General features: G+C 42.2%; 5 protein-coding genes and 1 long non-coding RNA gene across 8 annotated transcripts in view; all 6 read right to left on the bottom strand.

Annotated features, from left to right (window-relative positions):
- Positions 1-19137: 19137 nt before the first annotated feature.
- Positions 19138-20932, bottom strand: LOC112221768 (zinc finger protein 391-like). The gene is made up of 2 exons (XM_024384079.2): positions 20666-20932; positions 19138-20417 (listed from the first exon to the last, which is right to left on the bottom strand). Exons 1-2 carry the CDS (start codon positions 20838-20840, stop codon positions 19471-19473), a joined length of 1122 nt encoding a protein of 373 aa, XP_024239847.2. The 5' UTR covers positions 20841-20932; the 3' UTR covers positions 19138-19470.
- A 7975-nt stretch (positions 20933-28907) lies between these two features.
- Positions 28908-31196, bottom strand: LOC112221773 (zinc finger protein 391). The gene is made up of 2 exons (XM_024384092.2): positions 30900-31196; positions 28908-30636 (listed from the first exon to the last, which is right to left on the bottom strand). Exons 1-2 carry the CDS (start codon positions 31072-31074, stop codon positions 29693-29695), a joined length of 1119 nt encoding a protein of 372 aa, XP_024239860.1. The 5' UTR covers positions 31075-31196; the 3' UTR covers positions 28908-29692.
- Positions 31197-31449: 253 nt separating this feature from the next.
- LOC112221753 lies at positions 31450-43437 on the bottom strand. 2 transcript variants are annotated; one of them, XM_024384055.2, is made up of 13 exons: positions 43058-43437; positions 42123-42517; positions 40630-40834; positions 40148-40261; positions 39974-40027; positions 39739-39862; positions 39570-39631; positions 34615-34663; positions 34413-34474; positions 34012-34211; positions 33837-33901; positions 33675-33772; positions 31450-33497 (listed from the first exon to the last, which is right to left on the bottom strand). In XM_024384055.2, the coding sequence occupies exons 1-13, from the start codon at positions 43224-43226 to the stop codon at positions 33304-33306; spliced, it is 1791 nt and encodes a 596-aa protein (XP_024239823.1). In that variant the 5' UTR covers positions 43227-43437; the 3' UTR covers positions 31450-33303. The 2 variants fall into 2 exon arrangements, with proteins under 2 accessions (XP_024239823.1, XP_024239817.1); XM_024384049.2 differs by having other exon boundaries at positions 40130-40261.
- A 19417-nt stretch (positions 43438-62854) lies between these two features.
- LOC112221780 (zinc finger protein OZF) lies at positions 62855-67055 on the bottom strand. Its single transcript, XM_024384101.2, has 2 exons — positions 66798-67055; positions 62855-66371 (listed from the first exon to the last, which is right to left on the bottom strand). The coding sequence occupies exons 1-2, from the start codon at positions 66976-66978 to the stop codon at positions 65455-65457; spliced, it is 1098 nt and encodes a 365-aa protein (XP_024239869.1). The 5' UTR covers positions 66979-67055; the 3' UTR covers positions 62855-65454.
- Positions 67056-67213: 158 nt separating this feature from the next.
- On the bottom strand, positions 67214-69601 carry LOC112221787. 2 transcript variants are annotated; one of them, XR_006084658.1, is made up of 3 exons: positions 69166-69544; positions 68121-68957; positions 67214-68056 (listed from the first exon to the last, which is right to left on the bottom strand). It is a non-coding gene; the product is annotated as an uncharacterized LOC112221787 (long non-coding RNA). The 2 variants fall into 2 exon arrangements; XR_002949067.2 differs by lacking the exon at positions 67214-68056 and having other exon boundaries at positions 68128-68957; positions 69166-69601.
- A 1468-nt stretch (positions 69602-71069) lies between these two features.
- Positions 71070-71793, bottom strand: part of LOC112263140 (zinc finger protein 239) — a 1586-nt gene continuing 862 nt past the window's right edge. The window contains exon 1 of the mRNA XM_024439152.2: positions 71070-71793. This exon is cut by the window's right edge and continues 862 nt beyond it. Coding sequence (XP_024294920.2) covers positions 71517-71793 — 277 coding nt within the window. The 3' untranslated portion in view covers positions 71070-71516.

The following is a 71793-nucleotide window of genomic DNA, read 5'->3' on the forward strand; positions in this document are numbered from 1 at the left end:
GGAAGAGGAGACTATAGATTGGATAGAGACTCAGGGAAGAGGAGACTATAGCTTGGATAGAGACTCAGGGAAGAGGAGACTATAGCTTGGATAGAGACTCAGGGAAGAGGAGACTATACATTGGATAGAGACTCAGGGAAGAGGAGACTATAGATTAGATAGAGACTCAGGGAAGAGGAGACTATAGCTTGGATAGAGACTCAGGGAAGAGGAGACAATACATTGGATAGAGACTCAGGGAAGAAGAGACTATAGATCGGATAGAGACTCAGGGGGAAGAGGAGACTATAGATTAGATAGAGACTCAGGGGAAGAGGAGACTATAGCTTGGATAGAGACTCAGGGAAGAGGAGACAATACATTGGATAGAGACTCAGGGAAGAAGAGACTATAGATCGGATAGAGACTCAGGGAAGAGGAGACTATAGATTGGATAGAGACTCAGGGAAGAGGAGACTATAGATTGGATAGAGACTCAGGGAAGAGGAGACTATAGATTGGATAGAGACTCAGGGAAGAGGGACTATAGCTTGGATAGAGACTCAGGGAAGAGGAGACTATAGATTGGATAGAGACTCAGGGAAGAGGAGACTATAGATTGGATAGAGACTCAGGGAAGAGGAGACTATAGATTGGATAGATACTCAGGGAAGAGGAGACTATAGATGGATAGAGACTCAGGGAAGAGGAGACTATAGCTTGGATAGAGACTCAGGGAAGAGGAGACTATACATTGGATAGAGACTCAGGGAAGAGGAGACTATAGATCAGATAGATACTCAGGGAAGAGGAGACTATAGATTGGATAGAGACTCAGGGAAGAGGAGACTATAGATTGGATAGATACTCAGGGAAGAGGAGACTATAGATTGGATAGATACTCAGGGAAGAGGAGACTATAGATTGGATAGAGACTCAGGGAAGAGGAGACTATACATTGGATAGATACTCAGGGAAGAGGAGATTATAGATTGGATAGAGACTCAGGGAAGAGGAGATTATAGATTGGATAGAGACTCAGGGAAGAGGAGACTATAGATTGGATAGATACTCAGGGAAGAGGAGACTATAGATTGGATAGAGACTCAGGGGAAGAGGAGACTATAGCTTGGATAGAGACTCAGGGGAAGAGGAGACTATAGCTTGGATAGAGACTCAGGGGAAGAGGAGACTATAGCTTGGATAGAGACTCAGGGGAAGAGGAGACTATACATTGGATAGAGACTCAGGGGAAGAGGAGACTATAGATTAGATAGAGACTCAGGGGAAGAGGAGACTATAGCTTGGATAGAGACTCAGTGGAAGAGGAGACAATACATTGGATAGAGACTCAGGGGAAGAAGAGACTATAGATCGGATAGAGACTCAGGGGAAGAGGAGACTATAGCTTGTATAGAGACTCAGGGGAAGAGGAGACTATAGATTGGATAGAGACTCAGGGAAGAGGAGACTATAGATTGGATAGAGACTCAGGGAAGAGGAGACTATAGATTGGATAGATACTCAGGGAAGAGGAGACTATAGATTGGATAGAGACTCAGGGGAAGAGGAGACTATAGCTTGGATAGAGACTCAGGGAAGAGGAGACTATACATTGGATAGAGACTCAGGGAAGAGGAGACTATAGCTTGGATAGAGACTCAGGGAAGAGGAGACTATACATTGGATAGAGACTCAGGGGAAGAGGAGACTATAGATTGGATAGAGACTCAGGGGAAGAGGAGACTATACATTGGATAGAGACTCAGGGGAAGAGGAGACTATAGATCAGATAGATACTCAGGGGAAGAGGAGACTATAGATTGGATAGAGACTCAGGGGAAGAGGAGACTATAGATTGGATAGAGACTCAGGGGAAGAGGAGACTATAGATTGGATAGATACTCAGGGGAAGAGGAGACTATAGATTGGATAGATACTCAGGGGGAGAGGAGACTATAGATTGGATAGATACTCAGGGGGAGAGGAGACTATAGATTGGATAGATACTCAGGGGAGAGGAGACTATAGATTGGATAGATACTCAGGGGGAGAGGAGACTATATATTGGATAGATACTCAGGGGAAGAGGAGACTATAGATTGGATAGATACTCAGGGGAAGAGGAGACTATAGATTGGATAGAGGCTCAGGGGAAGAGGAGACTATAGATTGGATAGAGACTCAGGGGAAGAGGAGACTATAGATTGGATAGAGACTCAGGGGAAGAGGAGACTATAGCTTGGATAGAGACTCAGGGGAAGAGGAGACTATAGATTGGATAGAGACTCAGGGGAAGAGGAGACTATAGATTGGATAGAGACTCAGGGGAAGAGGAGACTATAGATTGGATAGAGACTCAGGGGAAGAGGAGACTATAGATTGGATAGAGACTCAGGGGAAGAGGAGACTATAGATTGGATAGAGACTCAGGGGAAGAGGAGACTATAGATTGGATAGAGACTCAGGGGAAGAGGAGACTATAGATTGGATAGAGACTCAGGGGAAGAGGGGACTATAGCTTGGATAGAGACTCAGGGGAAGAGGAGACTATAGATTGGATAGAGACTCAGGGGAAGAGGAGACTATAGATTGGATAGATACTCAGGGGAAGAGGAGACTATAGCTTGGATAGAGACTCAGGGGAAGAGGAGACTATAGATTGGATAGAGACTCAGGGGAAGAGGAGACTATAGATTGGATAGAGACTCAGGGGAAGAGGAGACTATAGATTGGATAGAGACTCAGGGGAAGAGGAGACTATATATTGGATAGATACTCAGGGGAAGAGGAGACTATAGATTGGATAGAGACTCAGGGGAAGAGGAGACTATAGCTTGGATAGAGACTCAGGGGAAGAGGAGACTATAGCTTGGATAGAGACTCAGGGGAAGAGGAGACTATAGATTGGATAGAGACTCAGGGGAAGAGGAGACTATAGATTGGATAGAGACTCAGGGTAAGAGGAGACTATAGATTGGATAGAGACTCAGGGGAAGAGGAGACTATAGCTTGGATAGATACTCAGGGGAAGAGGAGATTATAGATTGGATAGAGACTCAGGGGAAGAGGAGACTATAGATTGGATAGATACTCAGGGGAAGAGGAGACTATAGATTGGATAGATACTCAGGGGAAGAGGAGACTATAGATTGGATAGAGACTCAGGGGAAGAGGAGACTATACATTGGATAGATACTCAGGGGAAGAGGAGATTATAGATTGGATAGAGACTCAGGGGAAGAGGAGACTATAGATTGGATAGATACTCAGGGGAAGAGGAGACTATAGATTGGATAGAGACTCAGGGGAAGAGGAGACTATAGCTTGGATAGAGACTCAGGGGAAGAGGAGACTATAGCTTGGATAGAGACTCAGGGGAAGAGGAGACTATAGCTTGGATAGAGACTCAGGGGAAGAGGAGACTATACATTGGATAGAGACTCAGGGGAAGAGGAGACTATAGATTAGATAGAGACTCAGGGGAAGAGGAGACTATAGCTTGGATAGAGACTCAGGGGAAGAGGAGACAATACATTGGATAGAGACTCAGGGGAAGAAGAGACTATAGATCGGATAGAGACTCAGGGGAAGAGGAGACTATAGCTTGGATAGAGACTCAGGGGAAGAGGAGACTATAGATTGGATAGAGACTCAGGGGAAGAGGAGACTATAGATTGGATAGAGACTCAGGGGAAGAGGAGACTATAGATTGGATAGATACTCAGGGGAAGAGGAGACTATAGATTGGATAGAGACTCAGGGGAAGAGGAGACTATAGCTTGGATAGAGACTCAGGGGAAGAGGAGACTATACATTGGATAGAGACTCAGGGGAAGAGGAGACTATACATTGGATAGAGACTCAGGGGAAGAGGAGACTATAGATTGGATAGAGACTCAGGGGAAGAGGAGACTATACATTGGATAGAGACTCAGGGGAAGAGGAGACTATAGATCAGATAGATACTCAGGGGAAGAGGAGACTATAGATTGGATAGAGACTCAGGGGAAGAGGAGACTATAGATTGGATAGAGACTCAGGGGAAGAGGAGACTATAGATTGGATAGAGACTCAGGGGAATAGGAGACTATATATTGGATAGAGACTGTGTGAATCTAAGTGTGCGTTCTCTAATTCTCTCCTTCTCTCTTTCTTTCTCTCTCTCTGAGGACCTGAGCCCTAGGACCATGCCCCAGGACTACCTGACATGATGACTCCTTGCTGTCCCCAGTCCACCTGACCATGCTGCTGCTCCAGTTTCAACTGTTCTGCCTTATTATTATTCGACCATGCTGGTCATTTATGAACATTTGAACATCTTGGCCATGTTCTGTTATAATCTCCACCCGGCACAGCCAGAAGAGTACTGCCCACCCCACATAGCCTGGTTCCTCTCTAGGTTTCTTCCTAGGTTTTGGCCTTTCTAGGGAGTTTTTCCTAGCCACCGTGCTTCTACACCTGCATTGCTTGCTGTTTGGGGTTTTAGGCTGGGTTTCTGTACAGCACTTTGAGATATCAGCTGATGTACGAAGGGCTATATAAATAAATTTGATTTGATTTTTGATTAGACTGAGGGGAAGAGGAGACTATATATTGGATAGAGACTCAGGGGAAGAGGAGACTATAGATTGGATAGAGACTCAGGGGAAGAGGAGACTATAGATTGGATAGAGACTCAGGGGAAGAGGAGACTATAGATTGGATAGAGACTCAGGGGAAGAGGAGACTATAGATTGGATAGAGACTCAGGGGAAGAGGAGATTATAGATTGGATAGAGACTCAGGCGAAGAGGAGACTATATATTGGATAGAGACTCAGGGGAAGAGGAGATTATAGATTGGATAGAGACTCAGGGGAAGAGGAGATTATAGATTGGATAGAGACTCAGGCGAAGAGGAGACTATAGATTGGATAGAGACTCAGGTGAAGAGGAGACTATATATTGGATAGAGACTCAGGGGAAGAGGAGACTATAGATTGGATAGAGACTCAGGGGAAGAGGAGACTATAGATTGGATAGAGACTCAGGGAAGAGGAGACTATAGATTGGATAGAGACTCAGGGAAGAGGAGACTATAGATTGGATAGATACTCAGGGAAGAGGAGACTATAGATTGGATAGAGACTCAGGGGAAGAGGAGATTATAGATTGGATAGAGACTCAGGGGAAGAGGAGACTATAGATTGGATAGATACTCAGGGGAAGAGGAGATTATAGATTGGATAGAGACTCAGGGGAAGAGGAGATTATAGATTGGATAGAGACTCAGGGGAAGAGGAGACTATAGATTGGATAGATACTCAGGGGAAGAGGAGACTATAGATTGGATAGAGACTCAGGGGAAGAGGAGATTATAGATTGGATAGAGACTCAGGGGAAGAGGAGACTATAGATTGGATAGATACTCAGGGGAAGAGGAGATTATAGATTGGATAGAGACTCAGGGGAAGAGGAGACTATAGATTGGATAGATACTCAGGGAAGAGGAGACTATAGATTGGATAGAGACTCAGGGGAAGAGGAGACTATATATTGGATAGAGACTCAGGGAAGAGGAGACTATAGCTTGATAGAGACTCAGGGGAAGAGGAGACTATAGATTGGATAGATACTCAGGGAAGAGGAGACTATAGATTGGATAGAGACTCAGGGGAAGACTATAGATTGGATAGAGGAGACTATAGATTGATAGAGACTCAGGGAAGAGGAGACTATAGATTGATAGAGACTCAGGGAAGAAGAGGAGACGGGGAAGAGGAGATTATAGATTGGATAGAGACTCAGGGAAGAGGAGACTATAGATTGGATAGAGACTCAGGGGAAGAGGAGACTATAGATTGGATAGAGACTCAGGGAAGGGAAGAGGAGATTATAGATTGGATAGAGACTCAGGGAAGAGGAGACTATAGATTGGATAGAGACTCAGGGAAGAGGAGACTATAGATTGGATAGAGACTCAGGGGAAGAGGAGACTATAGATTGGATAGAGACTCAGGGAAGAGGAGACTATAGATTGGATAGAGACTCAGGGAAGAGGAGACAGGGAAGAGGGGAGACTATAGATTGGATAGAGACTCAGGGAAGAGGAGACTATAGATTGGATAGAGACTCAGGGGAAGAGGAGACTATAGATTGGATAGAGACTCAGGGGAAGAGGAGACTATAGATTGGATAGAGACTCAGGGGAAGAGGAGACTATAAAATGAGTTTTGATCGAAGGTGCACTGCTGTGTTTGGAGCTTCTTTAGGTACACACTCAGGGAAAAAAGGGTTCCAAAAGGGTGGTTCCAGGTAGAACCCTTTTTGGTTGCCGCTAGAACTCTTTTGGGTTCCATTTAGAACCCTCTGTGACAGTTTTCTCCCTTAAAAACAGACTCTTTTGGGTTCCATGTAGAACCCTCTGTGACAGTTTTCTCCCTCAAAAACAGACTACATTCTTAGTCAACCCATTAGTAGTTTCTACTCAAAGCATGGTTGTCTCCAGGGGTTATGTCTTGTGCTTTCACCAAGTGTCACAACAAATGTAATGGCACTGTCAAGCCCTTTCTCTTCTGACCAAAAACAAAAGTAATTCCTTTGACAGAATCGCAACTTGCTGAATTTTCTTGAAGTCTCAGTTTCAAAGTTTCCTCAAAAAAAAGAAAAAAAGAAACTGCCTGTACTATTTTTTTGGCATAATGTTCTCTAATGTTATAATTAATTTCCCCTAATCCCAGTAGGGGATTATACAAGAGATTAAAGATCTTAATTCAACTGTATGGCAAACAGTATTACAGTATTAGAGTAAACCCACAGGGAAAAACCCAGCACTGTTTGGCATCAAATCAAATCAAATGTATTTATAAAGCCCTTCGTACATCAGCTGATATCTCAAAGTGCTGTACAGAAACCCAGCCTAAAACCCCAAACAGCAAGCAATGCAGGTGTAGAAGCACGGTGGCTAGGAAAAACTCCCTAGAAAGGCCAAAACCTAGGACGAAACCTAGAGAGGAACCAGGCTATGTGGGGTGGCCAGTCCTCTTCTGGCTGTGCCGGGTGGAGATTATAACAGAACATGGCCAAGATGTTCAAATGTTCATAAATGACCAGCATGGTCGTATAATAATAAGGCAGAACAGTTGAAACTGGAGCAGCAGCACGGCCAGGTGGACTGGGGACAGCAAGGAGTCATCATGTCAGGTAGTCCTGGGGCATGGTCCTAGGGCTCAGGTCCTCCGAGAGAGAGAAAGAAAGAAAGAAGGAGAGAATTAGAGAACGCACACTTCGATTCACACAGGACACCGAATAGGACAGGAGAAGTACTCCAGATATAACAAACTGACCCTAGCCCCCCGACACATAAACTACTGCAGCATAAATACTGGAGGCTGAGACAGGAGGGGTCAGGAGACACTGTGGCCCCATCCGAGGACACCCCCGTACAGGGCCAAACAGGAAGGATATAACCCCACCCACTTTGCCAAAGCACAGCCCCCACACCACTAGAGGGATATCTTCAACTACCAACTTACCGTCATGAGACAAGGCTGAGTATAGCCCACAAAGATCTCCACCATACACAAGTACTGGTTGGTGATACACACTGGTTGGTAATACACACTGGTTGGTAATACACACTGGTTGGTAATACACACTGGTTGGTAATACACACTGGTTGGTAATACACACTGGTTGGTAATACACACTGGTTGGTAATACACAAGCACTGGTTGCATATACTGTACTGCACAGAGAGGGAGAGGGGAAAACACGGAAGGCTGGGGTTAAAGATTGTTCGAGCCTATGAATGCTTTTAGAAAGTCATTACCTACAGCAGAGACTTACAATGAGTAAAAGAAACATTAACAACACCTGCTCTTTCCATGACATAGACTGACCAGGTGAATCCAGGTGAAAGCTATGATCCCTTATTGATGTCACTTGTTAAATTCACTTCAATCTGTGTAGATGAAGGGGAGGAGACATGTTAAAGAATCATTTTTATGCCTTGAGACAATTGAGACATGGATTGTGAATGTGTGTCATTCAGAGGGTGAATGGGCAAGACAAAATATGTAAGTGTCTTGGGGGTTTGGTAGTAGGTGCCAGGCGCACCGGTTTGTGTCAAGAACTGCAACGCAGTTGGGTTTTTCACACTGAACAGTTTCCTGTGTATCAAGAATAGTCCACTACCCAAAGGACATCCAGGTAACTTCACACAACTATGGGAGGCATTGGAGTCAACATGGGCCAGCATCCCTGTGGAAGGCTTTCAACACCTTGTAGAGTCCATGCCCTGACAAATCTGTATTTATTTTACCTTTATTTAACTAGGCAAGTCAGTTAAGAACACATTCTTATTTACAATGACAGCCTATGAACAGTGGGTTAACTGCCTGTTCAGGGGCAGAAGGACAGATTTGTACTTTGTCAGCTCGGGGATTTGAACTTGCAGCCTTTCGGTTATTAGACCAACACTCTAACCACTAGGGTACCCTGGGTTGTTAGAAGATTGAGTTTCTTAAGATTGTCATTCTCCACACGATGAGGCTCAGGAGGCAAACAAAAAGCAGTCATCTTTGGTCAAATTCACAATTAATTCATTGTTATTTATTGCACAAGGTTAGAGACAAATTATGAAGCAATTGTTAAAATGTATTTTCAGCTCAACAAACCTGAGATTCTTCAGTGACACCACAGAACTTCAGATGCTTGTTTAGATGCTTGTCCCTCTATTTTCAGATATATAGCCCTCCTAATATCACCATATATAGCCCTCCTAATGTCACCACAACTGGGATTTATAAACCATTCCCAGTGGGAACATTATGCATTCCATCTCAGCCAGACACAAATATTATTCAAGGGCTTTTTTTTAGGACACCGTATTACATTACAGCCTTAGTATCTGAGCTTTACCGATCTACTGAAGAGCAACACACACCTTGTGACAATTCATCATGAAAAAAAACGTTCTGGGCTTTGAAAAGTTACTGTTTGAAAAGTTAGGCTTTGAATTGTGAAAGTACTGTATAACTCAAATCCAAAGACCCACAGCAAGAAACCACACATGATTGATGATGATGATGACGATGATGGGTGACAAAGCGCGCTGTAGAAAAGGGCTCTCAAATAACACCATTATGTAAAGTCACTGCCAATCATAACAAAATGAGTTTTTACACTTATAGCCGTCTACAGCAAAGTACTTTCAATAAATAACTGGTAATGATGAACATACATGACAGGCCTTGTAGTATTTAGATTGGATGGACAAGCCAGTACTTTCCCACTGTCAGAATACTATGATGATCAGCAGTAACTCATGCTATCTATCTACAGCCAGGATTTCTCCCAAATGACACCCTATGGGCCCTGGTCAAAAGTAGTGGACTGTATAGTGAATGCCATTTGGAACGCAGACTCCTTGGTGTTGGTTAACATATCATATCAATGACTTACACGACAAAACAGGAACTGCCCCCAGTGGTGATAAAGTACCCAAACTTTTAACTTGAGTTAAGATAAAGATATCTATTAGAAAAGAACTCAAAAGTCACCCAGTAAAATACTACTTGAGTGAAAGTCAAGAATATTTCAAACCAAATACTTTTAAAGTATCAAAAGTAAAAGTATAAATAATTTCAAATTCCTTATATTAGGCAAACCAGACAGTACAATTTTCTTGTTTTTTATTTTACTGACGAATAGCCAGGGGCACACTCCAACACTCCAACACTCCAACACTCCAACACTCAAACAACATACAAACAAAGCATTTGTGTTCAGTGAGTCCGCCAGATCAGAGGCAGTAGGGATGACCAGGAATGTTCTCTTGATAAGTTTTTCTGTCCTGCTAAGCATTGAAAATGTAACAAGTACTTTTGGGAGTCAGGGAAAATGTAAGGAGTAAAAAGTACATTACTTCACTACATTCCTAAAGAAAATAAAAGTAAAAGTTGCCAAAAATATAAATAGTAGAGAGGGAGGGGGGATTAACCCATGGAGAAAGAGAGGGAGGGGGATAAACCCATGGAGAAAGAGAGGGAGGGGGATAAACCCATGGAGAAAGAGAGGGAGGGGGATAAACCCATGGAGAAAGAGAGGGGGGGGGATTAAACCCATGGAGAAAGAAAGAGGGAGGGGGATAAACCCATGGAGAAAGAGAAAGAGAGGGAGGGGGATAAACCCATGGAGAAAGAGAGGGGGGGATAAACCCATGGACAAAGAGAGGGAGGGGGATAAACCCATGGAGAAAGAGAGGGAGGGGGATAAACCCATGGAGAAAGAGAGGGAGGGGGATAAACCCATGGAGAAAGAGAGGGAGGGGGATAAACCCATGGAGAAAGAAAGCCCATGGAGAAAGAGAGAAAGGAGGGGGATTAACCCATGGAGAAAGATGGAGAAAGGAGGGGGATAAAAACCCAGAGGGAGGGGGATTAACCCAGAAAGAGAGGGAGGGGGATAAACCCATGGGAGAAAGAGAGAAAGGAGGGGGGGATTAACCCATGGAGAAAGAGAAAGGGGGATAAACCCATGGAGAAAAGAGAGGGGGGGATAAACCCATGGAGAAAGAGAGGGAGGGGGATGAACCCATGGAGAAGGAGAGGGGGGGGGGTATAAACCAATCAGTGTGTTGGCTCCCCACGGGCGCTGGTGTGTGGAGAAATAAAACACATCGTGACAGAGTCAGACAGAGTCGGCAGATCTGATGTGACTGGCCACCATGTTGAGTAATGAGAAATAGAGATGCAGTGGGTTTTAACCATGGAGGCTCACACACTGCGGGTTTTGGATGGACAGCTATCTCTCTGGCTTTGGTTCTCCTCTCTCTTTCTGTCTGAACTCACACGCTGAGGCCGGAGGGTCGATCGATGAGGAAAAGGTTTGGACAAGAACTGTGGGGTATGTCTGAGGTATGAGGTATGAGGTGTGTGTGTGAGTGTGTGTGTGTGTGTGTGTGTGTGTGTGTGTGTGTGTGTGTGTGTGTGTGTGTGTGTGTGTGTGTGTGTGTGTGTGTGTGTGTGTGTGTGTGTGTGTGTGTGTGTGTGTGTGTGTGTGTGTGTGTGTGTGTGTGTGTGTGTACATGACAGAAGGCAGAAAAATAGAACAAATAAAGAGAGAAAGGAAGAGAGTTTTACCACCTCTGGAGAGTTCATATCTCCTTTACCACCAGAGAACCTGGATAATGAGGGTGAATGAGTCAATGTTTTCACCTGCCACAGACAGGGTTTACCACAGACAGGGTTTACCACAGACAGGGTTTACCACAGAATACTGTGGCCACATAACACTTGACAGTAAAACATAGCACTGTCTCATCATCTACATCCAACCAGGATGGGGGTCAATTCCAATCCAATTCATTAATTCAATCAAATTCCAATTCCTTTGAAAAGCATTGTAGAGTATTGGAATGTCTGTGTATTTCCTGAATTGGATGCACCATTGCTAAAAGACAAACAGAATATACTTCCTCACATCATAACAGGAGCACAATGTCCTGTTTCCCGTTTGGTATTCTGTTTGCTTCTGGTTGTTCTGAAAAATCAATCAACCTTACATCCAGCAGTGTTTTATCCACATTAAACTTCACATAACAGTAAAAACGTATCACTGGCTCTTATCTTCTATTGAGGTCAAATATTCTACTAAGAACAAAGAACAGAAGCCTCACTACATTAAACAGGTACATGGTCTTGTGTCCATTCAATTAGCAGATGATTTTCTATCTGGATTGAGTATACTAACAGACAAACACGTGTGTGCTGCTCCATGCAGCTCGGTGCACCTCAGTAAGTCAAACTGTAGTGGGCTTTGAGCTGCTGCTGTGTGGGCTGGGGGCAAAGTTTCAGAAAGACCAAGACAGACAGACACAATGAGTACTCAATAACCATTACTCTGTTCTCTATGTTCTCTCTGTTCTCTCTGTTCTCTCTGCTCTCTCTGTTCTCTCTGTTCTCTCTGTTCTCTCTGCTCTCTCTGTTCTCTCTGTTCTCTCTGTTCTCTCTGTTCTCTCTGTTCTTTCTGCTCTCTGATCTCTGATCACTATTTTCTCTGTGTTCTCTATGGTCTCTATGTTCTCTCTGCTCTCTCTGTTCTCTCTGCTCTCTCTGTTCTCTCTGTTCTCTGCTCTCTCTGTTTCTCTGTTCTCTCTGCTCTCTCTGTTCTTTCTGCTCTCTGATCTCTGATCACTATTTTCTCTGTGTTCTCTCTGTTCTCTCTGTTCTTTCTGCTCTCTGATCTCTGATCACTATTTTCTCTGTGTTCTCTATGTTCTCTCTGTTCTTTCTGTTCTCTCTGTTCTCTGTGTTCCCTCTGCTCTCTATGTTCTCTGTGTTCTCTCTGTTCTCTCTGTTCTCTATGTTTCTCTGTTCTTTCTGTTCTCTCTGTTCTCTGTGTTCCCTCTGTTCTCTCTGTTCTCTGTGTTCTCTCTGTTCTCTCTGTTCTCTATGTTCTCTCTGTTCTTTCTGCTCTCTATGTTCTCTGTGTTCCCTCTGTTCTCTCTGTTCTCTATGTCTCTGTTCTTTCTGTTCTCTCTGTTCTCTCTGTTCTTTCTGCTCTCTGATCTCTGATCACTATTTTCTCTGTGTTCTCTCTGTTCTCTCTGTTCTTTCTGCTCTCTGATCTCTGATCACTATTTTCTCTGTGTTCTCTATGTTCTCTCTGCTCTCTCTGTTCTCTCTGCTCTCTCTGTTCTCTCTGTTCTCTCTGTTCTCTCTGCTCTCTCTGTTCTCTCTGTTCTCTCTGTTCTCTCTGTTCTCTCTGTTCTTTCTGCTCTCTGATCTCTGATCACTATTTTCTCTGTGTTCTCTATGGTCTCTATGTTCTCTCTGCTCTCTCTGTTCTCTCTGTTCTCTGTGTTCCCTCTGCTCTCTATGTTCTCTGTGTTCCCTCTGCTCTCTATGTTCTCTATGTTCTCTATGTTCTCTCTGCTCTCTATGTTCTCTCTGCTCTCTATGTTCTCTATGTTCTCATTGTTTTTCTCTATGTTCTCTATGTTCTCTGTGTTCTCTATGTTCTCTATGTTCTCTATGTTCTCTCTGCTCTCTATGTTCTCTATGTTCTCTCTGCTCTCTATGTTCTCTATGTTCTCTCTGTTCTCTATGTTCTCTATGTTCTCTATGTTCTCTGTGTTCTCTATGTTCTCTATGTTCTCTATGTTATTTCTGCTCTCTATGTTCTCTATGTTCTCTATGTTCTCTATGTTCTCTATGTTCTCTATGTTCTCATTGTTTTCTCTGTTCTCTGGTGGTAAAGGAGATATGAACTCTCCAGGCGCTGTTAAGCTCTCTTCCTTTCTCTCTTTCTTATTTATTATATTTTTCTGCATTCTGTCATGTACACACACACACACACACACACACACACACACACACACACACACACACACACACACACACACACACACACACACACACACACACACACACACACACTATAAAGGCAATGCCAGATACTAATTGAGTGTATATAAACTTCTGACCCACTGGGAATGTGATGAAAGAAATAAAAGATGAAAGAAATAATTCTCTCTACTATTATTCTGACATTCTTAAAATAAAGTGGTGATCCTAACTGACCGAAGACAGGGAATTTTTACTAGGATTAAATGTCAGGAATTGTGAGTTTAAATGTATTTGGCTAAGGTATATGTATATGTAAACTTCCGACTTCAACTGTACTTGAAATTATTTCAAATACAATTGGAATCCATGTCATGTCTGCTCCCAACCTACACAGCTGCAGCTGACCACATAGTACCATCAGATTTATACCTAACTCTAACTGAAGGGCTATAAACTGACTGTTACAAAATGTTTCAGTTTGTTCTGGATAGAATCTGGGGGCTGGAACTAAAAAGACATCTGTAAGTACAGTATTTTAATTTGTGTTCAATTTTTCTTACACAACCTTCTCCTTTCTAATCTCCTCCTTCCTATCCTCCCTCACCTCCTCCTTCCTATCCTCCCTCTCCTCCTCCTTCCTATCGTCCTTCACCTCCTCTTCCTATCCTCCCTCACCTCCTCCTTCCTATCCTCCCCCACCTCCTCCTTCCTATCCTCCCTTCATCCTCCCTCACCTCCCTTCCTATCCTCCCTCATCACCTCCTTCCTATCCTCACAACTTCCGTCCTTCACCTCCTCCTTCCTATCCTCCCTCACCTCCTCCTTCCTATCCTCCCCCACCTCCTCCTTCCTATCCTCCCTCCTACCTCACCTCCCTTCCTATCCTCCCCCACCTCCTCCTTCCTATCCTCCCTCACCTCCTCCTTCCTATCCTCCCCCCACCTCTTCCTTCCTATCGTCCTTCACCTCCTCTTCCTATCCTCCCTCACCTCCTACTTCCTATCCTCCCTCATCTCCTCCTTCCTATCCTCACTCACCTCCTACTTCCTATCCTCATCTCCTTCTTCCTATCCTCCCTCAACTCTTCCTTCCCATCCTCCCTCACTTCCTCTTTCCCTTCCTCCCTCATCTCCTCCTTCCCATCCTCCCTCACCTCCTCCTTCCTATCCTCCCTCATCTCCTCCTTCCCATCTTCCCTCACTTCCTCTTTCCTATCCTCCCTCATCTCCTCCTTCCCATCCTCCCCCACCTCCTCCTTCCTATCGTCCTTCACCTCCTCTTCCTATCCTCCCTCACCTCCTACTTCCTATCCTCCCTCATCTCCTCCTTCCTATCCTCACTCATCTCCACCTTCCTATCCTCCCTCATCTCCTCCTTCCTATCCTCCCTCACCTCCTACTTCCTATCCTCCCTCACCTCCTACTTCCTATCCTCCCTCACCTCCTACTTCCTATCCTCCCTCACCTCCTCCTTCCTATCCTCCCTCACCTCCTACTTCCTATCCTCCCTCACCTCCTACTTCCTATCCTCCCTCACCTCCTACTTCCTATCCTCCCTCACCTCCTACTTCCTATCCTCCCTCACCTCCTCCTTCCCATCCTGTGAATTGAAGGAACGTTGGCTGGTGCACAGTGCACTGTTCGGATGCTGGAATTATTTTGGATGAACGTGTGAATCTAACCTACTTTTTGAAGGGATTTGTTTGACAATCAGATGAAAACATCATGACTGGTTGTGTTCATGGCACATTAAAAGGTAACACATTTTACAGATTACATGTCAGTCTGAGGGGGGCCCCATGCACAGACTGGCCTGTGCATGGGGCCTCCAAATCACTAAGTCTGCCCCTGCCCCCACCTCTTCTCCACAAGGTCACTGATTAGTCAATAACTCAGTGACATTTAAGCCTTCCGCCAGACTCAATTATTTCACCATTATCAAAGCAGTTTGCTAAACCTGGAACAAATCAGCTACTGAAAGGGTATGTTTTCCTACTGAAATACAGTAACTGCATTCCAATACTAGTCTCATTCATGTAAAATGAACATTCTAATGGTAGAATATCCATATACACTGATTGTACAAAATATTAGGAACAGCTGCTCTTTCCATGACATAGATTGAAAGCTATGATCCCGTATTGATATCACCTGTTAAATCCACTTCAATCAGTGTAGATGAAGGAGAGGGGACAGGTTAAAGAAGGATTTTTAAGCCTTGAGACATGGATTGTGTATGTGTGCCATTCAGTATGTGCGCTAGGCGCACTGGTTTAAGTGTGTCAAGAACTGCAACGGTGCTGGGCTTTTCACGCTCAACAGTTTCCAATGTGTGTCAAGAATAGTCCACCAGCCAAAGGACATACAGCCAACTGTGGGAAGCATTGGAGTCAACATGGACCAGCATCCCTGTGAAACGCTTTCAACATCTTGTAGAGTCCATGGCTAGATGAATGGAGACTGTTGTACACTTATGTATCTAATGGCAAAGGGGTCCTGTTACACTGAATACAATACTCTTAATAAACATATTCAACACATTTCAAATGTTTTATGTATGTAAGTCTGGGACTGAAACAGATTACTTACTTAGTCTTTTTCATTCTGGTGGGACAAGAGACTGCAACAATCTTCTGCCATTTGAGTCTGTCTTGTGCCCTGTCCCATGAGAGACCCATATATGATTTAGTTATTATTTGTCATAATGACAGACAGCTCAAAATCAAATCAACTAGGCTGAACTCAGGAGGAATGCCTGTGCTTTCCATTACAGTGGTGATGAGGCTATCAACTAACATAGCGTAGCATGAATACTCCACCTCATTTGACGCTGCTGTCTGCACAGCGGCAGTTATCGTTCTGATTAGCTCTATCGAGGGGAGGGGGTGTAATGGCTCTGCTTTATGATGGCATAATGATAAATAATAACACTGGTTAATGGGGAGATGATTGTCTAGTTGGGACCCTTGAAATCAACTTGAAGTAGTACACTTATTTATTGCACAAAGAAACGGATGAACTAAAACACTGCCTTATTCAACTATCGTATATCCACAGCTGGCAATTTAACAATTCAACCAAGTCCTGGAAGTATTGATTGTTTGAAATATCTGGATTCGAGGATTCGGGATTATCTTCTGGAAAGAATATAAGTTTGGGTTACTATACAGATCTAAGAATTGTTTTACTGTATCGATTAGAAAGCCTTTAGTAGCCCAACGTCTGCTTCCTATCCCAAACTATGATGACGTCATCTATCAAAACACAAAACAAAACCTTACTTTGCCAATTAGATGTAATTCATAATGCTGTTATAAGACATCATTGCACACGGTATGAATCACTAAATGGGCAGAAGACAACTGCATTGGCACCAATTTATTTTGAAATGAATCAACTTACATTTCCCAGTATTTATTAAGGAACACCACACTTTATAAGACTCACATTACTTCTTCCGAACAAGAGCAGCAATTAAAAATTCCAAGGGAACATCATGAGGGTTGAAGTCTCAACTTCAAGGCCCAACTGACTGCATCCCACAGTGAATTTAAGAAAGCCATTTTTAAAATGTTAAGAACAAACTGTTTGTGTTTTTAACTAATAGAAACATCAAAAGATATTTGTAAATATGGCTACCAGCTCTCACAGTCTCACGTCAGAATTAATGTTCATCCATGTTTCTCAATCGTCAAATTTTCAAAGTTGTTCCCAATGTCACATTTCAAAGTGTTTAATATTAAGTTTAAGTTCATTGTTAAGGTTAGGCATTAACACCGAATGGTTAAGGTTTGGGATAGGCTTAAAACAGAAATATCAAAAACAACTTTCTATTGCTGGATTTGAACTAGCAACCTTTCGAATCAGAGGCAGATGCTTACCAAAACCGTACCAAATCCGAAAACTACTTGAAGGTAACAGCGCTCACTGTTGCCCCTAGTGGCCGGATTCCACATAATCTCCCGACATGCTCAGATGTGGATAGATGTCAAATACTGACTGGCCTGGCTAAGTATGTATTTATATATGTATTATAAGTACGTATGTATTATAAGTAAGTTAGATTAATTAGATGTATTAGTGTTAGCGGTAGTTTTTATTATTATTATTGAATTATTAGATAGTAGTTGCCTTGTTATTATCGTTACTATGTATTGTCTGTTTAGTATTTTTCCTTTGGACTTGAAAAGGAGAAATAATTCAAGTGTACCATCTAGTGTTCAAACATAGTATTACAACAACATTGGTGAGGACAGGTTGTCTAACAGACCCACTGATCACTCTAGCTTGTTGACCTGATATGACCACTTGTTTTATTCAGTAACAGACATTCAGAAATAAACATTCCAACACATACTTAATCAATATGACAGAGTTAGTTTATTTGCAGGGAGACCAAACAGCTCCAACAGGAATCATCACGAGGAAATCAAAGGGGATAACACCAAATTGAACATTTTATTTCTCTCAAACATAGTTAGTGTCACCTAACACATAGCATGTTATTTATCAGCTCACTTAAATCAATTCAAATCAATGCAGATATACAGTGCCTCAGTAATGGGTGCGAAACGCATCACACATTCTATAACAATCTAGTCTTACAATTAAAGTACCTTCGGAATGTGTTCACAAACCCTTTACTTCTTACACATTTTGTTGTGTTACAGCCTGAATTTAAAATGGATTCAATTGAGATTGTATCACTGAACTACACACAATACCCCATAATGTCAAAGTGGAATTTTGCTTGTGTCATTTTTTTTTTATTAGTAAAAAGTTAGATGCTGAAATGTTTTGAGTTTATGGCAAGCCTAAAAAGGTTCAGGAGTAAAAATGTGCTTAACAAATTGCATAATAAGTTGCATGGACTCATTCCGTGTTCAATAATAGCTGTTAACATGATTTTGGAATGACTACCCTGTCTCTGTACCCCACAGATACAATTCTCTGTAAAGTCCCTCAATCGAATAGTGAATTTCAAGGACAAAGGTTTTTCAATGCCTCACAAAGAAGGTCACCGATTGGTAGATGGGTAAAACATAAAAAAGCAGACATTGAATATCCCTTTAAACATAGCAACGTTATTAATTACACTTTGGTGGTGTATCAATACACCCAGTCATTACAAAGATACAGGTGTCCTTCCTAACTCAGTTGCCGGAGAGGAAGGAAACTGCTCAGAGATTTGAAGCCAATGGTGACTTTGAAACAGTTAGTTTAAAGAAATTAACTTTTTGTCCTGAAAACAAAGCATTATGTTTGGGGTAAATCCAACATAACACATCGCGGAGTACCACGCTTCATATTTTCTGGCTGCATCATGTTATGGGTATGCTTGTCATCAGCCAAGGAAATTTTGGGGATAGAAAGAAACAGAAAACAGCTATAAGCACAGGCCAAATCCTTTTCAACAGACACTGGGAGACAAATTCACCTTTCAGCAGGACAATAACCTAAAACACAAGGCCAGATCTACACTGGAGTTGCTTACAAATACCAAATTGAATGTTCCTGAGTGGCCTAGTTACAGTTCTGACTTGAACCGGCTTGAAAATCTATGGCAAGACTTGGAAATGGCTGTGATAAACAATCAATTTGACAGAGCTTGAATCATTTTTTTCATGATAAAATGGACAAATACTGTACAATCCAGGTGTGCAAACCCTGAGAGACTTACCCAGAAAAACTCACAGCTGTAATCACCACCAAAGGTGCTTCTGTAAAGTATTGACTCAGGGGTGTAAACACTTGTGTAAAAGAGATATTTCTGTATTTCATTTTCAATACATTTCAAAAATATATTTTCACTTTGTCATTATGGGGTATTGTGTGTACATGGGTGAGATTATTATTATTTTTTAAATCCATTTTGAATTCAGGCTGTAACAACAAAATGTGGAATTAGTCAAGGGGTATGAACACTTTGAGGTACTGTTACTGTAGAATGAGTAGCACTGAAAATAAGAAATGTATTTATTTCTTTCTCTTCCCAAATGCTGGGCACTTTGAGAACAGAAGGCTCTGTCTATCTAGCCTCGTAATTACCAGACTGATTCTGTGGTAGCGAACAATTCATGTAAGCTTGTGAGATCAGGCGGCTTCCGAGGTTACTGTTTATCCACTCATGGGCTCTTTCCACTCCAAGTTATTATTAATCTACCTCCCTTGGATGTGAGTTCTGAGGTGTCTCTTGATCTGGCTGGACTGACTGAATCCTTTCCCACAGACAGGACAGGAGTAGGGTTTCTCCCCTGTGTGTACCCTCAGGTGGGCCTTCAGGTGGGCTGACTGGTTGAAGCGTTTACCACACACGTAGCAGCGGTAAGGTCTCTCTCCTGTGTGAATCCGTTGGTGTTCCCTGAACTTCCCTGAGTAGCTGAAGCTTTTGCCACACACACCACAGTGAAAGGGCTTTTCCTTAGTGTGAGAACGCTGGTGGACCTTGAGGTAACTGGTAGAGGTGAATGACTTCCAACAGACTGTGCACATGATTTGCCTGTGACTAGTGTCACCACTGTGTGGTGCTGTGTGGGATGGCATGTGTGCCTCCAGTTGGGATAGCTCACAGAACACGGCTCCACACTGAGTACATGAGTGTGTGTCTGTATCCTCCTCTGGTCTCCTTTCTAGATCTCTCAGAACAATAGGAACACTTTCTGTGTTCTCAGTGTTCTGACTTTGTGTTCTAGAAGAGACTGGACTTACTTCAGAGACGGGCTGAGACTGAAGGAAGTCACTGGTTGGTTCTGATAGTGATACTCCATAGCCATCAGGTTCTGTTTTGATCTGTCCAGTTGTGTTGGTCAGTAGAGACTCCCTCACTCTGTTCTCCACAGTTTCGCTTCGGGAAAGATGTGAAGGCTGAGGTCGGTCCTCATCATTTTTCACACAGGGAAGAGTAGATATGGAGTCTTCTTTGGTATCAGACTCCGGTACTTGAAGCTGCTCTTCCTCCTGACTGGTCCCGAGTTCACCCTGTTCCTCTTTAATCTGTGTGGTCTCAAGGTCCTCCTGGCCCAGACTGGGGCTCCACTCCTGCTCACAGTGCTGTTGTTCAGGGGGAGTTTGCAGCTCTGAGACCCAAGAGAGAATGGGCTGAGGGGCTGGGGGAAAGAAGACAAGTCAAAATTGAGATCAATGAAAGTAATGACAGTTGTTGACTCTTGATTGACAAGACCACCACTGCGTTAGCTAAGTGTAGTTTGTTCTGGGAATGGCATAGGCAGCTATGTGTCTATCTCTGCCCTACAGAGTCAAATTCTGTAGAATACAATGTAACACGTTTCTAACTATGTAGATAACTCGTGCATATGAGAAGAAAGTACAGTCGTTTAGCTAGCTTGCTACATACCCGGCGGTAGGACCGGTGTGATCAAGTGTCGTTTAAGGTATTGGTTCTCTCGCTTTGTCCGGGATATTTCTTCCTGGTACTCGGAGATCGTGTCTGCGACAACTCTTAGTATTTCCTCAGCAGCTTGCATGAGACGCTCAGTCAAATACACATTCAGATATTGTAATTTAGTCATCGTTGGACGATTTAAACTGGCAAAAGATCTTCCCAAAATCCACGTAGAATTTGTTGTCAAACATGAACGCTGTACTGCACGGAAGTGACGTCAGCGCGCTAGGCACATGTGCGCGGGTTCACCATAGAAATGTCCTGAACATAGAATGGATCTTTAATCTATATCGATTTCTAGATCTTCAAACAAACGAAAAATATTTTATGCAGCACACTACATCACCTTAATTTGCAATGCCATTGATATACAATAATCTAATATTAGTCTTATATATGCCGGTACATTATACAGCAGATAATAAATCAAACAGTTACTGTAAATCAAGGCATCCATTTTTATTTTATACCAGAAGTCAAGTCTTTGTACAGTATAACATCCACATAAGTGTTAGGGTGAAAAAAAAAACATTTATTTTTTATTATATGTGCACTTTAGTGGACAGTACGACCAGGGAGGACATATTGATTTGGAGGCCCAGGCAGAGGCCAGTCTGCAGACATTTGGATCATCTACATTTTAAAAAGTATATTAAATCCATGTAATAAACCCTACACCTTCACAATAAATCCATTATTATTTTAGACAGGTCTTAAGAAACACTATGGTGAAGATAATGTAGTCTTTTTCAGAAGAACTGAATAGCATACCCCGAGTTGTTCTTATGTTTCAGGGGTGGGTAATTCCAGTCCCGGGGGCCTGATTGGTGTCACAGCCCCAGCTAACACACCTAACTCCAATAATCAACTAATCATGATCTTCAGTTTAGAATGACATTTGATTAATCAGCTGTGTTTGCTAGGGATGGAGAAAAAGCCCCCAAGGACCTGATCTGGCTATGCCATATGGCTGTGGGCTACACTAGTTCATTTAGCAGACAAGATTTGCTTAGTATTCCGTGGCATTATTTTACATTATTTTATAGTATGAAGAATACAATTGAACAAAGCTGAATAAATAGAAAGGATATTTTCTCCAAACAACTTGAGGTGCGCACATGCAGCTATTCTGTGTTGAGCAGTTAACAAAGAAATAGGTACTCCTATATTCTTCATTTAGAGTTATTAATGTAACTTTAGTTGTTCTACAAACGTTGGTCTATATGTTTAGATTTTGAATACATTGTAAGGCTAATGATGATTAGAAAACAGTCGCTTGAAAGGCATGAGCTCTGGGGGTTTTTGCGAAGGCTGTACACACCTCTCATTCACAATTTGAGAAGCACTTGATAATGCTTTGAATTCCCGGTGGCATCCCCTTTGTGTGGCCATAATGCACCCTTAAAAAATCCATGCCTTTTGCAACCCTTCTCCCTGAGTGCTGCCTGCTGTGAAACACTTCTCACTCACATGGCTGTCCATCACGTGATCTGGTCTTTATCACAGGCTACAAGTGAGGACAGACACAACGGCTTATCCAATTCCTCTTTTAATAGAGGCCATCACTCCGCTTTCTCGTGTAATTTCATAGCCTATAGAAATGTTGCGCAACATGAGCTCATGGGCTCTCATGAAATGTTTGATTAGATTTTAGGATACATCTGCATTGATGACAGAGTGATTAGAGGGACAATAGAGTGCTGAGTACCAGGCAGTTAGCAAGTTTGGTAGACTACTAATGACCGTCAGAGCTTGAAGATGCCTAAACGGTCACGAGGAATTTGACTTCATGACTCGTGACCGCAGGTGTGGCAGTTATTCGGGCACTGCAGGTGTGGCAGTTATTCGGTCACTGCAACAGCCCTAGGTGGATTCCAATCAAGTTGTAGAAACATCTGAAGCATGATCAATGAAAACAGGATGCACCTGAACTCAATTTCATGTCTCATAGCAAAGGGTCTGAATGCTTATGTAAATAAGGTATTTCTGTTTTTTATTTTTAATACAGTTTACAAGCACTAAATTGACTGTGCCTTTTAAACAGCTTGGGAAATCCAGAAAATTATGTAATGGCTTCAGAAACTTCTAGTAGGCTAATTGGATGTATTTCAAGGCCTACCTTCATACTCAGTGCCTCTTTGCTTGACATCATGGGAAAATCTAAAGAAATCAGCCAAGACCTCAGAAAAACAATTGTAGACCACCACAAGTCTGGCTCATCCTTGGGAGCAATTTCCAAACGCCTGAAGGTACCACGTTCATCTGTACAAACAATAGTACGCAAGTATAAACACCATGGGACCACGCAGTCGTCATACCGCTCAGGAAGGATCCTGTCTCCTAGAGATTAATACTTTGGTGCGAAAAGTGCAAATCAATCCCAGAACAACAGCAAAGGACCTTGTGAAGATTCTGGACGAAACCGGTACAAAAGTATCTATATCCACAGTAAAACGAGTCCTATATTGATATAACCTGAAAGGCCGCTCAGCAATTTTTCTGCAGGTACTGGGTTACCTTCAGACGAGTCTTGTGAAACTTGTGGGGGTCGTAGAGCTAAACCGAGAACAACCCCGTGTTCACGAGGGTCACATCTTTCCATAGAGGCGTTATATTAGTGTGTAGCAGCGTTCGGACGCTACAGATGTTTTCGTGAGAAGACCGGTTTTCGGGATGTCTCCTGATCTGAGAAACACTGCTGTAGCTCTGCCACCTTCCACAGGTTGTCACTAGTACCACAGCCACAAAGTCAACATTGGCTATATCGAAAAAATGCATCTGCAGCGGAAGGGTTCGTCACTAGTTGCCACAAAGTCATAAGTATGGCTAAACCCTGCATAGTTCTACAATTTCTCTTTTTAAAGTTAGATTTTAAAGCTAAACCTAACTTTAACCACACTGCTGACCTTATGCCTAACCCAAACCTTAGCAATTTTTTTGTTTTCATGAAAACAAACACATCTCTAACTTAAACAGACAGATTTTGATGGGGTTTATTTTCTATATTTGTTTTATGCCTCGAGCGTGACACGGGGGGCCTCATGCACAAAATTCATATTATTTAAAAACAATTGCCCATCTCTCATGAGGCCCCTTTGATGTGAGGCCTGAGGCAATTGCCTCTTCTGTCGAATGATAAGTCCACCAGTGTTTAGGACTCAGTTGATAGTAAATATGTTACATTTAATATGACAGTAAATTGGTACAGTAGGTGAAAAACAGATAGCACATCCTTTATAAACAAGCTCTTATTAAGGTCTTACTAAATGTGGGGGAAAAATATTACACTGCTCTGAAATCTCAAAACTCCTGAGATATTTACTTACTAGAAACTATTTGAATATCAAACTCACAAAAAAAATATAATTACACAATTACACACATTTACCTTTCTTCCATAAAAGGTGCCAATTTTGATGGCAGCCAGATTGGAGAAAAAAACAGGAAGAGAATGTTCGGTCACACACTCATTGAAAAGCCCCAGTCTGTCAAAAATTGCTAGCTCAAGTCAAAATTGGCAGTCTCTTTGGCAATGACAAGGAGTGAGTGTTTAGCTAACATAACAGACTGGAATACAGGTAAAAGTTTTACATTCTGCCATAAAAAATAAAACATGAGAGACTATAGTAAGTGCCAACCCATAACAAGGTTGAAGATTTTTTCTTAAATCAGGCATAAATCCACTTGTGATCCCCTTGTGAGACAGTGGGAATGGAAGGAAGTGGCAATTTAATGCAAGCTTCACAACAACAACAAAAAGATATTGCTAAAACATTTCTAGTCTGTCTATCTGTGGCTAACAGGGTTGACGTGTTAGGCTTGACACGCTCAGTTTTCCACCTCAAAATGGCAGATTTTAAAAAAAATAATTAGAAATTTAGAACCAGCTCTCCTGCTTTTACTCTATGATTTCACTATTAGATGTTCAATGTTTATTTTGATAACAAATATTTAAAAAGCAATAGTTTCGCCATATTAAAATGAGAGTTCAGTTCAGACGGAAATATATCACTAATTTCATGAAACAAGTCATCTTCAGACGTGACTTTGTCGAAGCAACACAATAACTAGGACTTTACAATGAAGGTGAAAATGTGGGGATTAAAGTGGATTAAAATCTTCCTACAAGTGTTGACAGAGGGACATGTCAAAATGCTGAATTTAGGCACTTTAGCAAGCCTTTATTTATATATAAAAAAAATATGAGGTCTATATTAAAGGTCACTGCCGCTGCCTCCCTTTCCTACCAAAGGCACATGAATTGAGGAGCAAACTGAAGGAGAGAGGAGATTCAGCATCACTTGGAGGACAATGGAGTTCAATTTTTTAAAAGCATTTAATATAATAGGCTTTTAAAATTCAATATTGGAGCACAGTTTATACTTAAAATATCAAAGGGAAAAGCAACCATTTTGATTGAACAACCCAGGTGTTAGCATAGATGACATGGAAGTCTTTTTTAAGCTGTTAATGCTCTGGTTCTTCTTTCAGAAATAAATATGCTTTTTTTTTTATTGAATTCCATTGTCCTCCAAGTGTTGCTGAATCTCCTCTCTCCTTCAGTTTGCTCCTCAATTCATGTGCCTTTGGTAGGAAAGGGAGGCAGCGGCAATGATCCCTTCCCTTTGCACTGCGTCTGCTCTCTTGCCAACTCCTTATGGAATTGCCATGTTAAGCTTGACAATGATAGCAATGGACTTGGCAAGAGCACAAACAGATTTGGGACTATAACATCTCGCTCTCCTGGGGCCGGAGGGTTGATCGATGCAGAGAAGGGTTAGACAGGAACAGTGAGGTATGTCTCGTGTGAAGTGTGTGGGTTTCCTATCTGAGAGAGGGGGGATACAGGGAGAGACAAAGGCAGAAAAATAGAACAAATAAAGAGAGAAAGGAATAGAGTTTTACCACCTCTGGAGAGTTCATATCTCCTTTACCACCAGAGAACCTGGATAATGAGGGTGAATGAGTCAATGTTTTCACCTGCCACAGACAGGGTTTACCACAGACAGGGTTTACCACAGACAGGGTTTACCACAGACAGGGTTTACCACAGACAGGGTTTACCACAGAATACTGTGGCCACATAACACTTGACAGTAAAACATAGCACTGTCTCATCGTCTACATCCAACCAGGATGGGGGTCAATTCCAATCCAATTCATTAATTAAATCAAATTCCAATTCCTTTGAAAAGCATTGTAGAGTATTGGAATGTCTGTGTATTTCCTGAATTGGATGCACCATGGCTAAAAGACAAACAGAATATACTTCCTCACATCATAACAGGAGCACAATGTCCTGTTTCCCGTTTGGTATTCTGTTTGCTTCTGGTTGTTCTGAAAAACCAATCAATATACAAAGGGGTTAAAAACAGTGATGCAATACGTTACAGCCAGAAATATAGTAGCACTTCTCAGTAAAAACTAGCACTGGCTGTTACTTTCTATCCAAGTAAAAAATACTAACAAAAGACAGAACAGAATATTTACAACATTATAACAGGTTTGCATGGTCTTGTGTCTAATATACAGATGCTGTCAAATACTGTATATTGGCACCCTTGCATGATTCACTGTTTCTTCTCAGATACATTTCATGTAAAATACTTTTGGGGTTTACATGTACACAGGATCAAGAAAAACAATGGCCTGGACAATTATCATTGTTTACTGTGTAATGTATCTCCCATGTGGTAAATTGCAGGTGCCTACAAAGTAAAAATAGGCAATCAACCAGTTTTGAAACGAAAACACAAAACATTCCGCTCCATTGTAAAGTGCCAGGTTGCCAATATATTTGACTGCATCTCTACGTAGGAAAAACAAAACCAGTATGTATACTTTGCATTGTCTGCAGCACCATGGAGCTTGGTGCACTTCAGTGCAGTGGGCTATGGCCTATACTACTGCTGTGGAGACTGAGGGCAAAGGTCAGAAAGACCAGGACAGACAGACGCACAATGAGTACTCACTAACCATTACCCTGCTCTCTGTACTCTCTGTTCTCTCTCTGATATCTATGTTCTCTCTGCTCTCTCAGTAAGAGTCACTGGTCAGGCAGAAATCATTGGACTGTCGCATCACATTTTATTTCAACATACCTCTTTATTTAGGATGAAAGCATGACGTTGAAACAATGATGTTAATTCAAACATTCCATTTTACTATCAACTATCTAATCAAATCTAAACTTCAACAATTTCAACCACCCAATTGAATATAGGATGAAAAATATTGTTTATGTTTCTATGTACAATTTTCCACTCAATTTCAACGTTTACATAGTTCTGATGATGTTGAAATTAGATTGTAACAACCTGTTAGTCAGGTTAAGTCAATGTATTTAAGCTGAAGTTTTACCCTAATTTCAATGTTTCAATGCTGGTTGAAATTAGATTAAAACTGTACTGGTTGAAATGAGATTAAAACTGTACTGGTTGAAATGAGATGATAACTGTACTGGTTGAAATGAGATGATAACAGTACTGGTTGAAATTAGATGAAAACTGTACTGGTTGAAATGAGATGATAACAGTACTGGTTGAAATTAGATGAAAACTGTACTGGTTGAAATGAGATGATAACAGTACTGGTTGAAATTAGATGAAAACTGTACTGGTTGAAATGAGATAACAGTACTGGTTGAAATGACATGAAAATTGTACTGGTTGAAATGAGATGATAACAGTACTGGTTGAAATGAGATGAAAACTGTACTGGTTGAGGACTTTATTCAGATCCAATGTATTTCCCACATTGATTCCATGTCACAATACGTTGGCAAATAACATTGAAACAGAAATGGATCACCCAGTGCATGCCCAGTGGGTTAGTCCTTCTCTGTTTACAACACTGTGATAAACAGTTCCTGAAAAGCTTTTCCCTTCTCTTCCCTGCAGGTATATGATGAGTATCTCCAGTGCAAGGCAGGCCCTAGAGGACAGGGGGTGGGGTCAAGGAGAGGAGTTTACAGCCCGTTGACAACCTCCCTCACCGCGCCGCGCCTCCTTCTGCTGCTCAGATCCAATATGTTTTACAGGGTCCGTGTGTGAGGTCCTTCATCCTACGCACAGTGCACACCAGACCAGACCTGGGTTCTGTGGTGAATTTTTGACATGGTTCATTTTTTTGTTGATTTCACATTGAATTCAGGTTAGATAACAACTCAGCCAAATGTAAATCAAAAGTACATGTTGAACTGAAATCTGTGCCCAGTGGGTTTTGTTGCTGAGACTTTACCTGCACCACACAATGCAGATGAGCTTTGTGATTTACATAAATTCACTGAAAACCCACAATAACATATTAACAGCATTGCACTTTTCATGTAGCCTACTTTTGGCCATATTTCAAATGTTTTATGTATGTAAGTCTGGGACTGAAACAGATTACTTACTTAGTCTTTTTCATTCTGGGTGGGACAAGAGACTGCAACAATCTTCTGCCATTTGAGTCTGTCTTGTGCCCTGTCCCATGAGAGACCCATATATGATTTAGTTATTATTTGTCATAATGACAGACAGCTCAAAATCAAATCAACTAGGCTGAACTCAGGAGGAATGCCTGTGCTTTCCATTACAGTGGTGATGAGGCTATCAACTAACATAGCGTAGCATGAATACTCCACCTCATTTGACGCTGCTGTCTGCACAGCGGCAGTTATCGTTCTGATTAGCTCTATCGAGGGGAGGGGGTGTAATGGCTCTGCTTTATGATGGCATAATGATAAATAATAACACTGGTTAATGGGGTGATGATTGTCATGGTGATTGCCCCCCCGCAATGTCAAAGTTGAGACCCCTTGAAGTAAACATATTTCTTGCACAAAGAAACGAATGAGCTAGGTAAGCACTGCCTTATTCAACTATGGCTCTATCATATAAGTCTAATATAGGAGGGACCCTACTAAAACCCTGGAATGTTTATGTATAAACTTCACAATAAGTTGGTTTATAGATTTTACACTATGCTGCTAGGCAGGACCTATAAGGAAAATAATATTTAACATTGTAACACTTTTGTGGAGAAATAATTCAAGTGTACCATCTAGTGTTCAAACATAGTATTACAACAACATTGGTGAGGACAGATTGTTTAACAGACCCACTGATCACTCTAGCTTGTTGACCTGATATGACCACTTGTTTTATTCAGTAACAGACATTCAGAAATAAATGTTCCCACACATACTTAATCAATATGACTGAGATAGTTTATTTGCAAGAAGACCAATCAGCTCCAACTGGAATCATCAAGAGGAAATCAAGGGAGATAACACCAAAATTAACATTATATTACTCTCTAACATAGTTAGTGTCACCTAGCAATACAGGGGATGAGCCCAGTCTTTTCATAGCATGTTATTAAGAAGCTCTCTTAAATAAATTCAGATATACTCTGCCTCAGTTATGGGTCCAAAACACATCATTGTTTACTCCATGTGTAACTCTGTGTTGTCTGTTCACACTGCTATGCTTTATCTTGGCCAGGTCGCAGTTGTAAATGAGAACTTGTTCTCAACTAGCCTACCTGGTTAAATAAAGGTGAAATAAAAAAATAAAAAATCACACATTCTATAATCCTCTAGTCTTACAATTAAATGTGAAATTTGTAGCACTGAAAATAAATGTCTCTCTTTCTCTTCCCAATCGCTGGGCATTTTGAGAACAGGAGGCTCTATCTAACCTCGTAATTACCATTTTGAATTCAGGCTGTAACAACAAAATGTGGAATTAGTCATGGGGTGTGAATACTGAGGTACTGTTACTGTAGAATTAGTAGCACTGAAAATAAGACATTTATTTTTCTCTTCCCAAATGCTGGGCACTTTGAGAACAGAAGGCTCTGTCTATCTAGCCTCGTAATTATCAGACTGATTCTGTGGTAGCGAACCATTCATGTAAGCTTGTGAGATCAGGCGGCTTCCGAGGTTACTGTTTATCCACTCATGGGCTCTTTCCACTCCAAGTTATTATTATTCTACCTCCCTTGGATGTGAGTTCTGAGGTGTCCCTTGATCTGTCCAGACTGACTGAATCCTTTCCCACAGACAGGACAGGAGTAGGGTTTCTCCCCTGTGTGTACCCTCAGGTGGGCCTTCAGGTGGGCTGACTGGTTGAAGCGTTTACCACACACATGGCAGCGGTAAGGTCTCTCTCCTGTGTGAATCCGTTGGTGTTCCCTGAACTTCCCTGAGTAGCTGAAGCTTTTGCCACACACACCACAGTGAAAGGGCTTTTCCTTAGTGTGAGAACGCTGGTGGACCTTGAGGTAACTGGTAGAGGTGAATGACTTCCAACAGACTGTGCACATGATTTGCCTGTGACTAGTGTCACCACTGTGTGGTGCTGTGTGGGATGGCATGTGTGCCTCCAGTTGGGATAGCTCACAGAACACGGCTCCACACTGAGTACATGAGTGTGTGTCTGTATCCTCCTCTGGTCTCCTTTCTAGATCTCTCAGAACAATAGGAACACTTTCTGTGTTCTCAGTGTTCTGACTTTGTGTTCTAGAAGAGACTGGACTTACTTCAGAGACGGGCTGAGACTGAAGGGAGTCACTGGTTGGTTCTGATAGTGATACTCCATAGCCATCAGGTTCTGTTTTGATCTGTCCAGTTGTGTTGGTCAGTAGAGACTCCCTCACTCTGTTCTCCACAGTTTCGCTTCGGGAAAGATGTGAAGGCTGAGGTCGGTCCTCATCATTTTTCACACAGGGAAGAGTAGATATGGAGTCTTCTTTGGTATCAGACTCTGGTACTTGAAGCTGCTCTTCCTCCTGACTGGTCCCGAGTTCACCCTGTTCCTCTTTAATCTGTGTGGTCTCAAGGTCCTCCTGGCCCAGACTGGGGCTCCACTCCTCACAGTACTGCTGCTCAGGTGGACTTTGCTGCTCCGAGACACAAGACAGTATGGGCTGAGGGGCTGGGAGGAAAAGACGACAACAGACATTATGTAATGTCAGTAATAACAGCCTCCAAGGAATCATGAGACAGACTTTCATCAATTAAATGACACGAGACCAAGCCTACACTTTGGCTCGTGAAACGGGATGCTGCCTTCCCTATAAAGTACATTGTCAAATACAATTCGGGTAGGTTCTTTAACACACTAGTTAGCTAGCTAAGCAAGATAAGGCCTAAATAAAATGGGAACTACACTAGCTACTTCGTTAGCTTGATACATACCCAGCGATAGAACCGGCGTGTTCAGTTGTCGTTTCAGGTATTTGTTCTCTCTCTTTGTCCGGGATATTTCTTCCTGGTACTCGGAGATTGTGTCTGCGACAACTCTTAGTATTTCCCCAGCAGCTTGCATGAGACGCTCAGTCAGATACACATTCAGATATTGTAATTTAGTCATCGTTGGACGATTTTAGGGGCAAAAGATCTTCCCGAAATCCACGTAGAGCTTGTTGTCAAACATGCACGTTGCACTCTACGGAAATGACGTCAGCGCGCCAGACACGTATCGGCGCGTCTACCATAGAAATGGAGTCACGTATACTTGATCTTTTATCTTTATCGATTTCTATGAGCAGAATATGTATCATATCTTCAAACTAAGCGAGTATATTATCTCAGTAAACATGAATAAATATGCAGCAAACTACATAACTTTCAGTTGTAATCTCTTTGATATACAATCATGTTATCGTCTACTTTATTATCCATTATACTACCTGCACACATTTTTCCCTTTCACCAAATATATTTAAACCACATACCACACGGTGGCTAACTCAAGGCATGCATTTTATTTAGAACCAGAAGTCAAGGCTTTGTACATTATAAAATACTACTTCCAATCATTCATTCCAAAAAATAAATTTTCATAACTTAAAAACCGATTAAATTAATCCTAAATTCAATATTAAATTCAAAAAGGCAAATAATGATGATACAGTGCTGTATAATTAATGTGAAACACTAAAGCAGAAGGTGGCTGAGGGTACATCAGGTAGGCCTACAGTACAGTAGGCGTTAGCCTGGATGCAATGCCAGTCTGTGTCTGCTCTCTTGCAATCTTCTTATGCAATTATCATGTTTGGCTTGACAATGATAGCAATGGGCTTGTAAAGAACACAAACTGATCTGGGACCAGGCAGTACCTGTTTCAGTCCGTTTGGTACAGTATTCATTTTGGCACTATTTTTTAGATTTAGACTAATCTTAGTCAGTTTGACTAAATTATAATTAAGTCTCACTCACATTTTTGTTATTTGAATAATGATTTAGTATAGTTTTTCTTGTCAACTAAATGCCCTTTAGTCACATCACATTTGTATTGCCTCATTAACACATAGTAAACATAAATCAGACTCCCATGTGCATAAACATACATAGCCTTGTCCTACAAACATTTTTCTGCATAACATCCTATTGTCTTCCCAGCAGCAGAAATATGATAAACATATTTAAGTATTAACGGGCCGTGTAAATTCCTAATTCAGCCTACATAGATATTACACATTACATAAAAAACAGACACACAAGCGCAGGGAGGGATGGTGGGAGGAGAGAAAGGAAGGGGGCGAGGTACTATCACGTATTGACACAGTAGTGTGGGTTGCACCTCCGTCACATCATTGTTCTCACCATTTCCCAGATGCCACACTGATGTCAGGAAGTAGAAGGGGGGTTATAAAATGACCATTTCACCCAGTGATGTCGTCAAGTCATTAAACCTCAAATCCCAATCGAGTCCCAAGTCCTCTGTGCTCAAGTTCGAGTCCCTATGGCTGAACTCCCGAGACCCAGTGCTCGAGTCCTGGTCCAAGTATTATGAGTCATATCTTTTGAAAGGTCATCTCTCGAGCCATTTTCTCTGAGGAAAAGAGGGAGTCTTGGCTACAGAACCTGGCTATGAAATGCAGTGGGGAAAGTGGGAGGGTTGAGGGCGAGACTACAAATATCAGACAGCCTACTTTTCTAAACTCAAGGGAGCTAGACTGTTGTTTTACTATTAAACTCAACACTGCTATTGTTTTTCATTTCATAAAGCAGCTTGTGATTCTTAACCAGACAAAGGGTAGCTAACCAGAAGGCTGGTGGTGACTGGTTAGCTACGAGGAAGCAAGAGAGTTGCCTGAGCGATGTGCATAATCGAAGGCAGAGTGGAGCTGGTCTGTCCACACTCATCGCTTGCTCCCCCCCCACCCAGCTCACCAGGTGATGTGGCAAGTCCTTCCCACTGCTAATATTAATTGTGCTTATCACAGAAAAGCTCTCAATCTCTCCAAAAACTATTGTCCAGTCCACTTATCTGATTTTAGTCAGACCATTTATTCTCGTCCAGTTTTAAGTCAACTGGAATGAAATATCATTTTAGTTTATTTCTAGTTCTTTTTCTGGGTCTATTTATTTAGTTATAGTCTTGTCAATTGCCACTGAAAAATAGGTGCTTGCTGAATATTTTAGTCACTATTTTTGTTGACGAAATTAACACTGGTTTGGTGACTACTAGTGAATATGACCCAGGTAGAGTAGGAAGGTAGCCTGGGTACCAGTCTGTGCTATCATCCCACTCCTTGGCATGACAATAATAGCACAAACAGACTGGTACGCAGGCTAGAAGGAAGGTGTCCAGGCATTAATAGTCTTGCTCCTGTTTGATGTTGATGTGTTGTTGGATGTGTTGCTGTCTCTGGGTATGGGGGACCTGGGGTGACTGTCTGGGGGGTCTGCCTCCTCCTCCGCGTCGGTCTGGGGCGTACTTCAGTACGTTGGCCATCAGGTGCATCACAGCAGACTCTGTGGCGTACGGGTGGGTGATCATGATGCTGTCTGAAAGATTCAGAGAGGAGAGAACACAAGATCAGTGGACATTCAATCACATTAAAACGAGGCATCAACAAGGAATACTATGTAATACTTCTGCAGTAAAATGATCGTCATCATCGTGGTCTGACAGACTTTCAGATCGAAACAGTGAAATGAACTATTGAGTCGGGTAACTCTTACCAATAATGATTTTACTGAGGGAGTGTGTGAGAAAACTCTTCTTGGTTCCTTTCCTTCCTTTCATGTTGAAGGAACTCATCAGTTCATTGGTCATCAGCCTAAGAAGAGAACAGAGTCCGTATTTCAGCATTCCAAAAGTGTGTGTGTGTGTCCAGTACCCACCTCTCCATCACCCTGGTGACATTTTCCCTCAAGGTGTTCCCACCGATCCTGCTCAGGAACTGTTTCTGAGAAACATGCAAACAAAGACAACTAGTTATTTTGTGTACGTTGGGGTTCCAACAACACTGTCATTGTAATGCTAGCTTATCACTCAATGCTCTGCAGATCCACGTACCATCTGGGCAGCTACCTCAGGAGGCTCTAGAACTTTCTCCAGGTTGGCCATGTCCTCGTAGGTTCTGCACACGTCAAAATGGAAATCTGTTCCAGAACCCCTAGAACCACCCCAGTGTTCTAGAACTCCCACCCTTCCTCCTAGATCCCACACTGACTGTCTGATGTCCACCAGCAGACCCAGGACCTGCTCCTGGAACTCTGGAGATGGAAGAGTCACAATGTGGTACAATGTAATCTTTATTGGTTCCCAGATTCAAATTAAACCTACACCTGGATTGAAATGCATGCTAATGGAGATGGCTTTTAAATCCTGAAATAGGTGTAATCTGGGTCTGTGAACCAGGCCATTATGCATTTGTGTGTGACTGACCAGATTGATTAAATAAAGAGAATACTCACGGTCATTTGGAAGAGGAAAACTTTGGGTTGAATTCAGCAGGTTTCCCATCATATCCTGTCCACTATAAACACACAAAACATTTTTCAAAAAAGGGAGGATGCTTAATTCCACAGCACTTACATCAGAGTGTGTTCTTACTTCCTATCCATCTGCCTTGGCATTAGTAATGCAAAGGTTACATTGTTCAGCTGCAGCACATACCTTAGGAATGTTCCCTCTCTGGACTGAGAGGTTGGAAAAACAGAATCCCCTAAAAAAAGAAAGTGGAAATACCAATGAAGTAATTCACATATAGTAGGATTATGTAGTCTCTTACAACTATATAAAATTGAGTAAAACTTGTAACGTATTAATATATATTGTTATGCGTATTACGGCCATTGAAATCTCAGCTATTAACAATAATATCAAAGGGGTTAGAAAACAACAAAAGGTGTCATTGTACGCTGATGAACCTCCATTTGCCCTTTCAAGCCAATGTTGAGATGTCTAGCGTTTCTTTTGGAATATTCAGATTTTTAAATGTGCAGTTTTAACCTGCCTCGTGTTTTTGTAAAATCTTCTAGAAAATGTCAATTGAAAAATATCCTGCTTATTAGAAAGGGTTACTGTGAAATGTATTATATAGATTCTTGCAAGATGAATGTTCTCATTAAAAAAGGATTTAATGTATACTTTTAATTCTCCTAAGTGTTTTGCTTATCATTAGAATGGTTGTTTTAATAAGTCTTGTGTGACTCCCATTTTGTAAATAGGACTGGTGGCGTTATGTCACACAGCTAACAAAAATATGTGGAAATGTCTGCTCTACCCAAAATTACAACCAACTAATTGCAGAATTACCGCAAAAATATAAGAGGAAAGTGGAAGGGGGAAAAAAGTAGGGAACTTGTCTGCCGGCCCTGCATTAAAGACAATAATTGGTTAAAGAAAATCGAGATAAATTAAACTGGTATACCAGTTTCATTTAAGGACCAACAATTTTACAGCTGTGCCATATACAGTGCCTTGCGAAAGTATTCGGCCCCCTTGAACTTTGCGACCTTTTGCCACATTTCAGGCTTCAAACATAAAGATATAAAACTGTATTTTTTTTGTGAAGAATCAACAACAAGTGGGACACAATCATGAAGTGGAACGACATTTATTGGATATTTCAAACTTTTTTAACAAATCAAAAACTGAAAAATTGGGTGTGCAAAATTATTCAGCCCCTTTACTTTCAGTGCAGCAAACTCTCTCCAGAAGTTCAGTGAGGATCTCTGAATGATCCAATGTTGACCTAAATGACTAATGATGATAAATACAATCCACCTGTGTGTAATCAAGTTTCCATATAAATGCACCTGCACTGTGATAGTCTCAGAGGTCCGTTAAAAGCGCAGAGAGCAACATGAAGAACAAGGAACACACCAGGCAGGTCCGAGATACTGTTGTGAAGTTTAAAGCCGGATTTGGATACAAAAGATTTCCCAAGCTTTAAACATCCCAAGGAGCACTGTGCAAGCGATAATATTGAAATGGAAGGAGTATCAGACAACTGCAAATCTACCAAGACCTGGCCGTCCCTCTAAACTTTCAGCTCATACAAGGAGAAGACTGATCAGAGATGCAGCCAAGAGGCCCATGATCACTCTGGATGAACTGCAGAGATCTACAGCTGAGGTGGGAGACTCTGTCCATAGGACAACAATCAGTCGTATATTGCACAAATCTGACCTTTTATGGAAGAGTGGCAAGAAGAAAGCCATTTCTTAAAGATATCCATAAAAAGTGTTGTTTAAAGTTTGCCACAAGCCACCTGGGAGACACACCAAACATGTGGAAGAAGGTGCTCTGGTCAGATGAAACCAAAATTGAACTTTTTGGCAACAAATGCAAAACGTTATGTTTGGCGTAAAAGCATGCCCAATTTTTTCAGTTTTTGATTTGTTAAAAAAGTTTAAAATATCCAATAAATGTCGTTCCACTTCATGATTGTGTCCCACTTGTTGTTGATTCTTCAAAAAAAATACAGTTTTATATCTTTGTTTGAAGCCTGAAATGTGGCAAAAGGTCGCAAAGTTCAAGGGGGCCGAATACTTTCGCAAGGCACTGTAGATTGCAAAAGAGTTGGGAAGAGATTTGACGAAATCAATTTGAACTGATACAGAAAATGACGCCAGATTCAAAACTTTGAATGTTTATATTTAAATTATGCAAAATTCTTGCAACCAATAGAATGTTATATATATTGGGGATACAACCTTCCCAGCTCTGCAGATTTAGCTGCGAAGAGACAGAATCATTAGATAATTTGTTTTGGTACTATGTAGCTTGTTGATGGTCGCAGGTCCAGCAATGGCTGAAGAATTGCAACATTTACCTGGAGCTAACTATGCAGATAGCACAACTGGGTGATCTGAAAAGTCATAGTCAATCGGTCAATAATATAATAATACTTTTAGCAAAAAAAAGTATTTTTAATTTACAATCTGTAGAAATTCTGAGAATAGAAAGGTTCCAAACATCACAACACAGTTAAAATATATGGCAAATAAAAATCCAATATGGATGGTGTTAAGTTCTCTGCTGCCAGTGACTGGAACGAATTGCAAAAATCGCTGAAGTTGGAGACTTATCTCCCTCACCAACTTCAAACATCTGCGATCTGAGCAGCTAACCGATCGCTGCAGCTGTACATAGTCTATCGGTAAATAGCCCACCCATTTTTACCTACCTCATCCCCATACTGTTTTTATTTATTCACTTTTCTGCTCTTTTGCACACCAATATCTCTACCTGTACATGACCATCTGATCATTTATCACTCGTGTTAATCTGCAAAATTCCAATTATCCGCCTACCTCCTCATGCCTTTTGCACACAATGTATATAGACTCCCCTTTTTTTCTACTGTGTTATTGACTTGTTAATTGTTTATTCCATGTGTAACTCTGTTGTCTGTTCACACTGCTATGCTTTATCTTGGCCAGGTCGCAGTTGCAAATGAGAACTTGTTCTCAACTAGCCTACCTGGTTAAATAAAAAAATAAAATAAGAGATAGATGGGAGGGGTAGAATGGAGATGAAGGTTGGAATAATAACAAGATAACAAATGTCAAACATACTGTGTCTGTAAAACGCATATAGATTCTGAACTTTAGTGAAAGAAATAGATGAGAGATTGAGGTTAGAGGAAGGACAGGAGAAAAAACAAACATAACTATTGTAAAATAAACCTGTGCCCATAAAATGTATAGTGTGTATAAGCTGGTAGTAGAAGACTAAGCGTTAGGGGAGGGGTGGTAGAGTTAGAAAGTAATAAAGGAAAATATATATTTTTAAAGGTACCAGTCAAAAGTTTGGACACACCCACTCAAGGGTTTCTCTTTATTTGTACTCTTTTCTACATTGTAAAATAATAGTGAAGACATCAAAGCTATGACATCATACATATGGTATCATGTAGTAACCAAAAAAAAGTGAATTGTTTTTTTTTTTACTAGGCAAGTCAGTTAATTAAGAACAAATTCTCATTTTCAATGACGGCCTAGGAACAGTGGGTTAACTGCCTGTTCAGGGGCAGAACGACAGATTTGTAACTTTGTCAGCTCGGGGTTTTGAACTTGCAACCTTTCAGTTACTAGTCCAACGCTCTAACCACTAGGCTACCCTGCCGCCCCAATCAAAATATATACTATATTTTAGATTCTTCAAAGTAGCCACCCTTTGCCTTTGACAGCTTTGCACACTCTTGGCATTCTCTCCACCAGCTTAATGAGGAACGCTTTTCCAACATTCTTGAAGGAGTTCCCACATATGCTGAGCACTTGTTGGCTGCTTTTCCTTCACCCTGCGGTCCAACTCATCCCACACCATCTCAATTGGGTTCAGGTCGGGTGATTGTGGAGGCCAGGTCATCTGATGCAGCACTTCCATCACTCTCCTTCTTGGTCAAATAGCCCTTACACAGCCTGGAAGTGTATTTTGGGTCATTGTAAAACAAATGACAGTCCCACTAAGCGCAAACCAGATGGGATCACAGACAGTGTCACCAGAAAAGCAGCCCCACGCCATCATACCTCCTCCTCAATGCTTCATGGTGGGAACCACACATGCGGAGATCATCTGTTCACCTACTCTGCGTCTTACAAAGACACGGCGGTTGGAACCAAAAAAACTCAAATTTGGACTCTTTAGACCAAAGTACAAATTTCCAAAGGTCTAATGTCCATTGCTCGTGTTTCTTTGCCCACGAGAGTCTCTTCTTATTGGTGTCCTTTAGTCGTGGTTTCTTTGCAGTACTTCAACCATGAAGGCCTGATTCTCCTCTGAACAGTTGATGTTGAGATGTGTCTGTTACTTGAACTCTGCAAAGCATTTATTTGGGCTGCAATCTGAGGTGCAGTTAACTCTAATGAACTTATCCTCTGCAGCAGAGGTAACTCTGGGTCATCCTTTCCTGTGGCGGTCCTCATGAGACCCAGTTTCATCATAGCGCTTGATGGGTTTTGCGACTTCACTTAAAGAAATTTTCGAAGCTCTTAAAATTTTCCGGATTGACTGACCTTCATGTCTTCAAGTAATGATGGACTGTTGTTCCTCTTTGCTTATTTGAGCTGTTCTTATCATAATATGGACTTGGTATTTTACCAAATAGGGCTATCTTCTGTATACCACCCCTACCTTGTCACAACACAATGGATTGTCTCAAACGCATTAGAATGGAAAGAAATTCCACAAATGTACATTTAACAAGGCACACCTGTTCATTGAAATGCATTCCAGGTAACGACCTCATGAAGCTGGTTGAGCGAATGCCAAGAGTGTGCAAAGCTCTCATCAACACCACGGGTGGCTACTTGGATGAATATAAAATATATTTTGATTTGTTTAACACTTTTTTGGTTACTACATGATGTGTTATTTCATAGTTTTGATGCCTTCACAATAATTCTACAATGTAGGAAATAGTCAAAATAAAGAAAAACCCTTGAATGAGTAGGTGTCCAAACTTTTGACTGGTACTGTACGCATATGTATTTATGTGCAAATAAATATATTGGGACTTGGAAGTGATGTAGCTTCCATCAATGTAATTGTCTGCAATCTATTTGCAATTTTAAAGCTGATCTACCCCCTAAAAAACATTAGACAGCCTTTGTTTCTCTCACATGCGTCAGAAGAGTGTGGTCCCTCTATGAGGTAGCTCTCCTTGTTGAGTGCGTCGTCAAGGCTGTAATAACAAAAGAGATTGATCAGAACACATTCAATGCCTCAAACTGACATAGAACACTTGTGTGACAAACCAATGGGAACACCGGTAGATGCAGTGAAACTTGCCCTCTGAGCTCAGACGGATCCAGCTGAGGTTCTGCTTCTAGAGCTCCAGAACTCTCCTCCAGGGTTCCAGATTTCGTCATCACTCTCCTCTTCAGAGGAGGAGAGTTTGAGGATCCTGACACACCTTTGGATAAACAGGCAATGAGTACAGCTACAGAATTGTGTTCCATACAAATGGCTAGTTTAGTGAAAGTACAACACGGTGGCCCAATACATTCTCTAAGGATTCTGTCACCTGTGTGTATCCTTCCATCTCCACTGGGTCCTCCTTGAGGTATCTGATCAGTGCCTTTTGTAAAAGTTGATGGAAATCAAATGTTTGTCAAACACACTGTCCTACAGAAGCAATCCTAATTTATCAATGTCTATGTTAAGGCTATCTCACACTGACCGGTAACGTGCCCCTCACCCGTCCTCCTCTTCCTCCTCCTCCTCTTCTTCTTTTGTGTGTTGGGCTCACTGTCTCCGTTGTCAGTGAGCTCATCACTGGACCTACTGTAGCCTTCACACTCTTCCAGAGATTCTGAAACCATACAGGGTAGCTCGATCTCAGATTCAGGCTACAGCAAAATTAAGGCAGTTCTATACAATTAAAAACATTACAACAGATTTCTCAACACATTAAGAGTGTAGCTGCACCTTCCCTGAGAGCATTCTGAGAATTGGTATTTTGGCACAAATAGAGTTAAAGAGGAATATGGGATCATGAAAGAGTTATTCTTTCAGTCACTGGGGTGACCCTCTACAAGGAGCTTATTTACATTTCACATGTATTACTGCACTTGATTTTCTGAGAACTTTTGGGGAAGTTCTTTAATAAGGTATTTAAACATCAAACATAACCACTAAAAACTCAACATTGTGTAAGTGGTAGGTAAGACGCTTCAGTACCTGAGAATAGTTTGACCTTAACAAGGTCATATGTCATCCAATTGGCTCCTGGCTTGTGTCTCTCTTTCATAGCCTTCCTCCCATTGGCTGGAGGCCACAGGACCTTCCTTCCCACCACCCAGGTACTGGGAACCACACCCTCCACCTCCTCCTGGCCTTCCCTCCACACCGCACAGCACCAGAAGTCATCCGTGTTTTCATAGTCCTGGAACCCACATAGGAAGAAAGGATAAACATGCACTCTTTCATGTTTATTATAGTTGTTACCAATGGTTTTTCATTCTAGAACATCACATAATTCAGGCAGTTGAGGGGGTACGAGACCAGAGTAGTTGTTTGTTGACAACATCCTGTCCCCAGGATAGATTCTATGTTCTATTGTTCTACAAAGTTCTAGAGTTCTACATACTGAGCTCGACTAAATTAATATTTTAAGTCATCCGACTTAGCTGATTTTCAGCAGTTATGAAGCTCTCCCGCTTTGGAGGGTTTGCTTCTTTCCGTTGAGTCATCAGCTTCGCTCATTCACCCAACTTTTCACCTTCTAACATCTTCTTGACATCTAATGTTTTGAGGGACGACAATCATCCAAACCTCCACCACTAAATAAAAACGAAAAATCTGATGGTTTGTTTCAAGAATTCTGACATTTATTTACCAAAATACACAACACAACAATGTCCAAAACATCCCATTTACATCCAACTGCCCAATAACTATTTCCACCAAAATCACACGTTGGTTTCATGCTTTAAAAATACAATAAGTAGTTTGGATGTTTATGTCCATTGACTTCCAAAATGTATTACAGAATATTCTGTTTCAGTACTTGTAGACGTAACAATGTAAAAATACCTTTTGACAATTGCTTTACATAGACAATGCCATTTAGGTAAAATGCTTGATTAGACACATTATTATAAATAGCTAGCCTAAACATTTTCAAATCATTTCCGACACTGAAATGGATTTGAAATGGAGTTATAACCCCTATCCTGTACATTTCCACTTAAACATCTACCGCATCTCCCTCATAGGCCTGGTAGGAACATCCTGTCCCTAGAATGTGTTACAAGGTGTCTTTTCACCTTGTTGGACTGACTGAAGCTCTTCCCACAGACGGGACAACTGAACGGTTTCTCACCTGTGTGGACTCTCAGGTGTACCGTCAGGTGTGCGGTCTGATTGAACCGTTTTCTACAGATATGGCACTGATAGGGCTTCTCCCCTGTGTGAATCCTCTGGTGACCTTTCAACCTTCCCGACGAGCTAAAGGACTTACCACACAAGCCACAAAGAAATTGCTTCTCTTTCATGTGCATTTGCATGTGTGCGTTTAAATGGCCCATATGTCTACAGGGTTTCCCACACACCTTGCAACACAATGCTGTGTTGTGGTGATTTTGAAGGGACTGTTCCATGTGTAGTGGTATCTGTAGCGCCTCAAACCCTGACAGTAGTCCTTCACCACCTTCCACCCCCATCATACTTACACTGTTCTCACTATGTGCTGCCGAAAGGTCAAGGTTCACTGACGAAGAGAATGTATTGGGGTCACTTGACGGATCAAATGGACAAACACCCAGTCCTTCAGTCTCTGTTTTGATTGGTTTGGATGTTGATGAGCTGGACAGAGAGCCTCCCTCTCTACTCTCCCCGGTGAGAGTTTGGAACTGACTGAGTGAGGTGTGTTGAGGTGGGTTCTGATCATAGTCATCATTTCCATTGGAAGGAGTGAATATAGACTGAGAGTCCGGTCCTCTAAACTGATTTTCCTCCTTCCTGGTCCTTCCCTCCTGTTTCTCCATAGTCTGCCTTGGCTCTGGTTCCTGCTTTTGCCCAATGCCTCCCTCCTCCTCAGATTCTACAGGAGCAAAGGGCTCTCGGTCTGAAAGTCAAGGAGGGAAAATGTAGTGTCGTTAGCAAAGCACCTTTACTTGAGCTATCACGACCTGCTACCACACAGTTCTGAGTTGTAGTAGCTAGCTATTGAGGAACAGAATACACAGAATGTACTGACAACTATGTTCTTTTCAAGGAACATTTTTCGTAACTGGTTAGGAGAGCATTTTCCCTAAACATTTTCCTAACCTTAACCGCAGTCTCCTAACCTGCTACGAAAAAGTCACTTCCTTATCGACGTGGCGTGAAAAAGAGTGTTTCTCGATTTTCTAGCCATGAATGCTAACGTTAGCTAGCCGTCTCTCTGACTGCACTGCAGAAAACAAAGATACAGTAGCTACATTAGCTAACACGCCAAGCTAGCCACTGGCATATGACACAGTCATAGTTGGTTAGCTAAAACAAAGCACATTCATAACGGCATATTTCAGAACAAATACATAACTAGCTACATAATGTGTGCTCATTATCCTCATTAGCACAGTTTGCTATTCAAATAACGTAGTTAGCTAGCTACATTACCAACCTGGCCATGGAATCCCAAACTTGCGTCTCAATTGATCATTCTCTCTCTTTCCCTGGATAATTTCTTCTTGGTATTCTAATATTGTCTCTTCCACTTGCTTATATATCTCTTGGGCGGCTAACATCAAACGTTCGGTCAAAAATACATTTAAAAACTGTAATTTGGTCATTTTGAGGGTCGATGGCAGCCGGGGCACATCCACCCTAAATAAACACAATAAACCAAACGGTTTTTGAGAATGTGACGCTTTCTGGTGACGCAATCAGAAAATGACTCGCGGTTACAATATGTACATCTGCCGCGTTCAACAACACACCTGGGAACTCGAAAATCTGGGGAAGGGAAATCGTTGTGAATTGTCAAACAACTCGGGAATCCAAGTCAGAAACTCGGGTATCTTTCTAGAGCTCCGCCTTCCCGACTTGAAAATCAACGACGTCATAATTTGAACTGTTTTTTTTTCTTTTTTCCTGAGTTCCCAGTTGTCTTGAAAGTGTAACCGGTGTGAAATGGCTAGCTAGTTAGCGGGGTGCGCGCTAATAGATTTTCAATTGGTGACGTCACTCGATGGGTGAAATGCTTCGTGGGAGGCATTTTCTGATGTGTGCAGAGGGTCCCTGGTTCGAGCCCTGGAAGGGGCAAGGAGAGGGACAGAAGAAATTACTGTTACAAAAGCACCATAACTAGAGAAACTAGGGCAGCTAAAATCAAATAATTGTATCATCTGAGACAAATCAATCAACATATGGATTAAAATAGTTGATTAATTGACCCATCTGTTCCAGCATGTACACTGAATAAAAATATAAACAATTTTAGTGAGTTACAGTTCATATAAGTAAATCAGTCAATTTAAATAAATTCATTAAGCCAAAATCTATGGATTTCACAAGAATTGGCAGGTGCGCAGCCATGGGTGTGCCTGGGAGGGCATAGGCCCACTCACTGGGGATCCAGGCCCAGCCAGTCAGAATGAGTTTTTCCCACAAAAGAGTTTTATTACAGACCGAAATACTCCTCAGTTTAGTCCGGTTGGCTGGTCTCAGACGATCTCGCAGGTGAAGAAGCCGGATGTGGAGGTCCTGGGCTGGCGGGGTTACAGTGGTATGTAGTTGTGAGGTCGGTTGGGCGTACTGGCTTTACTGCTAACCTACAAATCATTACATGGGCTTGCTCCTACCTATATTTCCGATTTAGTCCTGCCGTACATACCTACATGTACGCTATTGTCACAAGACGCAGGCCTCCTTACTGTCCCTAGAATTTCTAAGCAAACAGCTGGAGGTAGGTCTTTCTCCTATAGAGCTCAATTTTTATGGAATGGTCTGCTTATCCATGTGAGAGACGTAGACTCGGTCTCAACCTTTAAGTCTTTATTGAAGACTCATCTCTTCAGGTCCTATGATTGACTGTAGTCTGGCCCAGGGGTGTGAAGGTGAACGGAAAGGCACTGGAGCGACGAACCGCCCTTGCTGTCTCTGCCTGGTCGGTTCCCCTCTCTCCACTGGGATTCTCTGCCTCTAACCCTACTACAGGGGCTGGGTCACTGTCTTACTGGTGCTCTTCCATGCCGTCCCTAGGAGGGGTGCGTCACTTGAGTGGGTTGAGTCACTGACGTGATCTTCCTGTCCGGGTTGGCGCCCTCCTCGGGTTCGTGCCGTGGGGGAGATCTTCGTGGGCTTTACTTGGCCTTGTCTCAGGATAGTAGGTTGGTGGTTGAAGATATCCCTCTAGTGGTGTGGGGGCTGTACTTTGGCAAAGTGGGGGTGGTTATATCCTGCCTGGTTGGCCCTGTCCAGGGGTATTGTCTAACGGGGCCACAGTGTCTCCCGACCCCTCCTGTCTCAGGCTCCATTATATATGCTGCAATAGTTTATGTGTCGGGGGGCTAGGGTCAGTCTGTTATATCTGGACTATTTCTCCTGTCTTATCCGGTGACCTGTGTGAATTTAAGTATGCTCCCTCTAATTCTGTCTTTTTTTTCTCTCTTTCTCTCTTTCTCTTGGAGGACCTGAGCCCTAGGACCATGCCTTAGGACTACCTGGCCTGATGACTCCTTGCTGTCCCCAGTCCACCTGCTCATGCTGTGGCTCCAGTTTCAACTGTTGTGCCTGTGGCTATGGAACCCTGACCTGTTCACTGGATGTGCAACCTTGTCCCAGACCTGCTGTTTTGGAATCTCTCTCTACTGCACCTGCTGTCTCTAACTCTGAATGATCGGCTATGAAAAGCCAACTGACATTTACTCCTGAGGTGCTGACCTGTTGCACCCTCTACAACCACTGTGATTATTATTATCTGACCCTGCTGGTCATCTATGAACGTTTGAACATCTTGGCCATGTTCTGTTATGATCTCCACCCGGCACAGCCAGAAGAGGACTGGCCACCCCTCAGAGCCTGGTTCCTCTCTAGGTTTCTTCCTAGGTTCCTGCCTTTCTAGGGAGTTTTTCCTAGCCACTTCTACACCTGCATTGCTTGTTGTTTGGGGTTTTAGAGGCTGGGTTTCTGTACAGCACTTTGTGACATTTGCTGATGTAAAAAGAGCTTTATAAATACATTTACATTTGATTGATACTGCCAAATTCTCTAAAACGACTTTGGAGGCAGCTTATGGGAGAAATTAACATTAAATTCTCTGCCAACAGCTCTGGTGGGCATTCCTGCAGTCAGCATGCCAATTGCACATTTCCTCAAAACTTGAGACATCTGTGGCATTGTGTTGTGTTAGAAAACTGCACATTTGTGCAACTTATCCCAGCACAAGTTGCACTTGTGTAAGTATCATGCTGTTTAATCAGCTTCTTGATATGCCACATCTGTCAGGCGGATGGAATATCTTGGCAAAGGAAAAATGCTCACTAACAGATGTAAACAAATTTGTGCACACAAATTGAGAGAAATAAGCTTTTTGTGCATATGGAACATTTCGGGGATCTTTTATTTCAGCTCATGGAACATGTGACCAACACTTTACATGTTGTATTTATATTTTTGTTCAGTATATGTGGTAGGCCTACCATAGAGTGTGGAAGTCAGGCCTACCGTAGTGATGTGTGGTAGTCATACCATAGAGATGTGTGGAAGTCATACCGTAGTGATGTGTGGTAGGCCTACCATAGAGTGTGGAAGTCAGGCCTACCATAGTGATGTGTGGTAGTCATACCATAGAGATGTGTGGAAGTCATACCGTAGTGATGTGTGGTAGGCCTACCATAGAGATGTGTGGAAGTCATACCGTAGAGATGTGTGGTAGGCCTACCATAGAGATGTGTGGAAGTCATACCATAGAGATGTGTGAAAGTCATACCGTAGAGATGTGTGGTAGACCTACCATAGAGCTGTGTGGTAATCAAACTATAGAGATGTGCGGAAGGCCTACTCAAACTCTGAATCCCAAATAAACCCCTGGCACTAGATGTAGATCGGAGGGGATTGGATATGTGAGGGTAACCCATTCATAGATAATAACTAACTTTAGCGACTATTGAAGGTACTATGTTCTTCTGGCCGGGGAAGTTTTGTTAAGAGCTGCAAGAACGTGCTCTGAATGTTAAAACACATGGCTTGGTTGTGGAAACATAAGGAACGTATCTTTCATATCAGCAAGACATTTTCCAAAAATCTGAAGGTTAAATTACTACACACCTTTATAGGGTTCCCACACTGTCATATGTCCATGTTACAGTGCTTGTTTATAGACAGAAGGCCGAGGCGTAGGCCTACCTGTGCTAATTAGCTATTTACGTCTCAGAACACCTGTGTGGAAACGGAAGACGGACGACAAACATGTTGTCACTGAAAAAAGTAGGCTGCAACTGTATTAAAACCAGTTAAAACAGTGTACAGTGTATATTTTGAATTTGTGAAATTATTTTTGATGTGATATGAATGTAGAGGGCTTAATGTTTCTAGAACCGTACTGCAATTGGGAATTGATTCATGTTTAGATGGAGTATTTGGCTGTTTTGGCTACCAGAGCCAATTAGCCTCTAAACTGAACATGTAAGGTCCTTGGACTATAAGGAGTAACATTATGTAGGCTCATTTAGTTGATTAATGGGCTACGGTGCAGGTAGCTCCATCTTGATTTGATTGGGGATTCAGCTTCTCTGTGGTGAATACTGTGGCTTCTCTGTGGTGGTTACTGTGGCTTCTCTGTGGTGGCTACTGTGGCTTCTCTGTGGTGGTTACTGTGGCTTCTCTGTGGTGGTTACTGTGGCTTCTCTGTGGTGGTTACTGTGGCTTCTCTGTGGTGGTTACTGTGGCTTCTCTGTGGTGGTTACTGTGGCTTCTCTGTGGTGGCTACTGTGGCTTCTCTGTGGTGGCTACTGTGGCTTCTCTGTGGTGGCTACTGCTTACCTCTAGGTTCAGGATAGTTCATTTGTGTTCCAACAAACTAGGCTTTAATTTGAACCGCTGTCAGATAATAATGCATACTAGCACTATTCAATCTAGAGAGCTGAGCTGTGCTTTTTAGGTGTATGGAGGAGGAAACACAAAACAATTTTGACAAGGTAATCAATTACTAGTTTATTAAAAAATAACATTTAGTACACAATGATACAACACTGTACAGTAATGTGTGTGGGAGCAGTGGTGTCCCAGAATAGACTGTGGGGAAGAGACTGGAGGAATGTCGATGGAGTTAGACGGCCTACTGTAGTAGCCTCAGTCCTGAGAGGTGATAAAGGCCCTGTCCTGTGACAACCCCATAGCCCCTATTGCCCAAGACACTTGGCCTAAGTGATGGGGGCTACAAGGTGTTGAAAGCGTTCCACAGGGATGTTGGCCCATGTTGACTCTAATGCTTCCACAGTTGTGTTAAATTGGCTCAATGTCCTTTGGACTGGTGTACCGTTTTTGATACACATGGGAAAATTGTGTGTGAAAAACTCAGCAGCGTTGCAGTTCTTGACACAAACCGGTGCGCCTGGCACCTACTACCATACCCCCCCAAGACACTTACATATTTTGTCTTGCCCATTCACCCTCTGAATGGCACACATACACAATCAATGTCTCAGTTGTCTCAAGGCTTAAAAATCCTTATTTAGTCTGTCTCCTCCCATTAATCTACACTGATTGAAGTGGATCTAACAAGTGACATCAATACGGGATCATAGCTTTCACCTGGTCATCTATGTCATGGAAAGAGCAGCTGTTCTTAATGTTTGATATACTCAGTGTAGACAGTGTCATCAGAAAGTTGTTCACACCCCTCAACTTTTTCTTAATTTTGTTGTTACAGCCTGAATTTAAAATGGATTCAATTGAGATGTTGTGTCACTGGCCTACACACAATTACCCAACAACGTCAACGTGGAGTTATGTATTTTGAATCTTAAATGTCTTGAGTCAGTAAGTATTCAAACGCTTTGTTATGGCAAATGAGTTCAGGAGAAAACATTTGCTTAACAAGTCATATAATAAGTTGCATGGATTCACCCTGTGTGCAATAATAGTGTTTAACATGATTATTTAATGACTGCCTTATCTCTGTACCCCACACACACTGTAAGGTCCCTTGGTCGAGCAGTGAATTTCCAATGCCTTGCAAAGAACGGCACCTATTGGTAGATGGGTTTAAATTGTAAAGCTGACGTTGAATATCCCTTTGAGCATGGTAAAGGTATTAATTACACTTTGGTGGTGTATCAATACCAGTCACTACAAAGATACAGGTGTCCTTCCTAACTCAGTTGCTGGAGAGGAAAGAAACCACTCAGGGATTTCACCATGAGGCCAGTGGTGACTTTAAAACTGTCACCGAGTTTAATGGCTGTGATAGGAGAAAACTGAGGATCGATTAACAACATTGTAGTTACTCCACTATACTAACCTAAATGACAGAGTGAAAAGAAGGAAGCCTGTACAGAATAAAAAATATTCCAAAACATGCATCTTGTTTGCTATAAGACACTAAAGTAAAACTTTAAAGAATGTGGCTAAGAAATTCACTTTATGTCCTGAAGCGTTACATTTGTGGCAGGTCTAACACAACATCGCTGAGTACCACTCTTCAGATTTGTAAGCATGGTGGTGGCTGCATCATGTTATGGGTATGCTTGTCTTCAGCAAATAGTAGGGAGTTTAGGACAAAAATAAATGGAATGAAGCTAAGCACAGGCAAAATCCTTGAGGAAAACCTGGTTCAGTCTGCTTTCCACCAGGCACTGGGAGACAAATTCACATTTCAGCAGGACAATAACTTAAAACACAAGGCCAAATCAACACTGGAGTTGCTTACTAAGAAGACCGTAAATCTTCCTGAGTGGCCTAGTTACAATTGACTTAAATCTGCTTGAAAATCTATGGCAAGACTTCAAAACAACCAACTTGACAGAGCTTGAAGAATTTTAAAAAGAATAATGTGCAAATATTGTGTATTTAGCCAAGTTATTGGCATTGTGGATTTGTTCCTTGTGTTATTATTTTTCTATTATTTCTTTTTTGTCTTTGCAATTTTGGGACGGGACTGACCATAAGTAAGCATTTCACTGTTAGTATACACCTGTTTTTATGAAACATGACAACATGAACTAAATTTGATATAATCTTCTAAGGGACAGGCTTAGATTACATTTCTAGTTAAGTTTTTATGTAATGTGCACAAGTACAGTGAAATGCAGTAATCAATATCAGTAGTACTTTAAAATAAAGTAAATTAGAACAAAAACATGACAAATAGAAATAAAAACATAAGAAAGTAAATAAGCTATATACAGGGTCATGTAATAACTTGCTGGTAAACGTAATAAAATATTGACAGGAAAATGTAATTACTTTTCCCGCTAAATGGAATGTTATTACATTAACTGGTGAGTAAACACTTTTTTTAAATGAATTTCAACCAATCATATAATAACATACCAAAATCAATGTTTTATGTACTACTTCCCTCAATTGGGATGCACATACAAATCAAATAAAATTTTATTTGTCACATACACATGGTTAGCAGATGTTAATGTGAGTGTAGCGAAATGCTTGTGCTTCTAGTTCCGACAGTGCAGTAATATCTAACAAGTAATCTAGCTAACAATTCCAAAGCTACTACCTTATAGACACAAGTGTAAGGGGATAAAGAATATGTACATAGTAGTTCTTCTCGACTGTATGTAATGAAACCTAAGATGACCTGGGGTACTAAATGTAAGAAATAACACGTAAAAAAACAAAAAACTGCATAGTTTCCTAGGAACGCGAAGCGAGGTGGCCATCTCTGTCGGCGCCGGAAGTAAACGCACGCAATATACCACCACCCACTGCCAATTACAACACAAACAAACTCCTGCACATCATACCGGAATACTCATACAATACACTCACAGCATTCATTGAAATGTACACACATGCACTTGGGTAACACATTACTTTATTAATCAAGCTTATTATTATGTTGTTATCTGGTGGTTATTACTTTTTCAACCAATCATGTAATATCCAAGATCAATGTCTTCGTGTGTTATTTCCCTTACTTTGATGGACATGGAATAGTTCAAAAAAGAAAGAAAAAACGCTCAAAGTACTTTGAACAATTTCAAATCTGGATGACAGATCTGGCTGGCACCCGTGCAATGGGTGTCATTTTAACATGTTGAGTCAACTTGTCTGAAACCTGAAGATTGGCATTAGCTCCACAATCTAGAACCTTGGCTTCGGCTCAGCAGAGGCTATCAAAGTCTTGTGCTGTGCAGAACTAACCCAGCGACCACCCAAGCTCAATTCATCCAGATAGTTCTACTATAAAATAATTGATAATAACGTTTTGCTTTTGAAGATTACATATGATTGATGTTTAATCTGGTATGATTTTATGATGACTGATACTGAAACATTAATGAAGGGGATTATGAATGATGTCATAACGGTGTTATCAATGGAAATGTATACTTCCTTTGGTGTTGCCAAAAGCACACATACTGGTATACAGTGCCTTGCGAAAGTATTCGGCCCCCTTGAACTTTGCGACCTTTTGCCACATTTCAGGCTTCAAACATAAAGATATAAAACTGTATTTTTTTATGAAGAATCAACAACAAGTGGGACACAATCATGAAGTGGAACGACATTTATTGGATCTTTCAAACTTTTTTAACAAATCAAAAACTGAAAAAGTGGGCGTGCAAAATGATTCAGCCCCCTTAAGTTAATACTTTGTAGCGCCACCTTTTGCTGCGATTACAGCTGTAAGTCGCTTGGGGTATGTCTCTATCAGTTTTGCACATCGAGAGACTGAAATTTTTTCCCATTCCTCCTTGCAAAACAGCTCGAGCTCAGTGAGGTTGGATGGAGAGCATTTGTGAACAGCAGTTTTCAGTTCTTTCCACAGATTCTCGATTGGATTCAGGTCTGGACTTTAACTTGGCCATTCTAACACCTGGATATGTTTATTTTTGAACCATTCCATTGTAGATTTTGCTTTATGTTTTGGATCATTGTCTTGTTGGAAGACAAATGTCCGTCCCAGTCTCAGGTCTTTTGCAGACTCCATCAGGTTCTCTTTTCATTCTTCCAGAATGGTCCTGTATTTGGCTCCATCCATCTACCCATCAATTTTAACCATCTTCCCTGTCCCTGCTGAAGAAAAGCAGGCCCAAACCATGATGCTGCCACCACCATGTTTGACAGTGGGGATGGTGTGTTCAGGGTGATGAGCTGTGTTGCTTTTACGCCAAACATAACGTTTTGCATTGTTGCCAAAAAGTTCAATTTTGGTTTCAACAGACCAGAGCACCTTCTTCCACATGTTAGGTGTGTCTCCCAGGTGGCTTGTGGCAAACTTTAAATGACACTTTTTATGGATATCTTTAAGAAATGGCTTTCTTCTTGCCACTCTTCCATAAAGGCCAGATTTGTGCAATATACGACTGATTGTTGTCCTATGGACAGAGTCTCCCACCTCAGCTGTAGATCTCTGCAGTTCATCCAGAGTGATCATGGGCCTCTTGGCTGCATCTCTGATCAGTCTTCTCCTTGTATGAGCTGAAAGTTTAGAGGGACGGCCAGGTCTTGGTAGATTTGCAGTGGTCTGATACTCCTTCCATTTCAATATTATCGCTTGCACAGTGCTCCTTGGGATGTTTAAAGCTTGGGAAATCTTTTTGTATCCAAATCCGGCTTTAAACTTCTTCACAACAGTATCTCGGACCTGCCTGGTGTGTTCCTTGTTCTTCATGATGCTCTCTGCACTTTTAACGGACCTCTGAGACTATCACAGTGCAGGTGCATTTATACGGAGACTTGATAACACACAGGTGGATTGTATTTATCATCATTAGTCATTTAGGTCAACATTGGATCATTCAGAGATCCTCACTGAACTTCTGGAGAGAGTTTGCTGCAACTGAAAGTAAAGGGGCTGAATAATTTTGAACGCCCAATTTTTCAGTTTTTGATTTGTTAAAAAAGTTTGAAATATCCAATAAATGTCGTTCCACTTCATGATTGTGTCCCACTTGTTGTTGATTCTTCACAAAAAAATACAGTTTTATATCTTTATGTTTGAAGCCTGAAATGTGGCAAAAGGTCGCAAAGTTCAAGGGGGCCGAAAACTTTCGCAAGGCACTGTATATACCCAGGACCCACACATACTGGTACAGTGGGGCAAAAAAGTATTTAGTCAGCCACCAATTGTGCAAGTTCTCCCACTTAAAAAGATGAGAGGCCTGTAATTTTCATCATAGGTACACTTCAACTATGACAGACAAAATGAGAAAAAAATTCCAGAAAATCACATTGTAGGATTTTTAATTTATTTATTTGCAAATTATGGTGGAAAAAAAGTATTTGGTCACCTACAAACAAGCAAGATTTCTGGCTCTCACAGACCTTTAACTTCTTCTTTAAGAGGCTTGTCTGTCCTCCACTCGTTACCTGTATTAATGGCACCTGTTTGAACTTGTTATCAGTATAAAAGACACCTGTCCACAACCTCAAACAGTCACACTCCAAACTCCACTATGGCCAAGACCAAAGAGCTGTCAGAGGACACCAGAAACAAAATTGTAGACCTGCACCAGGCTGGGAAGATTGAATCTGCAATAGGTAAGCAGCTTGGTTTGAAGAAATCAACTGTGGGAGCAATTATTAGGAAATGGAAGACATACAAGACCACTGATAACCTCCCTCGATCTCAGGCTCCACGCAAGCGCTCACCCCGTGGGGTCAAAATGATCACAAGAACGGTGAGCAAAAATCCCAGAACCACACGGGGGGACCTAGTGAATGACCTGCAGAGAGCTGGGACCAAAGTAACAAAGCCTACCATCAGTAACACACTACGCCGCCAGGGACTCAAATCCTGCAGTGCCAGACGTGTCCCTCTGCTTAAGCCAGTACATGTCCAGGCCCGTCTGAAGTTTGCTAGAGAGCATTTGGATGATCCAGAAGAAGATTTGGAGAATGTCATATGGTCAGATGAAACCAAAATAGAACTTTTTGGTAAAAACTCAACTCGTCGTGTTTGGAGGACAAAGAATGCTGAGTTGCATCCAAAGAACACCATACCTACTGTGAAGCATGGGGGTGGAAACATCATGCTTTGGGGCTGTTTTTCTGCAAAGGGACCAGGACGACTGATCCGTGTAAAGGAAAGAATGAATGGGGCCATGTATCGTGAGATTTTGAGTGAAAACCTCCTTCCATCAGCAAGGGCATTGAAGATGAAACGTTGGCTGGGTCTTTCAGCATGACAATGATCCCAAACACACCGCCCGGGCAACGAAGGAGTGGCTTCGTAAGAAGCATTTCAAGGTCCTGGAGTGGCCTAGCCAGTCTCCAGATCTCAACCCCATAGAAAATATTTGGAGGGAGTTGAAAGTCTGTGTTGCCCAGCAACAGCCCCAAAACATCACTGCTCTAGAGGAGATCTGCATGGAGGAATGGGCCAAAATACCAGCAACAGTGTGTGAAAACCTTGTGAAGACTTAGAGAAAACATTTGACCTCTGTCATTGCCAACAAAGGGTATATAACAAAGTATTGAGATAAACTTTTGTTATTGACCAAAAACTTATTTTCCACCATAATTTGCAAATAAATTCATTAAAAATCCTACAATGTAATTTTCTGGATTTTTTTCTTCTCATTTTGTCTGTCATAGTTGAAGTGTACCTATGATGAAAATTACAGGCCTCTCTCATCTTTTTAAGTGGGAGAACTTGCACAATTGGTGGCTGACTAAATACTTTTTTTGCCCCACTGTATATATACCCAGGACCCACACATACAGACTCAACCTGCATTACAAACACACACGCACTCACAGGAACACACAGGCATGTAACACACACACACACACACAGGCAACATTTTATTTCAAAATAAAAGTCTTATTGTATAACTGAAACATGTTTTTGTTGTCACCCTAGCCAACTCTATGAAACACCAAACCCAGAAAAGGCTTGTAAGCATAACAGGGTCAGCCTTGTAGCAGTTAAGGGGAGAAGTGCCTAAGTCATGGTCACCAAGGCAGAATGGGATAGCACCTGAAAAGTGATGTAGGTGTCATGCAACTTATTATTAATCTAAAGATTTGTGTAAACTCCCTGTGCTAATGCCATATAATAAATAAGTTATATTGTTGAATAACATTCAGAAACAGAGTTACCTTTATTCATAAAGGACATTTAAATATATCCGGAATTTGATTTGGTGAAACGGTGAAAATAGATGATAAACACAATATACAGACAGAATGTATCGACAAAGAATTGACGAATCCGCACATTATAAACAGCAAAACCTCACAGGTGGTGAGGACATGTTAAATAATAATTCCTATCAAGTGACGTCCCCAGGACAAACTGGGAACTAGATAAAAACCTCCAGGGGAACATGACACAACGTCTCAAGAAAGTCCTAAAAACATCCATGGGGACATCCCCGGGACCAACCGGGAACTAGACAAAAACCTCCAGGGGACCATTCTAACTCATTACTGTTTACAGTGAACTATTGGAGATGACATGTTTAATACTAGGACCTTATATATATATATATATACACACACAGTATCTAAAGTACTTTTAATTCCAGGAGAAGCATTGATCTGGGTCTGACAAAAATGTCTGTTTCACTTCCAAACAATGGGCCACAGATCTTTGCTATAGTGAATATAAAGGTAACTGCAAAATTAAAGGAAACACCAACATAAAGTGTCTTAACAGGGCGTTGGGGCACCACGAGCCAGAACAACTTCAATGCACTGTGGCATAGATGTTACAAGTGTCTGGAACTCTATTGGAGGGCTGCAGCACCATATTCCCACAAGAAAATCCATAATATGGTGTTTTGTCGATGGTGGTGGAAAATGCTGTCTCAGGCGGTGCTCCAGAATCTCCCATAAATGTGTTCAATTGGGTTGAGATCTGGTGACTGAGACAGCCATGGCAAATGGTTTAAATTGTTTTCATGCTCATCAAACCATTCACTGAACACTCGTGCTCTGTGGATGGGGGCATTGCCATAATAGCCAAAATAATGGCCTGCCCAGCATTTTTCACATGACCCTAAGCATGATTGGATGTTAATTGGGTAATTAACTCAGGAACCACACCTGTGTGGAAGCACCTGCTTTCAATATACTTCGTATTGCTCATTTACTGAAGTATTTCCATTAAATTGAATCAAATTTTATTGGTCACATACACATGTTTAGCAGATGTTATTCCAGGTGTAGCGAAATGGTTGTGTTCCTAGCTCCAACAGTGCTGTAATATCGCAAAGTTGCTTAGGATCTAGAAGCAGAGCTGCCATGTCTGTCGGCGCCGTCTTTCATTATTTTAGCAGTTACCTGTATGTGCAGCAGAGCCTAGCTCAGGACCAACCCTCGCGAACAAGCAACACAGTTATACTGAACAAAAATATAAGCACAACATGTTGGTCCCATCTTTCCATTCGCACAATTTCTCTAATTTCTCTAAAATTTTGAGCACAAATTTGTGAAGCAACTGCATTAGTGAGCATTTCTCCGTTGCCAAGAAAATCCATCCAGCTGACAGTTGTGGCATATCAATAAGCTGATTAAACAGCCAGTTGGATGTACTGCCAAATTCTCTAAAACAACATTGGAGGCAGCTTATGGTAGAGAAATTAACATAACATTTTCTGGCAACAGCTCTGGTGGACATTCCTTCAGTCAGCATGTCAACTGCACACTCCCTCAAAACATGAGACATCTGTAAGCACTGTGTTGTGTGACAAAACTGCCCATTTTACAGAGGCCTTTTATTGTCCCCAGCACAAGGTGCACCTGTCTAATGAACCTTGCTATTTAAAAAGCTTCTTGATATGCCACACCATATTTTTGTTCAGTATAATTCAGAAAGACTAGCAACTAACTCGTAAAATGTTGTGTTTTTAAAGATTCACAAAAACTCCATTCAGTGACATGTACAAAAAGAAACACACTAAATTGACTATAATGCAATACAAAACCTATTGCATGAGAGAGAGAGACTATGGCATGGAGAAGCGTTACTCAGAGAACATTCCTTGAAGAAAGTCGCAGAATCCCTAGCTCTTTGAGAGAAAGAGAAAAAAAATCACAAGCCTAGGTGCCTTCACGGCTGTGGGTCTGGAGGTGACGTTTAATTTTGGCGGAGTGGCTGAAGCACTTGCCACACACAGGACAACTGAACGGTTTTTCTCCTGTGTGGACACTCGGATGCACTTTCAGGTGTGCAGTCTGATTGCACCGTTTCCTACAGATATGGCACTGATAGAGCTTCTCCCCTGTGTGAATCCGCTAATGCCCTTTCAACCTCCCCGGTGAGCTAAAGCACTTACCACAAACCCCGCAGAGTAATGGCTTCTCTTTCATGTGCATTTGCATGTGTGCGTTTAAATGGCCCATATGTCTACAGGGTTTCCCACACACCTTGCAACACAATGCTGTGTTGTGGTGATTTTGAAGGGACTGTTCCATGTGTAGTGGTATCTGTAGCGCCTCAAACCCTGACAGTAGTCCTTCACCACCTTCCACCCCCATCATACTTACACTGTTCTCATTCTGTGCTGCCGAAAGGTCAAGGTTCACTGACGAAGAGAATGTATTGGGGTCACTTGACGGATCAAATGGACAAACACCCAGTCCTTCAGTCTCTGTTTTGATTGGTTTGGATGTTGATGAGCTGGACAGAGAGCCTCCCTCTACTCTCCCCGGTGTGAGTTTGGAACTGACTGAATGAGGTGTGTTCTGATCATAGCCATCATTTCCATCGTAAGGAGAGACATCTAGACAGAGTCTAGTCCTCTAAGTTTCTTTTCCTCCTTCCTGGTCCTTCCCTCCTGTTTCTCCATAGTTTGCCTGGGTTCTGGTTCCTGCTTCAACCCAATGGCTCCCTCCTCACGTTCTATAAGAGCAGAGGACTCTCGGGCTGAAAGTTAAGAGTGGACAGTGTTATGTTACAAGTAGGGGTGTATCACCAAACCCACAGTTGGTATGTATTGAGGTCACAGTTCGGTTCGGTTTCGGGACAGTGGGAAAATGAAATACCATTAATTACTGTAGTTAATTTTTGTTTATTTGGCAAAAGACACAAAAATAAAAAGCCCCCTTTTTGTGGTCCAAGTCCAGCTTCTGTAACAGCATTCACAATGTTCCTGGCATTGTCTGTTGTGACAGGGATTGTTATATTGGGCCTCTCAAGTAGAGGTCTTCACGGGTCCAAAAAGTTGTACCTGTTCTGAAATGGACATGGGGCTTTCCTACCCGGACCTGATATACATTTTTCAATATAAAGATCTGTTTCCGAAACGGACCCGAGGACAACTAGACCAGTTCCATACAGACCTGGTCGGATCCAGACCCGATAGGAGTGAGGGAAGCAGCAGAAAAGTCCATTTGTTAGTGACTTTAGAAACCAGAGCTGATTAAGCGTGAGGGAGAGAGATTAGTGCCGCTCTAGCAGGCGGAGGGGCCTTGCAGTGTGTGTACTGTGAGCGAGTGACACGGAACAACAAGGAGGAAGGGGGGAGAAACAACAAGGAGGGAGAGAGGGAGGGAGAAACACAAGGAGGGAGGGGGAGAAACAGCAACCAACCATTCCAAGCTAGCCCAAAGGTCAGCAAGTGGCGATGTTGATCTACTATTGATGGTTTCATCTTACCATCCAATGCAATGCTAAATCGTATTCCCCGAGGACTGGTTTGTACCTAAAACATTCTCCATTCAGGCTGCAAAGGCGTCAAGTTTCCTCCTTAACTAGGTTTAATGGCGAGGAGCCAGACAATCCCTTTCATCCACAGAGTACATAGAGGGATGAAAGACACTTTCACTCGACATCTTCAGAGTCTTCACCTTCACATTTCAAAGTAATTCCATGTTTGCTTCATTATATAATGTTCGCATTATATAATCCTGTAAAATAAAGTACATTTTGTACATGCTCTCGCATCAGGTTTACCCTCAGAGGGAATGCCTCATCTCCCATGAAGACATGGGCTCGGTGTTTGGGTCCCCGGCAAGCACTCCGACCTTGCTTCTTCCCCCAGAACATATGCGCCCCACGTTGATCATGGTGAAGCGGTACTTCACATCGCAGACTGAACTCAGGATCATTGAGAAACATCCCTTGTAGTACTCGTTGTCCGAGTTTTCCGGAGCCCAGATGCGAATATATTTTCGGTCGACAGCTCCCGTATAAAACAAATAATTCCAACGATCCGAAAACTTTTGCCACAGAGGGATAGGCAACAACATCCTCCTTCAGGACGGACATGCCTGTTAACTTGGCACACTTCCATGACAATGTACAAACGGTCAAGATTCCTAGTTTCGAAGCGATACTTTTCTGTGTGCTGCCACTCGTCAAAAACCCAGATTCTGGTTCATGGACGAACATGCCATGTTATCCCTTGTTTGTTTTTATTTATCCTCCTGAGTAGTAAGCGCAGTTCAAGCTCTTCTAATTAGTAGAGACATGTTTGCTTCTGAAGCTAGTTAAATCCTTAAGTAGCGTTGAAGTGTTATTGTTTATTAGTTTACTCCAATTAGGGGAAGGGTGGTAGGGATTGCGGGGAATAATAAAGGAAAAAATATATATATATGTATGCATGTTTATATATGTGGGTATGTATTTATAAATATATATATTTACACCAAAAATATATGGGGGGTTGGAAATGATGCAGAGAATTACATTGATGGAAGCTACAATCTATCAGCAATATTAACGCTGATCCACCCTCTAAAATGTTTTAATAAAATACAAATAAATAAATTGCGTCGAATTTTGGCAGGCAAGAAAATCCTCCCCTTCTAATTTCCCTAATTTTGTGGCTAGAGTCAAATACTTTCTATAGAACAAACTTAATAATAATAATAATTAATGTATGTGTGTTATATTAAACAGAGGGAGTAAAATGTAGGCAAGCAATAAACATTTCAGAACAACTACTAGTCGAATAAGACATGGGAGAGATGACGAATTTCGGTAAAGAGATGTATTTATAGCCCAATACACTTGAAACAAATAGCCAAACCGAAAACTGCAGACATTACAAGTGCCTCCCGCGATCAAACCGACATTAAAAAATAAATAATGAAACGCAGCCTAAAGTGATAAGAAATCTCAACTAGTAAGCAAGTCGTAGCAATCAAGGAGTGAGTGCGAGTTCACGCAAAGAGAGTGGGTGGTGGGGTTATTCTGGCAGGGGGGAGATTTTCGGCACCAGATACTTCACATTTATACATCAGGTGAAATATGTCTCATTTTTCTGTGGTGGAACGCAACTGCGACGTGAGCAAAAGTACGCATTGCTCCAAAAAATCCGACTCCGCCCATGCTCACACGTGGATCGACGGAGTGACGTATGTACAGCCCATTATACCACACGTCATACCCATCGTCGACATCTAAACGCAGATACGGGGGCAGGTTAGCTAGCTAACATTAATTCATATTTCAAATAAGATATCTACAGAAGATCTGAGAACGTTTTATCCTCGCTTGCTGTCTACTGTTACTAACCTGGCAATGGAATCCCATTTCTGTGCAGTTTGCGTCTCAGTTGATCAGTCGCTCTTTCCCTGTATTACAGTATTTCCTCCTTGTATTTTAATAATTGTATTTTAATATGGTCTCATATCTATTGGGCAGCTGACATCAACTGTTCGGTCAAATATACATTTAGAAACTGTAACTTCGTCATGTCGAGGGCCGCTGGCAGGGCACAACAAACCATAGTTTGTAAAATAAGAACGAATGTGACACAATCAGAAAACGTTAGTTACCGTAAGTCCTTAAGAACATGGGGCAGCTGAAATCAAATAATTGTATCATCCATCCGAGACAAATCAATCAGCATATGGAATATATATATATATATATATATATTTGATACACAGATACATTTATTCCAGCATGTGCGAGGTACTTATACTCTGAATCCCAAAATCAACCCCTAGTCCCTCAAAGTTTTATCTCAATATCTTCATTCAAAGACTCAATCATGGACACTCTTACTGACAGTTGTGGCTGCTTTGTATGATGTATTGTTGTCTCTACCTTCATGACCTCTGCTGTTGACTTTGCCCAATAATGTTTGTACCATGTTTTTGTGCTGCTACCATGTTGTTTTGCAACCATGCTGTGTTGTCATGTTTTGCTGCCTTATGTTAGGTCTCGCATTATGTAGTGTTGTGTCTGTCTCGTTGTGATGTGGTTTGTCCTATATTTATACAGTATTTTTGCCTTTTGGTACAATCTAAGATAAATGCCCTCAATCTCACATAAATTATCAAGGAACCTACGAGGTACAACCTTAAATCCGTAACCATGGCACCCTCTTAGATATCATCCTGATCAACTTGCCCTCTAAATACATCTCTGCTGTCTTCAACCAGGATCTCAGCGATCACTGCCTCATTGCCTGCGTGTGTAATGGGTCCGCGGTCAAACGACCACCCCTCATCACTGTCAAACGCTCCCTAAAACACTTCAGCGAGCAGGCCTTTCTAATCAACAAGGCCCAGGTAAACTGGATCACCTCTCAGTTAGTGTTCAGTGTGTCAAATTGGAGGGCCTCTGTATATATCAATGATGTCGCTCTTGCGGCTGGTGATTCTCTGATCCACCTCTACGCAGACGACACCATTCTGTATACATCTGGCCCTTATTTGTACACTGTGATAACAAACCTCCAAACGAGCTTCAACGCCAAACAACACTCCTTCCGTGGCCTCTAAATGCTTTTAAATGCTAGTAAAACTAAGTGCATGCTCTTCAACCAATTGCTGTCCGCACCCTCCCTCCCGACTAGCATCACGACTCTGGTTTGTTCTGACTTAGAATATGTGGACAACTACAAATACCTAGGTGTCTGGTTAGACTGTAAACTCTCCTTCCAGACTCACATTAAGCATCTCCAATCCAAAATTAAATCTAGAATCGGCTTCCTATTTCGCAAAACAAAGTCTCCTTCACTCATGCTGCCAAACATACCCTTGTAGAACTGACTATCCTACCGATCCTCGACTTCGGCGATGTCATTTACAAAATAGCTCACAACACTCTACTCAGCAAACTGGATTTAGTTTATCCTAGTGCCATCCGTTTTGTAACCAAAGACCCATATACCACCCACCATTGCGACCTGTATGCTCTCGTTGGCTGGCCCTCGATACATATTCGTTGCCAAACCCACTGGCTCCAGGTCATCTATAGGTCTTTGCTAGGTGAAGTGCCGCCTTCTCAGCTCACTGGTCACCATAGCAACACCCATCCGTAGCACGCTAGTCCCCAAAGCCAACACTTACTTTGGTCGACTTTCCTTCCAGTTCTCTGCTGCCAATGACTGGAACGAATTGCAAAAATCTCTGAAGCTAGAATCTTATATCTCCCTCTCCAATTAAGCATCAGCTGTCAAGAGCAGCTTACCGATCACTGTACCTGTACACAGCCAATCTGTAAATAGCCCACCCGACTACCTCATCCCCATATTATTACTTACCCTCTTGCTCTTTTGCACCCCAGTATCTCTACTTGCACATCATCTGCATATCTATCACTTCAGTATTAATGCTAAATTGTAATTATTTTTCACCTCTAGGGCCTATTTATTGCCTTACCTCCCTACTCTTCTACATTTGCACACACTGTACATAGATTTTTCTATTTTTCTTTTCTGTTATTGACTGTACATTTGTTTATGTGTGTAACTGTTGTTTTTGTCACACTGCTTTGCTTTATCTTGGCCAGGTCGCAGTTGTAAATTCCAGGTCGCAGTTGTTCTCAACTGGCCTGCCTGGTTAAATAAAGGTGTTCTCAACTGGCCTGCCTGGTTAAATAAAGGTGTTCTCAACTGGCCTGCCTGGTTAAATAAAGGTGTTCTCAACTGGCCTGCCTGGTTTAGGTGTTCTCAACTGGCCTGCCTGGTTAAATAAAGGTGTTCTCAACTGGCCTGCCTGGTTAAATAAAGGTGTTCTCAACTGGCCTGCCTGGTTAAATAAAGGTGTTCTCAACTGGCCTGCCTGGTTAAATAAAGGTGAAATAAACATAAATAAAAAAGGCCGTCATTGTAAATAAGAATTTGTTCTTAACAGAGTTGCCTAGTTAAATAATGATTACATGAAAATAAAAACCATAGATAGGTGTGTGTAGTTTATCTTGATTTGGGATTTAGGGACTCTGCTGTGTCGGTGAAGTTGTTTTAAATGTACATTTAGGTTCAGTCGGAATTGATTTGTTCACTTGAATGGCTAATAATCATGCAAACAAACATCTTATTCTAGTGCCGGCCATCTCTCGGCCTGTATGCCTATATATGGAGAAATGAACAAAGACAGCGTAGTCAGTTACTAGTTTATTAAAAAATAACATTTAGTACACAATGATACAACACTGTACAGTAATGTGTGTGGGAGCAGTGGTGTCCCAGAATAGACTGTGGGGAAGAGACTGGAGGAATGTCGATGGAGTTAGACGGCCTACTGTAGTAGCCTCAGTCCTGAGAGGTGATAAAGGCCCTGTCCTGTGACAACCCCATAGCCCCTATTGCCCAAGACACTTGGCCTAAGTGATGGGGCTGTGGTTTGTATCTGGTATGGGCCATAGGCCTACTGCTTGTTCATGAGCATTGGTCTCAGCTCGGCATTTAATACTCCTGGATCACAATATACACTAAAAAGTGCTTTTTATTCCAGGAGAAACCTTGATTAGGGTCTGAATTGTTTTATTTTACACTTGCAAACAACTGGCCACCATTACTAGATATTTAGTATAGTGAATATATGTGCAGCAGCACCTAGCTCAGGACCAATCCTCTTGAAACAAGCAGCACAGACACATACAGGGTAAAATACTGTATGACTCAGCTGAGGAATCGGTCTTTCCCTGCACCGTGTTGGTTAAATACTGTAGTAGTGCAGGTCATAGAGGACACATAAACCCTATCTGCATCAGAGGTGGGGGATAGATAGTGGTCATACACAGAATGATCATCACCAAGGTCAAATTGATCTAGCAGAATAGCAGTCTCGGTGTTGACTCCTCTGTGACAATAGTATGTTATTGTATCAGTTACAAGTTGACTGAAATTCAGGGGGCAGTACACAGTTCTGCAACCGTGATTAATGCCTTGATCAGACTGACAGCACCATTGCATATCATTTTGCGTTGCTACGCAAACACACTGAACGCGTATCTCTACCATACAATTTGATGCATACGTTGGATATATCCAACGCATGCACCACACAGAACGCACTACAATGCAGCGTTCTATTGGAAATGTATGTATACTGAACAAAAATATAAAAAAGTAAAAGTGTTAGTCCCATGTTTCATGAGCGGAAATAAAAGATGCCAGAAATGTTTCATACACACAAAAAGCCTATTTCTCTCAAATGTTTTGCACAAATTTGTTTACATCCCTGTATTGAGCATTTATTGTTTGCCAAGATAATCCATCCACCTGACAGGTGTGGAATATCAACAAGCTGATCTTGACGCAGGTGCACCCTGTGCTGGGGACAATAAAAGGCCACTCTAAAATGTGCAGTTTTGTCACAACAGAATGCCACAGACATCTCAAGTTGAGGGAGCATGCAATTGGCATGCTGACTGCAGGAATGTCCACCAAAGCTGTTGCCAGAGAATTGAATGTTAATTTCTCTACCATAAGCCGCCTCAAGTCATTTTAGAGAATTTGGCAGTACGTCCAACCGGCCTCAGAACCGCAGATCAAGTCAAACCACGCCAGCCCTGAACCTCCACATCCAACTTCTTCACTTGCTGGATTGTCTGTGACCAGCCACCCGGACAGCTGATGAAACTAAGGGATATGCGTGTCTAAATTGTAATAAAGCACCGTTGTAGGAAAAACTCATTCTGACTGGCTGGCCCTGGCTCCCCAGTGGGTGGGCCTATGCCCTCCAAGGCCCAACCATGGCTGTGCCCCTGCCCATTCATGTGAAATCCATAGATTAGGGCCTAATGAATTTATTTCAATTGACTGATTTCATTATATGAACTCAGTAAAATAGTTGAAATTGTTGCGTTTATATTTTTGTTCAGAATACTTCTGATGTACCAAAATGCAATGACACTGTTGGTGTGATTGAGGGAGAGGCAATGCTTCTTTAAAATGTAGTATATCAGGGAGGCTTTATGTGGCTAACCGTACAGAAACATTGCCCTGCCCGCTGTATTCTATTGCTAACTGTAATGCCCACCCCCTGACCTCACCCGAACTAACAATGGCTAATATGTCTACTTTATATCCAAACTCAAAGAATGGACAACTGTTTATAAACAATGCCCATACGGTTAGCCAGTGTTCAATAAAAAACACAAATAAAAACAGCTTACGAATTTCAGCCAGGTGATTCAGGAAATCAGATTTCAGGGTGTTAGAAGAGGCTGTGATATACTTTATCAAAAATAAATTAAATTCTAAAACAACCAATGCTTTTAGAAACTTGAAATTGGTGTAAATTGGCTCTGTGCAAATCATCTGGGGCAAAAGACCACGTATTGGAACGCTGTATTGTTGCAATCCTGAATGCACTCCGTTCAAGGCGCATAGCGGAAGACTTCATTATCATCATGCTATCAAGCTTATTACTAAAATACTAAATAATTAGGAAATACTAGCTAATAACTCAAATACAAAAAGAAAAAAAATGGACACATACTAAATTGACTATACTGCAATACAAATCCTATTGCATGAGAGATAGACTATGGCATGGAGAGAACTGTTACTTAGGAGAGATAAAACATTCTAAGAAAGTCACAGAATAGCTCAGAGAGAGAGAAAAAACAAGCCTCGTCTTAGTGGTGGCAGCAATTTTAGCTTTTTAAAAATGTCCCATAATCAGCAATTCATTCATATACCGAGACTCAGTCGTTCATTAAGAAGAACCACCAGCGTTGGCGTCTCCCTCATCTCACTGCCCCGAGAAGTAGGTGCCCTCGCGGCTGTGGGTCTGGAGGTGACGTTTGATTTTGTCAGAGCGGCTGAAACACTTGCCACACACGGGGCAGCTGTAGGGTTTCTCTCCTGTGTGGATACGCATGTGGACCTTGAGATGGGCCATCTGGGTAAATCCTTTTCCACAGCTCTGGCAGCGGTACGGCTTCTCTCCAGTGTGACTCCTGGCATGCTCCTGGAGCCTGCCGGAGGAGCTGCAGCACTTACCACACACCCCGCAGCGATACGGCTTTTCTCGGGTGTGCACCTGGACGTGGACATGCAGGTGTCCGACGTGGCTGAACGTCTCCCCGCACACCCTGCAGCAGAACGACGACACATGCACCTGGAGAGGAGATTTTCCACACTCTGCGGCCGCGGTGGAATTAGCGCCCTGGTTGCCTAAGTGGGAGCCCTGACCTCTGCTCCCGCCGGCTCGTCCTTTAGCCGCCGACATCTGTCCTCCGTTCTCCACCCCAATGATGTCAATGTTCTCGTTGGAGCAGTTGGGGTTGACTGTGGCCAGGGGCTGCGGGCCGCTGTTGGATGAAGACGACGATGAGCCTCTGTGGGACCCTTCTGATTTGACGTGTCTGGATGAGCTTCTGGGACCAGGCTCCCTCTCTCTGTTCTCCACCGACGGGTTCTGGGGCAGGTTGGAGGAGTGGGGAGGGTCCTGGGGGTATTCGTTGCTGACGCGGGGAGGGGTGAACATGGACTCTGGGGTGCTGCAGGAGCCGTGGCCGCGAAGCTGATCGTCCCCCTGGCTGTACCTGAGCTCCCGTTTCTCCTTGATCAGGATGGGGATGCGCTCCTCATGGCCCATACTGGGGCTCCACTCCCGGCGGGGATGCTCGCTATCCTCCTCCTCCAATAGTGCCATGGACTGACGGTCTGGATGGAAGAGTGGGAGGGACGTGGCAGTCAGATATGATTTACGATCGCGGAAAAATACGATAAACTAAATTAATATAAACGTTATCACAGGAACCAGATTTCAGAAATTAATCAGCAAGGCTGATGCCTGAAATTCTAGTCTAAATCGCAACAACTAGCTAGCTAAGGAACAAAGGTGGCTAACTAGCTAGCTGAGTTAGCAACCGCTTACATTATTAGCTAATGTTAGCCTTCTGAAAAACATGAGTTATCTGGCTACTTCTCGAAGCGTTAATACAGGGTGTAAAATATATATATATATATAAAAAACAAGGGCCCTTTCGCTAGTTACGCAGCTATGCATGCATACAACAGCACTTTAGTGACCAATTTGGTTTCCTAGCGTGCGGCTTCCGTGCTAATTTTAGCATGGTAGCTACTAACCTGGCCATATTTCAATCCCAGCGTCTCGAAGCCGACGTCTCAGATGGTCGTTCTCCCTCTCCCTGAGCGCAATCTCCTCTTGGTATTCCAAAATCGTGTCTTCGACGGATTTATAGATCTCCTGGGCAGCGAGCATAAGCCGCTCGGTCAAAAATACATTTAAAAACTGCAATTTAGTCATTTTCGGGTGTCGTAGCTAGCTACAAGAGCTCTCGCTATCATCCAAAATGGACCTAAAAGATGCTCTCGCTGATCACGTGATAAGGAATGCCCGCTGTTACCGTAATAATAGGAAAACGCGAGGCCCTAAATATGATAAGGCCAAACCCAAACATCATGTTCAGCTCTCAAGGAACGCTGAAAATGAATGCATTGTACAATATTTTTCAGTACTGTACAGGGTGTTCTTATGGAAGACAGCACAACAGTAAAGATGTTTAAATGGTTTATGTAGGTTTAAAAGGGCATGTTAATTTTGGGCACCTACCACAAGGCTACAGAAGTGAATACCAATGAGTGAGCTTTGAGTGGTATACCCAGGAGAATTTTGCATACACAATACAGCCAACTCCATATGCAGTGCCTGGAAAAGTGTTTACCATCTTCCCCACATTGAAATAACATATGAATCCTCTCATGATTTTGGGGTGTGTGTATCTAGAACACACCAAGTGACTTGTGACTGTTTTGTATAGACTGGTGCAATTAACCAATGTGCACTTATCAGGGGTTGACTGAATTTGTTTTTGAGCAGAGCAAAAAAGCATCTTACCATGCAAGACCTGTCCAGCAATTAGAGCCAAAATGTGATACAAGTTAGAGGTTGTAGCCTGTAAAAGAAAACAGGCTGTTTTACATCTTTAATGTAGTTTATGATTTGAGACAACAATACAGGGAAGGGAGGAGAAATTATATACACCACAGGAGGGTGGTGGCACCTTAATTGGTGAGGACGGGCTCGTGGTAATGGCTGGAGGGAAATGTGGGGATTGGTATCAATGCCACTCCATTCACTCCGGTCCAGACTTATATGAGCCGTTCTCCCCTCAGCCTCCACTGACATACACTTGAATGTAGGGGTTGGGGAGACTTATATGAGCCGTTCTCCCCTCAGCCTCCACTGACATACACCTGAATGTAGGGGTCGGGGAGACTTATATGAGCCGTTCTCCCCTCAGCCTCCACTGACATACACCTGAATGTAGGGGTTGGGGAGACTTATATGAGCCGTTCTCCCCTCAGCCTCCACTGACATACACCTGAATGTAGGGGTTGGGGAGACTTATATGAGCCGTTCTCCCCTCAGCCTCCACTGACATACACCTGAATGTAGAGGTCTTACAACTTTATTTATTTTTGCTGTCTTTTTCCCCACATAACCTTTTCATCATCCCACCTAGCTATCTTAAGATGAATGCATTAACGGTAAGTCGCTCTGGCTAAGTGCATCTTCTAAATGACTAAAATGTAAATATTAATGTAAATCCGTATACTGAATGCTATATTTTTTTGTTTGTCACACACCCTTGACATCTTTGTGTTTCCTCTGCATGTGTACTTTGAGGTTCGACCTCTGGTTGAAACAGTGACCACAGACATTACAGAGGTAGGGTCTCTCGCCGGTGTGTATTAGCTGGTGTGTTTTTAACTTGCTGGCGGTAAGAAAACACTTTCCACACAACGTACAGCAGTGGGGTTTTTCCTGCGTGTGAGCCATGCGTGTGTGCTGTTTCAAACGACTCATGTAACGGAAAGTCTTCCCACAGTCTTTACAAATAAACAATTTCTTTACAACCTGAATGACCAGAGGCGATATCTGATGAGATAAGACGACGGCTTGGTTCTGTGCGATTTGGAAGGGCTGTGCGGGCTGAGCCAGGAGAAGGGGTATGGGTAAGGAGGGTAAGGGCTTGGGCTGGATCTGGGGCAATGTTTTGGATGGGCCAATATCATTGTCTTTGCTGCAACAGTGAGTGGTGGGTGTAGGCATCAATTCTGTTGTTCCAGTCTCTTGAAGCTGCTCTTCCCCCTGACTGGTCCTTGCTTCTTGCTTCTTCTCCTCAGTTTGTGAAACCTCCTTCCCCAGACTGGGGCTCGACTCCTGCTTCAGCTTTGGGGGAGCTACTGCTACAGAGACAGTGCGGGTGATCTGTCGTAGACCTGCAGTTATGGATGGTTGACAAAATAACATCTCAGACAGACCCCTTGTTGGTAAAACAATTCTATAGCGGACGTGCGTGCAGTGCACATGTCACAACTCCCCCTAAACACAAGTACAGTAGCTAGTTCATACCCTGATATTCTCTTTTAGATAGAAATATGGCTTAAATGTCCAATAATTAAATGTGCATTATTAGGTCCTACAAACCTCGTTTAACGTTCACTTTTCTCGGTCTGTTAGCATTAAACTGCTTCCGTAGAAATTCATTCTCTCTCTTTACGTAAGTGATCTCTGCTTGGTATTCTGCAAACGTTTCTTCTAACATTTTATATATATCCTGTGCAGCAGACGTTAAACGTTCAGTGAGAAACAAACTTAGCAACTCCAATTTGGCCATTTTTTTTTGCGAAAAGAAACGCACACTAGCAGCCAGCTAACGTTAGCTAGTTGTTTACGATTGAAAGTCTTCTTCTACGGTTCAGGGCGCACCCAACAACAATCAAGTTGGCGCATTATCGCCACCTTCTGGGACTGCAGTGAAACAAAGATAACAACAGCAAAAGACAACAGTTTCTTTGAGACCAAGTCGACTATCTAAACTCAGCAAAAAAAGAAACATCCCTTTTTCAGGACAGTCTTTCAAGGATAATTTGTAAAAATCCAAATAACTTCACACTGTTTCCCATGCTTGTTCAATGAACAATAAACAATTAATGAACATGCACCTGTGGAACGGTAGGCAATTAAGGTCACAGTTGTGAAAACTTAGGACACTAAAGAGGCCTTTCTACTGACTCTGAAAAACAGATGTCCAAGGGTCCCTGCTCAGCTGCGTGAACGTGCCTTAGGCATGCTGCAAGGAGGCATGAGGACTGCAGATGTGGCCAGGGCAATAAATTGCAATGTCTGTACTGTGATACGCCTAAGACAGCTCTACAGGGAGACAGGACGGACAGCTGATCGTCCTCGCATTGGCAGACCATGTGTAACACCTGGACAGGATTGGTACATCCACACATCACACCTGTGGGACAGGTACAGGATGGCAACAACTGCCGAGTTACACCAGGAACGCACAATCCCTCCATCAGTGCTCAGACTGTCCGCAATAGGCTGAGAGGCTGGACTGAGGGCTTGTAGACCTGTTGTAAGGCAGGTCCTCACCAAACATCACCGGCAACAACATCGCCTATGGGCACAAACCCACCGTCGCTGGACCAGACAGGACTGGCAAAAAGTGCTCTTCACTGATGAGTAGAAGTTTTGTCTCACCAGGGGTGATGGTCGGATTCGTGTTTATCGTCGAGAGAGGGATCGATTTGGAGGAGGGTCCGTGACATGGTCTGGGGCGGTGTGTCACAGCATCATTGGACTGAGATTGTTGTTATTGCAGACAATCTCAACCCTGTGCGTTACAGTGAAGACATCCTCTTCCCTCATGTGGTACCCTTCCTGCAGGCTCATCCTGACATGACCCTCCAGCATGACAATGCCACCAGCCATACTGCTCATTCTGTGCGTGATTTCCTGCAAGACAGGAATGTCAGTGTTCTGCCATAGCCAGCGAAGAGCCCGGATCTCAATCCCATTGAGCACGTCTGGGACCTGTTGGATCGGAGGGTGAGGGCTAAGGCCATTCCCCCCAGAAATGTCCAGGAACTTGCCTTAGTGGAAGAGTGGGGTAATATCTCACAGCAAGAACTGGCAAATATGGTGCAGTACATGAGGAAGAGATGCACTACAGTACTTAATGCAGCTGGTGGCCACATCTGATACCGACTGTTACTTTTGATTTTGACCCCCCCCTCTCTTTGTTCAGGTACACATGATTCTATTCCTGTTAGTCACATGTCTGTGGAACATGTTCAGTTTATGTCTCAGTTGTAGAATCTTACGATCAATCAAATATTTACAAGTTAAGTTTGCTGAAAATACACGGTTGACCGTGAGAGGACATTTCTTTTTTTTCTGAGTTTAGTATGTTTAGTAAAAAAACATTCAGTTCTCATGCATCTTAAGGTTTAACCAACAGTAAGACTACATGGAAGAGGAGCTAAACCTATTCAGTGAATATGCATTCTCATTATTATGAAAGTGTGTCCCTTCTGTGGTTGAAAAACAGTACAAAATATTTTATTGTGTTATCCTCTGGCAGCTACAATACACAATACTTTTTAACCAAAACATAAAGAAATGAATCAATCTGTGACTGTGAGACTAACACATTTTAGGGACCAGTCAGCAGTCTCATAACAATTTGGGACAGACAAGTTGACCACATGCTGTCGACTCCTCTTTGTGAAAATGACATGTACTGTGGAATGTTGGAGAGTCAGTCTAAGTCCATTAGCGATGATTTTAAACTGCTAACTCACAATGTATTTAAACAAGAGAAGTGACTTTAGAGGCATGTCTTTGTCTTCTAAAACATGTCAGAACAGGCCACTTTTACAACTTCTAAGGCATGTTGTGGGTTCTCCCTTTAGTAAATGTTCATATGTGTTGTGAGGGGGATCTAAGCTATGGTGTCTCTCCATTGGACCGGCATTTTAGAGATCCTACTCCGACAAAGCCTTTTCTGCACTCTGTGGACTCTGTGGTCTCTCTGCACTCTGTGGTCTCTCTGCACTCTGTGGTCTCTCTGCACTCTGTGGTCTCTCTGCACTCTGTGGTCTCTCTGCACTCTGTGGTCTCTGTGGTCTCTCTGCACTCTGTACTGCGTGAGCCATTTTGTGAGTTTTCATGTGAGTCTTGCGGGATGAGGACTGACTGAAGCATCTGCCACAGACGTTGCAGCGATACGGTTTCTCTCCAGTGTGAGTTAGTAGGTGACAT

Source organism: Oncorhynchus tshawytscha, linkage group LG02 (genome assembly GCF_018296145.1).
Source record: "Oncorhynchus tshawytscha isolate Ot180627B linkage group LG02, Otsh_v2.0, whole genome shotgun sequence".
NCBI classification, from domain to species: Eukaryota; Metazoa; Chordata; class Actinopteri; order Salmoniformes; family Salmonidae; genus Oncorhynchus; species Oncorhynchus tshawytscha.

Coding starts and splice junctions, on each gene's coding strand:
- LOC112221773 (XM_024384092.2), bottom strand. CDS start 31,074: ATGACTAAATTACAATATCTGAATGTGTATCTGACTGAGCGTCTCATG. Junction 30,637..30,899: donor CACGCCGGTTCTATCGCTGG/GTATGTATCAAG, acceptor TTTTCCTCCCAG/CCCCTCAGCCCATACTGTCT.
- LOC112221768 (XM_024384079.2), bottom strand. CDS start 20,840: ATGACTAAATTACAATATCTGAATGTGTATTTGACTGAGCGTCTCATG. Junction 20,418..20,665: donor CACACCGGTCCTACCGCCGG/GTATGTAGCAAG, acceptor TCTTTCCCCCAG/CCCCTCAGCCCATTCTCTCT.
- LOC112221780 (XM_024384101.2), bottom strand. CDS start 66,978: ATGACTAAATTGCAGTTTTTAAATGTATTTTTGACCGAGCGGCTTATG. Junction 66,372..66,797: donor TGGGATTGAAATATGGCCAG/GTTAGTAGCTAC, acceptor TCTTCCATCCAG/ACCGTCAGTCCATGGCACTA.
- LOC112221753 (XM_024384049.2), bottom strand. CDS start 43,226: ATGACCAAATTACAGTTTTTAAATGTATTTTTGACCGAACGTTTGATG. Junction 33,773..33,836: donor GTCACCAGGGTGATGGAGAG/GTGGGTACTGGA, acceptor TTCTCTTCTTAG/GCTGATGACCAATGAACTGA. Junction 33,498..33,674: donor CCTCAGTAAAATCATTATTG/GTAAGAGTTACC, acceptor TGAATCTTTCAG/ACAGCATCATGATCACCCAC.